The 69,523-nt window shown below is 50.7% G+C and overlaps 7 protein-coding genes across 7 annotated transcripts in view; 4 read left to right on the top strand and 3 right to left on the bottom strand.

Annotated features, from left to right (window-relative positions):
* gish (casein kinase I gish) overlaps positions 1-4,020 on the bottom strand; it is a 10,301-nt gene extending 6,281 nt beyond the window's left edge. Inside the window, exon 1 of the mRNA XM_029111547.1 lies at positions 3,828-4,020. Coding sequence (XP_028967380.1) covers positions 3,828-4,020 — 193 coding nt within the window. The remainder of the gene's footprint in view (positions 1-3,827) is intronic.
* An 18,940-nt stretch (positions 4,021-22,960) lies between these two features.
* Positions 22,961-27,323, top strand: LOC100905773 (protein CDV3 homolog). The gene is made up of 6 exons (XM_003743537.2): positions 22,961-23,771; positions 24,952-24,978; positions 25,403-25,489; positions 25,637-25,725; positions 25,822-26,057; positions 26,163-27,323. The coding sequence occupies exons 1-6, from the start codon at positions 23,673-23,675 to the stop codon at positions 26,486-26,488; spliced, it is 864 nt and encodes a 287-aa protein (XP_003743585.1). The 5' UTR covers positions 22,961-23,672; the 3' UTR covers positions 26,489-27,323.
* Positions 27,324-32,908: 5,585 nt separating this feature from the next.
* LOC100898898 (forkhead box protein D1-like) lies at positions 32,909-33,652 on the top strand. The gene has a single exon (XM_003743573.1). The coding sequence runs from the start codon at positions 32,909-32,911 to the stop codon at positions 33,650-33,652; it is 744 nt and encodes a 247-aa protein (XP_003743621.1).
* An 8,106-nt stretch (positions 33,653-41,758) lies between these two features.
* On the top strand, positions 41,759-45,382 carry LOC100898752 (uncharacterized). The gene is made up of 3 exons (XM_003743572.1): positions 41,759-41,941; positions 42,134-42,275; positions 45,228-45,382. Exons 1-3 carry the CDS (start codon positions 41,915-41,917, stop codon positions 45,380-45,382), a joined length of 324 nt encoding a protein of 107 aa, XP_003743620.1. The 5' UTR covers positions 41,759-41,914.
* A 2,327-nt stretch (positions 45,383-47,709) lies between these two features.
* Positions 47,710-48,827, bottom strand: LOC100898608 (innexin inx2-like). Its single transcript, XM_003743571.2, has one exon. It carries the CDS (start codon positions 48,825-48,827, stop codon positions 47,751-47,753), a length of 1,077 nt encoding a protein of 358 aa, XP_003743619.2. The 3' UTR covers positions 47,710-47,750.
* Positions 48,828-49,504: 677 nt separating this feature from the next.
* LOC100898469 (uncharacterized) lies at positions 49,505-54,106 on the bottom strand. The gene is made up of 12 exons (XM_003743570.2): positions 53,969-54,106; positions 52,646-52,912; positions 52,433-52,541; positions 52,266-52,349; positions 52,017-52,131; positions 51,567-51,827; positions 51,312-51,485; positions 50,682-51,131; positions 50,405-50,586; positions 50,048-50,233; positions 49,686-49,927; positions 49,505-49,607 (listed from the first exon to the last, which is right to left on the bottom strand). Exons 1-12 carry the CDS (start codon positions 53,977-53,979, stop codon positions 49,505-49,507), a joined length of 2,184 nt encoding a protein of 727 aa, XP_003743618.2. The 5' UTR covers positions 53,980-54,106.
* A 943-nt stretch (positions 54,107-55,049) lies between these two features.
* Positions 55,050-65,630, top strand: Nedd4 (E3 ubiquitin-protein ligase Nedd4). The gene is made up of 12 exons (XM_018639626.1): positions 55,050-55,514; positions 58,267-58,434; positions 59,209-59,383; positions 59,560-59,717; positions 62,246-62,522; positions 62,948-63,095; positions 63,236-63,387; positions 63,510-63,646; positions 63,765-64,072; positions 64,206-64,383; positions 64,470-64,980; positions 65,192-65,630. Exons 1-12 carry the CDS (start codon positions 55,491-55,493, stop codon positions 65,365-65,367), a joined length of 2,412 nt encoding a protein of 803 aa, XP_018495142.1. The 5' UTR covers positions 55,050-55,490; the 3' UTR covers positions 65,368-65,630.
* The last annotated feature ends 3,893 nt before the right edge of the window (positions 65,631-69,523 follow it).

Genomic DNA, 69,523 nt, shown 5'->3' with positions numbered 1-69,523 from the left:
AGAATAACAAGAGCCAACGATCATCAACGCTTACTATTTGGAACGCGAGCATGGAGAGGGGCTGAGAAGCACAGGTGTTCTTAGTGCGCAGAATCCGACAGTTTTCCTTTTTTGATGCCACGAGTTCGAGGCTATTGAATCGGAGCCTTCAGAAAACTACTCGGGATGTCTGCGCCTCTCTCAAAGGGGAAATGGATTTCCGTAAGCGGGACGCGGTTTCGTTGGGTTTTTCGTCTCAAGAGCTCTCGTCTATCAATTTCACGCATGCGTCTCGTCGGTTCTTGAGGTAGCGCCAGCAGGAGAGGGATACCGTCACCTCAACACTCGAGAACCCAACGCACGCAAACGAAAGTCCGGAACGAAAGTCCTTTATCTCGCAATGAGCCGGAAGCTCTCGATCGCAACAGCACCAGCGGTTCGACGGCCAAGCGGGATCTTAATCCCTCCTCCTACCCCTTCAACCGACTTTCTCTATTTCCGTATTCAACCGTGACAGCCGGTCTCCTCGACCCAGCTCGGGAACATCACCTAGATTACATGTATTTCGCTTCCCGCCGAGTTCGGTTGCTCAACCGGAATTCTCACACCGCGGCGAACTTCCTATGCACGTCGAGATTCAATGGTCCTCGGGAGAGTCGATACGTTATCGATTTGGTTCACGAGACGCTTCTACATCCACGCGTGCACTGCATGTTTGTCGGATGAGCATGCGGCACTTAAGAGGGCTTGTCGCATTCTTGCCGCTCGCTGAAGTTCGCGTAATTCGAGTTTTCCCCGCGTGCTGGAAGCCTCGTCCTCTCACCAGAATCATCGAGGGCATCGATTCCTCGGCTGCGCTCCGATCACCGAGACGTCTCGATATAGAATTCGAGCAGTCGCGGAACTCTGGTTCAGAGAAGGAACTGAGAATCGATGACTGCCTCGAGCCGAAGTGGGCCCTTACGAGAGCGCGAACCTCGGGGAAAAATCAGCTGCCGTCGGGCGTTTGTTTTCTTTTTGAACGCTGGTGTGAGAGAGATCTCCGATTTACGACTGTATTCAGCGGGTCGGCCAACCGAAGGTTGCGGCAGGGTGTTCACTCGCTCGCTCAGTTCATTTGGAGCTGTTGAAGGCTAGCAAAGACATGGCAGAATAGATCTGGCTTATTACACTGCACACCAGCCTGACGTCTACCTTGACTCCCAGAAGCAGAACTGGCCGCCGGCTCAAATGAAGGCTACTCGGCGAGCTGAGACCACCTGATGAAACGATGCTCCAGGCAGGGAAATCCTAGAGCGAGCCGACGACGCATAGTTCGCCATGATTTCCCATTTATCCGATTTTTCCCGAATTCCCCTTGCGGGTTGCCCTCGTCTCTCCCCCGATACTCTGGAAACCATAATATTCATTCGGTCTGATGTCGTTGCCTCGTGAACGGATTGGATGCTGTTCCCCTTTGTGCCTTCGGATTCCCTCAGCGAGAGTCCGCAAGTTCTGAGAATCAGAAGATTTCCCAGAGATTCTGACGACTTAATCGTAGAAGATCGCGCTTAGTCTCCAGTGAGGTGGATGCACACAGCGTTTCTCACGTCAGCGTAATTTCTCGGCTCATAAGGTGAGAATTTGGCCGACGGAGGAGAGGGCACGCTCGACAAGATTAAGAGGCCGGGGCTTGGACCCAAAAATTTTCTGCTTTGAGATCATTATCGAGGAGGAGCTGCAGCAAATGCGCTCTCTGGGCTCGACGGGGAACTCCGAGGGAACTCCTCGATGTGGAACCGCGAGCTCGCTCTCGAATTCCGACGTGGGAGACTTCCCACGCGGAAACTTCCAAGCACAGTTCGCGATGTCTCGAATGTATGTGAACTTTGAGATTCTCAATCGAACTCATCTGATATGAGCTACAGACCGTGCTTTCCCGTAATTCGAGCCTACCAAGATCTCGTCCAGTAGCGAGGAAAATGATCGTTGGGGTCGAGAATCGTTTGAAGTGGAAAAGTTGAAATATCTCCCAAGCTACGCGGCACCACCACATGGAGTCCTGCCCGGCGCTTTATCCTACAAGGTGGAGAGTCTATTCGATATATTTACAGACACAGACGTGAGCTGCTTCGCCGACCTTCGTCAGACGGACAGACAGTCAGTCAATCAATCGGGAGCGATATAGGGAGCGCACGACGGAAAATGTGCCACACCGGGAGCTCTGGAGCGAGGGAAAAGGAAGGCAACCTACGACCTACGAAACCTGACAGATCAGATATCAGCGGAAGGAGCATCACGAGTAATGATGGAAACGGTCCCCCGACATGCCGGTTCAACGCCCCGAGGTTCGAGCTGTCAGCACCGCCAGGAAGACGTTTCCCAAAATTACGTATGTCGACAGAAAATAGTCGAATTCGCAAGTGAGGACGCTCCGGCGAAACGTGGCAAGTCGCATCCTTCATCGTCTTGTCCTCTAGGCCTCATCGATCGCGGAACCAATGAGTCGACCGAGTTTAATGACGAACCTTCCCGTGGCTACACGGCGGCAGAACTAGAGCCATTCAGCAAGGGAACGGAAGAGAGGAAGTCATTATCCTCAAAAAAATTAAGATCGCATGGTGATTGATCGCTCCTAGCCGCATCGCAGCGTTCGCAGATACTGTCTCCCGTCACCACTCACCACTCGATCTGGATATTCCGCGTACGATAATGTCCGAGAGCATCTCTCTGGTGCATGATATCATCTAAATTTCAGCTTCCAATGTCTGTGATGTTGCCACCTTTCAGAAATCAATGACATTGCATCAGCGTCATTATCGCAGGAACTTACATCACGATTATCTTGATCCCTCGAGCTCTGTCAACTTTGAGTTGAACCGATTGAGGTCCGGCTACACCGAATCGGAAATCGAATCGAAACACATCTCTTATATTAGGAAAATCCGAGAATCCGAGCGTGGAATTTCGCTCGGTCCCTCCTGATTCGCAAAACTTCAGCCTGCCGGCCCGACGGAACCATGGCGATGACTCGCCCCGCAGTGCTCGGGCATAAAATATTCCAGATTGATGAGCTTCTCAGCCCGTTATGAGAACGGAGCTGCCGGCTGAGGAAATGCCATGCCCTCCACATGAATAGTATTGTTATCAATAACACTTTCACCAGCTCTAGTAAGAACTAGCACACGAAGATGGCCACAACAATGAGTGTCGACTACGAAACCGATCGATTGATCAGGCCGGATGGAACTTGGAAATACTGATCGCTGGCGCCTTTCAACTCGATCTCTGCCGCCGGCCACTGGACGCAGAAGGATCACCCACTCATTTCGCTCATGATGATGATGATTTATCTGTTTGGTCGCTCGCTCGCTCGCTCGCTGGCTGGCTAGCTGTTGACTCATGACCGTTTTGCGGATGCTACCTTTTGGGAAGCACACACGCGCACGCACTTGGAGGGTGATACAATTTCAATTTGTTATCATCCATCCCGTGACCAAGGTGGCATGACCTTTCCGGTTTGCCAAGCTATTGTCAAGTTTCGAATTGGGCTCGATTACGACTCAACGACGTCTTCCGAGACATGTTCACTCATGTTCTCGTCGATTTAACGAGATCTCGACAGCCGTAGAGAACGAGCTTCAGCCAACAAGGTAGCAATTGAACGAGCTAGCAAGCTAGCGAACTAACTGACTGACTGACTGTCTGACGGACTGTCTAGCTGGCCGGTCGTTCGGCCGAACGATCGTCCAGCAGCACCGCCAACAAACGAACGCACGAAAGCGGAGACTCAAGAAAAACTGAAAGTCTGACACCTTTCCAGGGAGCTTCTCGATCTAGGCTACGACGGCTACCGCTAATGGACTTACCGAGTCGGAGCTCGCCGAAGTTCCCGCAACCGATTTTCTTGCCCACTTTGAAGTTCGGCCCCACCATGAGCACGCCTTGAGGACCATTCGAACCTCCTGTTGGCGTACGAGACTGAATCACGACGCTCTGTTTGCTGCGGGCCGTGGACCCTGCGGTGGCTCGTTTGCTCTCGTCTTTGTCGTCTTTCTGCATTTTGCAGCCGTGCAGCTGATGGCAGCCAACCGCTGCCGCAGCGCAATCTTGAGGTTTCACCGGATCGACGTGATGTAGCCTCTAGGCAGCTGCAGCTGTCGTCGGTGCTGCTGCTCGATGGTGTAGTAACACGGGCGGCGATGGTCGTCGTCGTTGCTGGTGTTCGTGGTGTCGCTGCCGCCGACGTCGTTGTAGTGGTTCCCGACGTTTCACCGTGTTGTAACAATCACTAAAGGATTTCTCCGCTTTGGTGGCTGGCCACTCTCGGTGGCAACTGTAGCCGACGTCCTCGTCGTTGCTGCCGTCGTCGCCAACAACCAGCAGCAGCAGTCAGGCAGGAAGGCCTACGACGGTCTCTAATCCATTCGTCGACGCGACGCTGGACACTTCGCACGACGACTCAGTGGACGGAACACACGCCGACAGCCATGATCAGGGAGAATTCTTCTTCTTCCTCACTCAGTCCTAGGCCAGAAGCAGCAGCCCCAGCTATAGCAGGCAGCCAGCGACGACCGAACGGGCCGAGCGAAGATAGACACACAGACTCGTTCGCTCGCAGCAGACACACCAGACACACACTCCTCTCACACAGACGACGACGACACGAACAGACACAGCAGACCGCCACCAACGAGCAAGAAGCAGCGAAGGCAACCAGTCAGCGGTCTTTACGGTACGCCGTAATCGGCTCGCGCGTTTGAATTGTAGAGGAGAGGCGTACTCTTGCACGCGCGTGTATGGTATGAAAAGTTTTCCGGTGCATCAACTCATGCGGCAAGTTTAGGAAAGAGACGTGCGGCAAAAATATTGGAGAGAACGTTCTAGCGACTAAAAAGCGACGGCCGTGTTATCCATGATTTTTGCTGAGGATTCGAGTATGCTCGGGCGTCATTTGTTGCTGGTTCCTGGTCCCGAAGATCTGATATCTTTGTGGCTCCCTGAAATATTTCATATTGGATATACGTGTCGCATGGTATCACGCCTGGATCATGCGGGGTCACGGCAGATCGGAGCTTCGGAAGACTCCCTTGACTCTTCACTGACTGCTTACGAACGACCCGCCCTGATGAAATGCCAGTCTATCGAAACATTGCGCGAACTGCCGTTGCGCGACCATGGATTAGATAGGTGATTCCGCTCTCCGCAGAAGCACCGAACCGCGATGAAACTACGTCGACTGTGAGTCGATGCGATGACTTTGGATCGCGGCATGCGTAGGATATATGGAGATTGCCTTCAAGAGCACTCCTGACTGACCCGGTGGTTGGCGTCGGACCACAGACACGAATCGAATATTTGCTCGCTCCTGAGAGGGATTTCCAGCTTTTTCACTCCTGGAATAAAGGCGAGAATATATTCCTCTTGATCATTCCAGAGGTGCTTGACGTTCCTATATTATCGGAGGAGTCGCACAGTACCCACGGGTCTCCGCGGGAACGAAAATCCAAAGCTTGCGAGCTGATAATTATTGAGGTGTGTATGAGGGGTGAGCGAAACTTAGCTCTTCTGCTATGCGAGATAAGGGCCATCAGCTACGCAGTCATGTCGTTGGGCTGCTGCATATGGAGTGTGTGTGAGCAGCAGGCATCGATGCGGAGGAAGGTGCGTCGACAAGCAAACGCGAGGGAGACGCAACCTCTTCCTGCCATAGACGAGGGCAGACCAGGGTTCTTGGCTGAGATCGGGGAAGATTCCCCGACTCCGTCACTGATCTTTCTTCCCGTAAAACTGGTAATCGATCGCCGAACCACGAGAGGATCACCCATATTTCAAATCAGAAAATTCGATCCTCAATACAATCAGGCCTTGGGAAGTGAAGGTCCCGTATGCTCTCGACTAGGAATGAAGATGAATGATGATGAGAACATCGCAAGCCATGCGCTCCGAATCATGTCATGCACCGATAAGTCGAATCATGCGACATGCTTTCTGGGGATCGATCCTTGAGCTGCGGAAAGGTCTACAGTAACAGTCTGGAATGAGTCTCCTGTTCGCCACCCATTGAGGCCCCCAGGAATACCGAATTTCCGCGGCTGCGCTCTCGACCTAGGGCCTTGGCTCTAACTAAGTAAGTCCTAGAGCGCCTGCAGAGAAGACGGCGAGCCGATGGGATTCCTCGCCGAAGACATCGCGTTTTTGCTGCTTGAACCAGTATTTTTTCCCCATCGGAGCTGTCGTTCAACGGAGATTTCCGACCGCGGTGTCGAATAGAGTGAAGTTCTCGGAACGCGAGGCAGATATCGTCTCGGTTCTCGGTTATCGAGACGGCTCCTCAGGATAGTGGATTCTATCTCCTGATGAGTTCCCCGAGAGTTTGTGAGCTTCCGAGGGAGCTTTCCAGTGAACTGCGGAGGGGATTGAGATATATTCAGCTCGATTCATGCCCGTCTACGCACCGAGGTCATAGGGAGGTCGGAACGTGCTCACGCATAATAAGTAAAATAGGCGAACAGCATGGAGGGTCGCGCATTCCCCATAACTTTTGCACATGGGGCTCTGGATGTACTGGACTCGCTATACTGTCCCGTACTGGGAAGCTTATCCTCTGAGTCACCGTGATCCCGCTCGTATGAAGGTTGAGAGAGACCTGCAGAGCATATACATAAGATTTCGTGATTCGAAACGCGGAGACGAGTTCCTCAAGATGCGTTATTTAGTCGATCCTAGCCGAGACGAGGCAATGATGAGATCTTGAAGAGCGCTCGCTCATGAGATTATGGGTTTTTTCGCCTTAATATGGGTGATCCCCGACGCTCAAGTGCGGCTACCGTCAGTTACAAGGGAGGCTCTCGGTGGCCTATTCTCGGTCTGAGCACGAGTTCGGCACCCTATGATTCGATGTCTGATCTCTTGCCGAGAACGATCCTCTGCATAAGAGCCTCGAATGACCTCGGAATCGGGGAGCAATCGATACTGGAAGCGGGGACATAGGTCGCCGTCCGAGCCTTCATCTCGCTCGATGAGCGCGTCGAGGTCGCAAAACTTTCGGAATGGCTTTAAGCATCATCCCTCCAGACCCACGACGAGTTGTAAGAGGCTCTTCGTGAACTAGGAAACACTTCTGCTGTATCGTGAGCTGGGGCAGGAATTAGCTGCATAGGCTCGTTCCCAAAGATATGTGAACGCGTTTTCTGTAGAATGTAGAACCTCCGATGAGACTCGAGCGCGAGGCCTAAAAATCGGCTCGATAAAAATCTTCGCCACTGACCATCAGGGAACGAGATCTTTGGAAGAGCCTTCCCAACGCCGATCATCGATTATTATATGTGTACAATTATATGTACAACTATGTACAACTATATGTACACTGGATATCGCTCAAGCCATTATCCGCTTTGATGGTTGGTGGGCGATTTCCTGTTGTCCGTCTCCGAATGTTCCACGATTGAGTTCGGCTTTCCCGCACTGGCAGGGTCTCCCCGTCCAACAACCGAGCCGAGCTCATGGTTCGGTCCAAAGCACAGAAAAATAGTTATAAGGAACGTGTTCCGAAATCGAAAGAAACCCGGGAAGATGTAGGATTCTTCAAATCCCTTCTCAGGCGACGCCGACGGGACCAGGCAAATTCAATTGGTAGGAACGCCTAGTCGTCCTCCTTCCCCCGAGGACAGGAATCACCTCTCTGGATGCCCAGTCGGGAGTGCTGCAGGAGGAAAAAATGCCGGCGATCTACTTCTGAATTCGAGTCTTCGGCCAGGAGGAACTCCGCTTGAGAGTCCACGCGAGAGAGATCACGTGGAACCGATCAGTGAGGAACCGTGGACTCGAACCGATAAGATCAAAGGTTTCGCTCATCAGCTGCGAGAGGAAACATTCGGTTTTGTTCTCTTCATTTTTTCTGCAAAAGATATTGTCTGTTCCTATCTCCCCCGATCAACATCGTTGAGGTCTGTCTCTCTCTTTCTCAGTATCGGCTGGTCTATCGGTTTTCGGAGATCTGATTCCAGCGTTTATCATCGGCCTCCTCATAAAGATCACGGTAGCGGTCGGAGATAATCATTCTCCGAAAAGAACTTGGTGCAAGGGAGCTGACGAATTCTTCGATGCGTTCCTCTCAAGCGGGATGAACTTCGACTACCACATGACACAAGTCAGCTCCTCTCTGAAGCCTGTCTTCGCGCTGATAGTGCCCTATTCTTCGACACTTTTGGTTGATTTTTCGTTCTTCGAGTTCTTAATTCCTCGCAGCGGAAGAGAAAGGCTGCCCTTCTTTCGGAGGGCTGCCTATTTCAAAGAGCTACCAATGGGGGAAACCTTCTGAGTCACTGAGAATAATCCTCTCTTCCCAACTTGACTAGGTAATTTTAGAAGTAGTCTTCGTTGGCATGAGTAGATTCTCCGCGTCCCCCCTCCACGGGCTCCTGGGCCCACAGACGGCATCGGCGACAATCGATGATGTTCCTCCTCCCCTCCCCTAATCCCCCCACTAGTTTCCTAGGTACTTACCTATCACGATGCATCTCTGCTGGAACCGCGAAGTCCATGTCAATGTAGCCTTGCATCTCCTTGTCCACCGCTTTGAGTTTCTCTGGGTCACCTCTCAGTTTTTCCAGGAACGAGTGCAGTCTACATCTGGCTATAGCCTCGTTGTCCCCGAGGGAGTGGATGTTATCCTTGAAGGGGAGCCTGACGACGTAATGGTCAGATGAGTCTTTCGTCGTTGTACTCCTGTACTAGTCACTGCGAAGCGGATACCAGAAATAAATTATGCCTCGTTTGTTTGAAGGAAAAGCCAGGGCAACGAGCTGACGGGCCGATTTCGGTCGAGGAACGAGAAGCATGTCGACTCATTCGAATGATCGAATTTTACCGGTGAACGACAGAAGCTGATTCGCTTGATTGGCTTGCGTACGCGATTGATGAACTGCGTGCTCAACGAATATCGATCCACCCTAGCATGACAAGCTTCTGGCATACGAAGAGCGGGATTCGCGACTTTTTTCCGCAGATCTCCCCGACACTATCGGATCCCTTCACTTCCTCGAGGCTCGTTCTCCCACATTGTGAAAAAAACACACGAAAACTAGGATGGCTTCCTAATGAGTTTTTGAAAGGAACTCTTTCATATCCAAGCGTATCTATGTCATTCTCCAGTAGATCCACAGTACGGATTTTTTCAAGACCCCTCTTTCCAGGGAATGGAAATATCGTCATTGTTTGATTCCAAATGGATAAGTCTCCGCCAATATTTTATTAGCTGAAGAAAATGCCAGCTCTTCGCACATGCTTCTTCCCTCCGTTAGGAACCGAAATCTTTCCCGCACGGGATATACAGCTGCATTATTATCTTGAATCCTCTCGACGCCGTTTTGCGCTTTAATTTCTGACTTGGATAGGGCCACTGACCCAGTCCGAGTAGAGGACGCAAAGAGATGCATTTCGAGAATCCGCTCCGTCTTCGATGAGGGATGGGGAGCTGAATATTCCTGTCCGGGCTCCCCAGACGGTCGAACCCACATAGCCCGATGCTTCGGCGTGACCTTCGCATGGGACCAATGAGAGATTCTACGAAGTAAGCCAGCTTTCGGATAAGCTCACGGTAGAGTCCATCCGTAATTCATTTAATCACCCCTCGAACGACTCGAGAGCATAGATAGACGGAGTTCGTTGATAGCACGGCGAAGCAGGCAGCGGCCGTAGCTTATTCTGGGTTGCGATTCAGCTCCGGAGCCGGAATCCACATGAAATCAGCGGGACAGGAACCTTCCCTGTGATTTCGAGTATTTTTAGAAAGTGCAACCAATAATGAATGAACGTTCCATGCGCTGGTGCCATCATTCCGACACAAGAAGGATGGATCGGCGAAGTCAAACTGAAACTCCTGGGAGCTCACCCTTCGCAGTCAACCAGCTCGAGAGCTCTGTTCAAGCAAAAGAGTATCACGGAAAGGAATCCGAGCCCATCGCGATCCCGCCCGATACAGTCCAGCTTCGGTGTTGTCAGAGACTCCTGTCGCATATAATCTATGAGGTCCTGGGACTGCACCGGCTTGGCATCCGTATGATTATTAAGCCATCGGAGCATCCGGCCTGCGGTGAGACTGGAGTAGTAAGTAGGTATATGAGGGTTGCGTGCGCAAGAACCTCCAAGAAACGACGCTGAAGAAGGAGATCTTGAACATCATCGGTAGGCAATTACGAACAAAGCTGCGTATACGAACGATTCAATGCAATATGTCTCGTTGCTTCCTCCAACTTCTTCATCCAGCCAGGCAGACTCCTCATTTCAGCGCTGAAAGCGAAGTCCGTCGGAGATGTTTCTCACAATGATGCCGCAATGCGATCACGCTAGTTTCCGTTCCGAATCGAACTCACAATTGTTGTATATACTGTCTACACGCTGCATAAAGCTCGATGATGTGTTTATCGAAAGGATCGTGGAAATCCACGAAGCGGGGCAGCAGACGCTGTTTCAAGATTCTGTAGTGCGGATCCCCGCTCGTGACATCTGATGGCGGATCCTCCTTCGGAATTCATTCGTGATTTCCGACCGATAGAGAGTATTTCACCAATGCGTGTCTCACTCACATTTGCTCCACAAATCTTCAGGCAAGGAGACCGCGTCGGAATCATGGTCTCGAGTCGTGTCGTCCTCTTTCCGTATTGGAGTGAGAGATAGAAAACTAAAACTGGAATCAGATTTTTTTCGCATGAGCTTCGTAGTCATTGCTCACAGAAGGCTTCGGTGCGAATCGGATTGAGAAGCTCAGATTGTGAGAGACTTCGTTTCACCTGATTCTCGGCTCCCTGATGGGTATTGGCATTGCCTCAGCATGACAGTATCCGGGAACGTAATCATAGACAAGGTAGAACAGAGGCCTGAAAGACGTTTTTTCAGGTCATTTAAACTCTACAGACTCGCAGAGTTTTCGCAGATGCCCTACCCTCGCAATCTCGAGTCGAGCCCGCTTTACGGAGCTGCGAGCACAAGGGACTTTGGCTGACGGGAGACTGATTCTCATTCCTTCGTTTCAGTTTTCATCGACTCCCAGGTCGGATATCCGCGTGGGTGTTCCGTCAATGGGGGCTCGGGATCACAAGAGACATGGGACATGGGCATGGCAAAAAAAAGTCTGTGAGGGACCCGGTTAGAGCCAATCGATGAGAATAGGGCCCGGTCCCCGACTCACCTTGACTCCTCCATCAACTTCATTCGCGGTGTCACCAGACACAGTCCGTCGACATCTGTGTCGAAATAAGGAGTACCATTCACAGGCCAATTATATGAGCGCAGCCGCTCCGCGATCTCTTCGGTTGGTGTCGGTCGTTGATCCGCGGTCGGTATTTTCCCTTGCAGCAAGCGCAAAACGTGACCATCCAACGGAACCCAAGTTTCTTCTAATTTTATCTGACGACGAGAATCCCAGTTATGGATTTCCTCCAGGATGAACGTATCAACGCTCAGCCAATTTGTTCCTTCATCTTGACGAATCTTGAAGTCGTGGAAATTCACAACAGCCGTAACAACGTCCACGATCGGCACGTCTCGTTGCAATATTTGTCCTCGGATCCTAACGTCGATTCCCAGTTTTTTGATGCGGGCAGCTAATATCCAATCGTTTACTCGCGATTCCAGTATCTCATAGGATCCTCCGTCCGCGGTGGTCATTTTGTAGTATGCGTCCCCCGAGCTCGTCAAATTCAAGCGACCATCCGCGCTAATGACGACGCCTTTCTCTTCCATTTTTCGGAATATTTCAAGACATTGTCTCACGAAGGGTAACGTCAACCGAATTTCAGCCGAATCCCTTACACTGAAAGTCATTTCACTCAACCAATCTCCCACCACATCATCGATTTCTTGGGCTGTCAGTGCGATTTCTTCTCCATCAATGCTGACTTGATGAGTCGATGGTTCACTGAGATAACCCCGTACTTGTTCGTAGGAGACACGGAAAAGTTTTCCATCCGGTTTCCGATAGTGGAAAGTTGGGTTCGTTCTGTCAACATGCGGATACCTTCCTCGATATGCACCTCCTCGAATCACTGCTGTGGAATGCGAGCTGGCTGGCCCATGGGAACACCAGTACATCGCTGTAAGAAGGACGATGTGGGGAAGTAATCCCAGTGGCCGGAAATCCGCAGCCCCAAGTCCCCGGAGTGTGATCCGTCTGAGCCCTGCGATGAATTTCAGAACGATGCTGCCGCATAAAGCGCGAAATATGAGTATTTCGAATTCCATAGTAGGCGGTAGCTCTCGCGATGTGTTGAGAGTCTACGAGGAACCTACTCCCGCAACTTCGTCGTCTCCGGCGATCGCAACTGGCAGGATCTTCATCCAAAGATTTCCATTGGAAATCTCCTAATGGGAAATGGTTCCAAGGGGAAACGGTGCATTCAGTCCTCGGCGCTCTCCAGGGGGCATCGGGGAGTAACCACAGCAACTCCGGGAACTACGATCCTTGGGGACCGTCAAATCCCAGAGCCATTGGTGCTCGATCGCGAGGAAGATGAGTAGCTTAATCATGAGCTCTACGCTACAGAGAGGTTCTCGCATCTGGGAGAAACTTCCCACTCGACGCTGTTGATCCCAGCTCGCTGATTATTACCAGAGAATTGAAACGATCCTCATGGAAGCTTCCAAAGGGATCCTATCGATGCTTGCGACACAACTCTCTGCCATCGGGAAGCGCTTGTCTGTGATCGAAATCGATAATCCTTTCGACCTCCTAGCATCGAACGTCATCAATCAGAAATGAAGGAACACGACATTGGAAACCAAGATTCTCCTGGAATTGATTGTCTTTTGTGTTCATCCTCTCTCTGTATTCCAATACTTCCACAAACCTCCAGCCGGAGCCCGATCAGAAAAGGCGCCGCCGAGGGGGCGGCTTCCAAGGAGGAACCCACGTGAATTCTGCTAAGCAAGGATCAATCCTGCGAAACGTCATGGTGTGGAATTTTCGTCCTCATCAAGGCATACGGTCATGAGTCAAGACGAGGGGGCGATGTCTCGAGCTCCGGGGCTTACCCTGATCTACAATGTACGGCTTCGAAGGCCCTGTTGAAGCAGAAAAGAATTGAAGAAAAGATGCGAACGTCTGAACCAACGATTTCGGAGCAGTACAGCAGAGGATTGGTTAGAGACTGTTCTTCTAGATATTTGAGGAAGTCCTTCGTTTGAACCAAATCGATATCTGAATGATTCCGGACCCAATCGTTCATCCGTCCTGCGGCGGGAGGAATGTTTGAATGGAGATGAGTAAGGAGCAATATCCATTCGTAAGTCATTCCTGATGTGATCCGATGTATTGTTGTTGTGATGGACAACGGATCTAGACGTACCGGCGAGATCCATCCGGGTGGCAAGTTCAGCCGTTTTATTCATCCAGCCCAGGAGATCTCTCAACTCGGCGCTGGAAAAGTGAAAAACATATTCGGGAATTACCTGCTCACCATGCCCGACTCTTATACACTCCGTCAGATTTTCGTACTCACTATTGTTGAGTGATCTTCCCGCCAGACAAAGACAAGTACATTGCTAGGAAGTGATCTTCGAGAGGCTCCTCGAAAGCTACATAGAATTTCTTCAGAGACGCTGTCAAATCCCTGTGCTGCGCGTTCTCACTCTCGATATCTGCAAGAGACGAATGAAGCCCAAAACCGACAACGATCGAAGGTACGATTTCTTCGTGCCACCTCAACTCACACTTCGTTCGCAATTCTTCCAAGGTCGACGTCGCATCGGGGTGAGGAGGTCGAGTCTCGTCATATTCAAAGTCGAAGGCTCCAAAGGTCAACAAGCTGAAACTGGAATCAGAAAATAAGTTCTGAGACAGTTGAGCTGGGAGAAGCGTCGAGATGACCGAACATACTCGAAGTCAAATCTCCACGACTTGCCTTTTCCCCTTAGTTGCCGATCTGGGAATCTGAGTCCCCGCTCCATGGTACACCCCAGGAACGTAATCGAATGCGAGGCAGAAGATTGGTCTGGAAGCGACGCAGTCATCATCAATGTGTTCTAAGATCACACGGGACCGCAAGCCGGGGCTCCGGCTTCTCGAATCCGATAAAGCTCAATCGGTATCTACTGTAGATGTTCCAATAGGAGGGCAGTCTCCAACAAATGGGGTAGAGCACGCGTAACCAGCTGGATGCGAGCCCATCTATGAGCCCGCACGTTCCGGGCTAGCGGACCACCGCGACTGCATTCCCGCGGCTTTGACCTGCTGAAATATTCATCGCCTACGAAAACTAGCAGCAAATCTTAAGGAGCGGATTGGAGTGCGAGAAACAGAACAGCCCCGCCGATGTCTGACCCGAAATCGAGCCTCAGCGACTTCCCTATGAACGATTCTAAGCGCGGGAGACAAGTGATCCGTTCGAACTGGACGCTGTCTTGGAGGAATTCCATGCATCCCTCCCTTTTGATCCAGATTATGGCACGAATCCAGTCATCCCGTGAATCGTTCCTTAACTTACCTCTGCTCTTCGATTCTTTTCATACGCGGTGTGACTAAGCCAAGTCCGTCGACATTGATTTCAAAGTAAGGCTTACGATTGATTACACAGTAATATGGACGAAGGTGACACGCTATTTCCCCAATCGGTTTCGGTCCTCGATCTTCGGGCGGATCAATTTTCTGATGCAAGAAGTCGAGAGTTTGCGCATCCACCGTCGTCCATGACTCTTCGAGTAGAATCTCGCGTTTTGAATCCCAGTCATAAAGCTCGCTCAAGCCATCCGAGTGGACCGCCTTCCATTGGTTGTCTCCATGCAGAGACACTTGGAAGTCGTGGTGAGTCAAGACGACGGAGGCAAAGCGGGTCAACAGGTTCCAAGGTACCGTGAAGCGCCCCACTCCCAGGGTCATTTGGAATTTGTAAGTCTTGGCTAATGCAGCCGTCTTCCAGACATCGATCTTCCTCGCCAAGATTTCTTTTGAGCCACCGTTCTCGAGCGCGAGCCGATAGTATGCCCCGAATCTCTCCATTTCCAATGATCCGTTCGGGTGCACAAGGACATGGTTTTCTTCAATTTCAGCGAGAACCTCCGGTAGCCGCCTCAATAAGTCAACCGTCAGCTTGGTCGGGGCCGTGTCTCCGAGCGTATAGGTGATTTCACCGAACCAGTCCCGTAAAACTCCATCGATTTCCTGCAGGGTCATGTTCCTCTTCCTCCGGTCGATTTGGACCTGGAATACGGTTTCGTGACCGCAGATCTCCCGGAGCTGATCGTAGCGAACGCGGGAGAGACGGCCGTCTGGTCTCCGAAAACGGAAGGTCGGGTTCATCTTTGACCTGAGCGCATTCTGCTCTCTTTCCGTGCCACCGCGGAGAGTGCTTGCGGAGCGCAGACCCTCCGGTTCCGGCACATGAGAGAATCGGTACGCCGCTCCCAGGAGAAGAGCACACGCGAGCAATTTGAGGGGCCCGACGTTCGTTGGCCCTTGTCCTCGAAGTCTGAAGCAGCCGAGCCCGAGGATTAATTTGACTAGAACACTCGCAAATAGAGCATTGAATATCAAGGATTCGGACTCCATGGAGGATGACGGATTCTTCCGCACTCAGTCCACCTTGTCTTAGGCTTCGTCGTTTCGGTGACATGGAATCAGCTCACGACTCACGACACTGCAGGAGCATCGATCGAACAATGTACACGGCACCGGGCTTCGGACTCCGGCCAGGAGGTCCAGGCGCCAGGAGGTCCTGGCGCAACGGCGCTAAGGATGCACGGCAGCTACCCGGAAACATTGAATCTCGTTCAGATTACTCCTCCTCCTCCCGTGCGCCGTCGCGATTTGCAGTATGTCGCGCATGGAAGATCCCTCCGACCTGACCGAAGTGCCCAGGGCGGAACCACCTAGTGGAGATCGACTGTACGGATATCGTAACGCGTTCGGGGACGGAACAGACTCGTGAGTTCCGAGACCTGATGATCCTATCGCTCGACAGGCATGAAGAAACCTATATCCCCATAACCCCAAGCAGACCTGCTGGCGATGAGCTTCGAGACCTGCGATACATCTGAACCGGGGAAGGCCAAGTCAGAGTGGATGATTTCTCCGTTCCCGATGTGTGAACGGTCACAATCAGCGCGAGTTCGAGCGGATTCGAGCTCCTGCCTCTCGATGTGCATAAGCACATCAGTTTTCCCACCGCATCGAACGGATCACCTACAATATGGCTCTGAAGGCGCTCGCGAGCCTCTAGGGCACTTCCTGACTGACCAAGTGAGAGACTATTCCGAAGCGGAGCTTCGGGACTGGGAGGCTTTCAATTAGGGTCTCGAGAATATAAAGAAAACTCCATTCGTCTATTCGTCTGTTCCATCCGCAAATACACCGGAGTCCGCTTCGGAAAAGAGCTTGAGCTGTCCAAAGACGGCTCCGAGGAAGCTATTCCCTCATCATGAGCAGTGAGCTCGAAAGAAGACCAACCATCTCGTCACCTCCTTCGGCCGAGAGCGATTATTATCGATTGTTGTCCTTCCTTGCCAAGGAGGAAGCAGAAGAATAATCTGTGAGCCGGAGAGGCAAACTCCGAGAGATTTCGGTCGTTGAAGGTTTGGGAGGAATTCCAGAGATTTCTCCCGCGAACACTGTTCGACAAGCCTTCATTGAATCAGACTCGAATGGCACCGGTAGTTGAGATTTCCGTGGAAACTCGGAACGGTCGGACTTCAGGGATAGACCCTCGAAGCGTACTACGGTTCACGGGAGATTCCCGTGTTACGACTTTAAGGGACTTCTGATACTTCGGCGAATTGCAGTAATTTCCAACTCTGACCCACGGCATACGGTCGGTGTCCGCAGCACGGTTTTTCGGACTACGGGTGTTGGGCGTAATGAGGTTCTACGGACTTCGGAATTGTGAGCGTGATGCGGTACTTCGGACGACGGATGGTGAGCGGAGTGTGAGTCTACGGACTACGGATGGTGAGCGGAGCGCGAGTCTACGGACTACGGACGATAGCCGAAGTACGGCTCAATGGTTACAGATCGTAGTGGGTTTATCCTTTGCGCTTCTCCCACGGGGTCCCCGTTTTCGGGAAAGGCATCATGAAGTCGGAGAATCGAGAAGGAATTGCTTCCTTCGTCGGGAGCCGGAACTCGTGACTCTTGACTCGTGACCAAGGGACGCCATTCGCCAGCCCGACTTCCAGAAACAAGAATTCGTTGGAGAGGGACTCAAAGTCAGAGAAATTCCCGCAAAATTTCCCGAAGTTCATGATTCGGGATTGCATTCTCGGTTTCCACCCTGGGCGCGAATCCAGCGAATATTGTCTGTACATCGGGATGAGACATCGAGCTACATGGATGTGAATGCGTACCCCGTTCCGCATGGGGCGGATTAATCTCTCAATTTCTCAGGAAAGTTTCAATTATATCATGCTCTTGTGTGCGCCTTTAAAGCTGTACGAAGAAAAAAAATCGTGAAGGTTCGGAGTGTCGAGCTCCCGCCCAGATCATGACGGGACGAGGCGCGCGGGGGTCGGAGTTCCTGAGCAAATCGACAGAGTATGCAGTTTACAATCCTCAAATCTTTTATTCGACGCCTTCAAAACCATAGAGCTCGACGAGAACAAGATGGACAAAAAACTACTTCGAAATGTCCTCTTCCACCCGGAGTCGGCATTCATTCGAAAGATCCTTTTCGAACTCCAACCATGGCCTACTAGTGAGGTATACATCTTTGAGCAACAGAATGTCCGCGTACCGTTGGTCGCTCATGCTCTCCTGACAATACCTACGGGAATGTCGTGCCCTGCTAAAGAGGCGCTCTGCAGGCACGCTCGTTGGCTGAATCGTGTTGAGGATTCGAGTCATCTGCCGTGGCAAGACGTCGATGCCTCGCTTATGAAGTTTCATCAACTCTTTGGTGGAAACTGCGTCCGATGCAACTTCTCCTTGACTTGCCTGCATAGAGACTTCGAACTCGTCAAGCAGAGGATGGCTATCTTCCGCGCGGGCTTCACGCCGGCTGCAGCACTCTGCCTGTACGAAGCGTTTGATCTCTTTTTCAATATTGCCGGTGTCAGCGAAGGTCGACATGATCCCCTCGTTTTCGCTCGCCGTCGCTTTTTCGCAAGCCTCGTCAAGCCAAGTTTCGAGAATAGACTCTTCGACCCTCTCGTGCGCATATCTACTCAGTCGTGATGCGATACCTCGACGTTGGAGAATGCGCAAGCAGATCCTTTGCGCAAGAGCATTTGCGAAGTGAGTCCCCATTGCACGTAATTTCCGGACCATGACCTATGAGCATTGCCATGAATTCATTGATCCGCCTAACAACGCAATAACTTGAAGCCTCTTCGGATACATGACTACGTACCTGCATAGCACAGTCTGCGTTGTACAATGTCAGTGTAGCCGTTGAAAGTCGCTTGGAGCATTCTTCCACGATCGATAGAGCATCGACGATTTCTCTGATTCGGAGCAGCTCCGAAGGAGCGAACGCTGGAACATCGTCATCGTCAATTACATCCCTCACAGCGTCGCCGAACACGAGGAAGTTGTCTAACATCCGTAATGTGCTATTCCATCGGGAGGCCACGTCCAAGACCACTTTCTTCGTGCTAGACATGCCAGACGCGTCCGCGGCGGCAATGAGCTGATCGTTCAGCAAGGAGCTTTTATGGAACTTTCGGACTTCTCGACGGACCGCGTTCACCAGGGAAGCTGCCGATCTTGGCACAGACTCAGTGTCGATGACGCTCTCGACGATGTACTCAACTGAGTCCTCGATGCCAATACCAGGATCAGGAGCATCCGGAGCTATGGAAGAATATCCGGTTTATCAGAATAAGGAGTCAAAACACCAGCATACAATGCATGAGCTGCTAGAGAAAGTCCCGAGGGAGTTTCACCTTCTATCGTCTCTGGGTAGTTCTCACCGTCCCCGGGTATGTCTACCAATTGCAGTGGCCGAGGATCGAGATTCTCCTCAGCACCCAGATCAGACGCTCCCGCATCCGCGTCTCCTGACATTTTCAGGGTGTCTAACACGGCAAGGTGGAGGGCGTGCGCTAAACAAAGCTGATGGTAGAATGGCTTCGGAGCCACAGCCTTTTGCAGGTTCCTCCCCAACTTAATCATCACTGAAGCGCCGTCAGTGGTTAGACCACTGATATCTGCGATATCTAAGTCAAGTTCGGCAAGAGTTCTCAGCAGAATCTCCTGGATGTTCGCCGCGGTAGCTCGATCCGAGAACCTCGAGAGAAGATTCACGGATTTGCCGCCAATTTTCGGAAGGTCACGGGAGCAGTGTAAGGTGACACCTGGATGGGACAAACCTCGTCGGACTTCACAACTCTTGATTTCACATCGGGATTCTGTACCTCTTCCGGCTACACCTCACAGCCAAGGTTTTGCCTTACGGGCATTATCTTAGCTTGCCGCCGAGGACGCCCCCGAGCAAATTTACTCCGGGGGATTGAGGACGAATACCTGCTGTTCCCTTAGGAAATTCCGTGAGGAATATTTTTCCAGCTGGACGTATCGAACCCGCGTCACTTCGTGAAGAGCATGTTTGCACGGGAAGTGACAGACGGGCTAAGCACTCGACCACCAGCGCGTATGGAAATTTTCTAGCTACCGATGTTTTTCAATTCGAAACTCAAATATATACCAAGAAATCTCTTTCTCTGGTGGGTCCATTCGTCAGCCGTTAGCGTGAATACAGCCCCCTCCTCTTTCAGCTTCGCAAATGCTTCTTTGAGATCGGTTTTCACGCGCCTGTGAATTTTCGGCGTCGAAGAGTATTCGAAATTCGGAACGCTTCGATCGGATACCATGATTGGAATGCAGGTATGCGCCGGATATCTAGTTCCCCAAAGAATTCGCCTGTCGCGACGTGAACTTACTCCGCTTCGGAATCTATGTGGCGTCGAGCTATATGATCGCTGACTGGACCTAGCCGGGCGAGCCAGAATAGGATTCGCAGGATCATTGAATTGAAGGCTCGGCAAGGAATGTTGAGCACGCTGACCATACCGGCAATTATCCAGGCCTTCAATTTCTCCCTGCTGACGACCCTCCCTTTCTTCTCATGCATCGCAAGATGTCCCCGCAATCCAGTGTAGCTTCCGTTTCTGGTCGACAAGATTTTCCGACAATCCTTGCACTGCGCGCGATCACGGTCGATTTTCTCGAATTCTTTCCATATCGGATCTGTCGGAGAATAGGGGACCGACTATATACAGGATAGCGTCAAAAATATCAGCAGCCTCCTCGCACGCTCAAATTCACCTTCCACTCTACCCTTTCCGTCAGCTTTTGATTGTGGGGGCGAGGCGGAGTTTGAGTCGCTTCCCGTGGTCCGATCTGCTCCGAGTGCATCTAGAAATTTTCGACCGGACCTCATTGAAAAAGCTTCAAGCGGTTTCGAGTCCTCAACATCTTATTCAGCTCAATTAATTTTCATCAGGGACGATTCGCGGACACGGGGGAATAATCTCGAAATTGAATCAGAATCTCACCATCAACTCGTGAGCGTTTTTGAGCCGGCATCTGTTGAAGTATGAATGTGACATATATGGATGGAGCCGACGGGAAGTCTCACAGTCGGTCGTTCGATGATTATTAGCATCTAGGCAATGATAAGAATACTTCACTTTTGTCGTAACAACCTCAAGATTGCTCAGATGATGAGGTATAATTCTAGAGAGATAGAGGGAACCTCCCGCGTTACTAAACTCTCTTCTTGACTGACCTCCCGCGAACGACGGGATCAAGATTGGGGAATGGTCGGCTGTCGGCTATACAGACTCCCGGATCTTGACTTTCTGCTTCGTCGTCCGCTATACCAAGATCCGAGAGACAGAATGAGAGGCTCATACAGTGGAGGGTGGCGGTCAAAATAATAGAGCCACCTAAGAACTTCTTCTTCTTTTTCGGAGGTCCGTGACTTTTTAGGAAATCTACCGAATCGGACGTTTTTTTTTGAAATCGTTGAGTATTGGATGGACTTCCCAATGAGCACGTCACTTTTGACATTTGGATACGCCTTGAGGGAGTTACAGCCGTCGCGATATCGCTTATTTTCTAAATTTCCGATGACATTTCAAAACCCTCATAAGTCGGGACGAGGGTATCGCATGGGGTCGGTGTGGTCGGCATCTTGTAGCGCGGGAAAAGAGCTTTCGATTCGTCTATTTACTTTGAGAAATCCGTTCACCTGGAGCTGAGAAAACATTCGTCTGCTCTTTGGAAGTAACGGTAAAAAAATAGAGCCACCCTCCATAATAGAGCAATAGAGCCGGAGGTCAGAAATTCGTCTCTCTGATTCTTGCATCGGAAAGCTCGTCTTCCATGCAGCGGAATCGCTCTTTGTTTCCCGGAATCGGTCCGGTTTTCGAGGAGTTATGCAAGGATCAAAAAGACGACCTTCCGCCTTCCGCCTTCCCATCCAGCTCTAGTTAGGGGGGGGGGTGGCTTCTTTGACCGTTACTTCCAAATAGCAGACGAGTTTTTTCCCAGCTCCAGGTGAACAGATTTTTCAAAGTAAATAGGCGAATCGACAGTTCTTCTCCCGCGCTGCAAGATGCCGACCACACCGAGCCGATGCGATACCCTCGTCCCGATTATGAGGGTTTTAAAATGACATAGGAAATTTCGAAAATGAGCGAAACTGAGACGGCTGTAACTCCCTCAAAACGTATTCAAATGTCTGAAGTGACGTGTTCATTGGAAAGCCCATCCAAGTCCGATTCGGTAGATTTTCTGAAAAGTTACGGACCTCCGGAAAAAGAAGAAGAAGTTTTTAGGTGGCTCTATTATTTTGACCGCCACTGATATCGAATATCGAGCTCGAGTCGAATTATATTCCGCGCTTACGCTACTGGTTAGAACACAGAATGCTGGAAACTCTGAGGAGACGGAGTAGTCATCCCGACTGACGAACGTTCCCTGCGGCTGATCGTTTCGAGAGTTGGTTTCATCATTCATCCGCCTCTGATCTCCGATCGATTCGAGTGAGGCGCGTACCACGTACCAAGCATCTCTCGCTTGCCCCCTAAGAACCAACCCGCGCTGATAAATCTCTGTACATATACTATACCTACGCAAGCATCGGTGCCGGGGAATATTGAGCCGATCATTATCATTATAGTCGTCATCAATCATTTTATTTAGCCACCGTCTCTCTCAGCGTCGCTGTGTCAATATTCACTCGCGAAGGAGGATCGCTGCACATGGTTAGCGGAACTCACAAAGAGGACGATAAAGAGTAAAAGCTGTCGATCGTTTCTCCGGGGGAGATGGATCCATTGCGTTTCATACGCTTCATATTCAGTAAAAAGTCATATAGGATGACGATTCTCATCGTCCGTACTCTGCTCTGCGGCTACGATCCGTGGCTCGTTCCACGGCGATGATTTGTGGCCCCTTCTTCGGCGATGATCCGTAGCTCGCTCTACGGCGATGATCCGTAGCCTGTTCTACGGTGTCAATCCGTAGTCCGTGGTCCAATCCACGATGACAATCTGTGGACCGGATGACCGTACTACGGCTTATTCCCATGGTTCGTACTATCGTCCTACGCCATCATGCCGTAGTCCGTAGTTGTATACTCCAACGGAACTTCGTAAATCGCAGAACTGCGCTACGACGCGTTACCGAAGCCCCGTAGAACCGCGATACGGGATTCTTCCGTAGTCCGCATTACGGTTCTAGGGTCTATTCAGGGAAAGCTCATGAGGGGAAATGGGAACGATGGCCAGTGCTAAATCCAGACTTAATCAGGGTTCAGCTGATCCAACGTCATAGAGGATAGTCACCGAATCTCTCTATCATTCGAGCAGATTCAATCTGAATTCGGCGACGAGATGAGCACGGCGATAGGGGAACACACGAAGATTGCCGTGGTTTTCTTAGTCGTTCCAGCATCAGGAAAGTCTCGGTAGAGAAGCACACGAGGAGCAACGCGGGGTTCTTCAACGCTCAGAGATCAGGAAAGTGGCTCCAAAACGCCTAATCATCATTATGTTAAGGTTGAGAAGTTCGGACGGTGCATCATTCTCTGAGGCTTCTCTCGGAGGGCTGAGTATTCCCGGAACTTGATTATCCGACACAGAAAATCAAACCCTTAGAGTCTTGCGCAACGCGTCTGATCCCGAGAGGAATTCTATTCGACGCTGATGGTCACTTGAAATAACCATTAATGCATACACTTCACTCAACGGGGCGCACCTGCCTGCCTCAAGCTCGAACTTCAGACTCGGGTCTCCGGGTACGGACGGGGTCGGCTTCCTCGATTCTCATCGGCGACCGAGAATTCCGATGAGGATCCCCTATCCAATCAAAGCCACTCCGAGATGGACTTCGAAGTTCGCGCTGTTCGCGAGTCCGTTAGCGAGGCAGACGGCAGCGGCCACTTGGCTCCGCCCGTCCCAAACACTCGCCACTTTTGTATAGAAAAGGCAGCGCAAAACTGGATGGTGATCTATTTGTGGCTGTGACTGGGACGCGCCGTTTAGTTCTTGTGCACTTTTAGTCCGAGAGTAGTTCCCGACTTGGTGTGGTGGTGCGAGTACTCCTGCTGCTACGCTGGTTCTAGTTCGGTCGAAATTCGACCACGACTTCGAAATTCAAGTAGCTTCCTGATCTCGATCTCGAAATTGCCGTCATCGAGCGATTCAGTGTGTTCATTAGCTGTCCGAGGAGCCGTGTGTGAGAATCGAATCGCGTTACTCATCACGTCTGTAGCGTGATCATGGCGGATCTCGAGAGTTTTTTCGCGAAGAAGGACAGAAAGAAGAAAAACAAGAAGGCCGAGATCCTACCGGAGGATCTTTTGAAGAAAATTGAATTGGTGAGTACCGTAACTCGAGCTAGATGTATATTTTCGCCGTCGAACGTGCCCTTTAAGGCACGCGAGTCGACCGTCCGTCTGGTGTGCTGGCTCTATGGCCAACCTGAGCAGAAGTGTTCGAAATGGATTGAATCCCCGTATAACGTTCGAAAACGCTTCGTAATCGTCCGATTCGAGGAATTTCTTAGCTCCAGCTGATTCGGGTTCATTGCATTGCATGGAAGGGGTGGATCCAGAGTTTGAGACGGCGTAACCGGTGCCGAACGGGACAGTCGAACCGCATGGCACCGATTCGTGGAACCGGCCATGAGCTGTGCACACGCGGTCGGATCACTGGTCGGAAACTGCTCTCTGGCGCTCGCTTTGCTCGTTACGGGGGTCTCCTAATGAGACGCGGGGGCTCTCGAACTGAATTCTATCAGAACTCGTTGCCGTATTGATGCGCTTCCCACAAACAGCTCGTAAGCGGGGCGACTACTGGACGGCGACAGCCGAGCGAAAGATCAACCTGTAAACCATATGGCGGAAGCCCCGTCTCTTGTCTGCAGTTCGTCGCCAGATCGGATTCCGCTGCAAGACCAATAACAATCGACGGCTTCGTCTCTGATAACTGATTTTCGGGACGAAAACTCCTAGTGTAGATGTATATTGCTTGGAGCTCCTCGACGTGAGTCTGAGTTAAGCCGATCATCGAATGAAACCCTAGAGAGGGGTCGAAATCATTCTTATCGGAGTTGCTCATTCGAATCAAAAGCCGAGATCGATACTCATCCTCGGATATCGCTTCCGGAATTCACCTCCAGGATCGATCAGATCGCAATCGCCGCGAGTCTCCGCAGAGTGAACGAGTTGTGGATCTGCCCGTGCTCGCAACTGATTGTCAGGTGCCGACGGTACCCTCTTGGGTTACAGGATATCACTCTGAGGATACTAGGCCCTCACTGATTCCTTCCACCAATCATTGTTCCCCTTCCATCATTCCCTGGCGTAGCGGACAGCCTGGATTGATCCTAATATATTTAGTCTGATAGTCATTCCGTATGTGTCTCTCTTGATTCCCGTTTCTCGATGACTGAGGAGTTTCTGTTTGTGCGACTTGGATGGAGTAGAAAGATTCGAACTATATGACAAGAATCATGCATGACAGCCTGCAACTAACTTGATTAATATTTTCCAACAGGCCCAGAAGGAAGAGTCTGTCGAAGCGGTGTGTATTGTGTGGCCTTCCGCAAGGAAAATGCTCTGAGCTTTTCTGCTTCGTATGGCTTTTCTCTAGATCTACCCAAAAGCTTTCCTCAGTAGTCCTTACTCGTATCATTCTCCTTGGATACCTACCTACCTCCTCCGGAAGGAGTAGGGAAGATTCTTTGAAGCTCCAATCCCTCGAAGCCTCGACATCTCTCTTATACAATCAGTTCTCACTGGCTTCTCGCTCCTATGACCTCCCTCTCGCATTAGGCGGCGTTTCCCCATTCAAAGTTCCTGCGAATCCACGCTCGGTGAAAAATTTGTATAACGCATGCCTAGGTATCACTAATCGCTGGCTACCTTTCCGCTAAGCTCAAGATCTCCCGCGGCGCCGAGATCCCTCGCTCCTTTTCGAATCGTGAATCAAAATCAATACATTACAGGACACACAAGGCTTGGTGGATAATGGCTACGATAGCAATGGCGATCAGCCTCAAAAAGTCTCGACCTCGGTCACGAATAGCTCGAAGGTGAGTCACATGAAGGAGAAGACTACTATCGATTGGGACACCACGAACTATATGCCGAGGCATTAGATCCCACTGATTTAAGTGAATTCTATATGGTGAGTTATGGGAAGACTGAGAGTTCTCTGCAATAACCTGGATTTCTCGCAGCAAACGCACGAGGACGACGAATGGGACGAATTTGAGGGTGAGAAAGAAGTCGACATCAGCAACCTGAAAATACAGAACCTCGGCGAAATGTGAGTTGAGAGAGGCTGCTCAGAGACTTTCGTCGATTACCATTCCAAACTGACACACTCCTTCCGTGAAATGCTCAAGATTGTCATCTTCTTCAGGGAGAAAGAACGCCAAGAAGTTGAAGACCAAGAGGAACTCCAGAAAGCTGTGGAAGAATCTAAATCCACCATGAAATGGAACATAGCTCGCAAAGAGGAATCCTCTGATGACGAACAACCCGATGAGAAAACCGATGAGGTCGGCACCAGATCAAATGATCAGGACAAGAGTTCGGCTGCCGATAACAACAATAAAGAGGAAGCAAAGACCGAGGCTCCGGCCGCTTCTCAAGCAAGTAAGTGTTGATGTGAGAAGTGTGAGGATCAGCGTGTCCCGTCACATTTCCTTCCGAGCAACCTCTCGTCTCAGATGCCTAATACCGTTTCTCTTCTACTTGTAGAAAGATACATACCGCCAGCTCTCAGGAACCAAGGTCTCGGGATGAGTCAGGACATCCGCAGTATGCCCGCGTCCGGAGGCCCCATGCTGGAGAAGACGAGCCTGAAGCGTAACCCGATGAAAAATCAGAAAATCGACGTCAATTCCACCGATCAGTTCCCAAGCTTAGGAATGGCGGTCCAGAGCTCCGGTGGCAGGAGTTTGGGTCCGGACTCTTCGTTCACCTCCGTCCGTAAAGGCGCAAGGAGCGGTCAGGAGAGTACAGCAGATCAGCAGGGCTTGTCGACATCGAACAAGTTCGCGGTGCTCAAGAGTAACAGGACCTAAGTGCATCTGATTCGATCAAAGACCGCCGCGACACTAGCCCTGGGTTTCAATGTTATGAGATAGCGGGTTGCTATCCTGGAGGAAGCGATGTGCTGCGAGGTGAACGGATAAATAGAGGGAGGATATCCGCTGAACGATGAGAGTGAAAGACCGTGGGGGACGAGGCGTCGTAGATCGCAAGAGAAAAGTAAAGAGATGTCGAATGGAACACAAGAGGTGTTTTTTAGAAGCGACAAACCGATCGGGTATTCCCTGATAGTTTCCCGGGTATTCACGGAAAATTCGATGAAAATTATGACGTTAACTTTGATTAGATAAAAGAATGACATGTTGGTAAGATGCACGGGCCTATTTAGTTGTTTCGCTCTACGACGTCACTTTGCCGCCCAAACAACAGTATGAATGTTAACTTTGCGAGCCTTTCGTCTGTCAAGTCGGTGTCGACGTCATCCCTCCCACCAGCCTTCACCATTCTTCCCGTTCTCGTTTCCACCTCCAAGTCTGCTAGTATCCCTTGGCAACGAGAGAGTCATGTACGGGGGAGCGAAGAGGGGAGCATGCTGGAAAAAAGCGGCTGAGAACATTGGCAGAACCGAGAAAAGTGGCCACGACCCGGCTCAAGTGCGGGCTGTGTTACATTTTGTTATCTAGCTAAGGAAAACAACTACTAAACAGAACACTGAACACGCGGACGCCATTGGCTATCTGCATCCGCGTGCTATACATTCGAGGTCGCACCAGTCGTCACGTCCCAGTGGCGAAGATGGTGCTCCTGTATAATACTAAGGCTAAGCTCAAATAAATATAATATAGAAGTTGTTCACATGAATCGGAATCCGTCTGACCTTTTCCATCGAGTCCTCGTCTGCGTGTTGCATGTTGCATCTCTCGACCCACAGGGAGGACATTTCATTGTACCTCTCCAATAGGAACGCAAGCCCCATGATGGAAGACGCTCAGTGAGAGAAGCATCGACTCTTTCGAGCTCGCGTCCCACCTATCCAATGGGATCCGACGGAGCCACAGAGGCCTGATACCTCCGACAGGTCGTCTGACGATCCCATGGATATATCATACTCACTATAAAGGCATGTCATGGGTCAGCCGAACCGAGAATACTAATCGAGCGTCCCGTTCCTTCTTGGTCCTCGGCAAACATCCCTCGGGAATTCTTGACTTTTTCCTCGATATGATTCCTGATCGAATTCCGCAGTTCCCGATATCGCAACGGCACGTGCGGTCGTCAATTCCCTCAGAACATATTACCTAGAAAACGCCAGAAATATTATGGGGCTCCATAATTTGTTGGGTCCCCAGCAAGGCTAGTGCACCAGAAGCGTGATGGAAGGTCTCGACGGACAAACCGAGCTGGAATGCGCCACCGAATCTCTGCGTTCAATTATGATCCCGACTTCTCAAGAACCACCAATTATCGTACGATCCACTCGTGCGATCGATTGAGTTTGGCCGAGATTCGCAGCACTCTGCGCTCGACCGACGGGTGATCAAGCCTCGAGACCCAAACGCGTCAAGCCCTCCCTGAGGGAGAAGAAGATCATTTCACTCCGAGTAGCGTTGAATGTCCTTCGCGACTTCACATCGAAGAACACCGGCTCTCGAGCGGCAGATGGTCGTTCCCGTTAGGTTTCCGATAGGATTTTCGTGGGGCTTTCCGAGGGGACGAATGAACTCTGCTCGCCAGCGAATTTACGAATCTCGCTATCTTGATATCCGTTGGCTGCCTTTGCTCCTCGCAGTCGATTCTCGGAATCCGTGTCTATTGCACGTAGATACTGTAACTCTACTCAGAGTCTGTATTTGTTGATATTTGGGAGCAAGAAGTCAGCCCGAGGACAAGGGATCGAATTACCTAGGAACCCCAACTTTTGACGCAGGCTGGTTCGAGATATTCCCTCGACATGCGGAGCTTCTGCAGACACTCTATAGGCGGGAGCCTCGGTAAGCAACAGAATTACGCAGAATATTCGGAGCCTAGATCAATCGATGGTAGACAATTGACCAAGTGGAATTATTCTTCCAGGCGAACTCTCCCAGATATCCCCATCGGAGATGAATGACAATATTCTTCTCCATGCACTGGAGCATCCAGAATATCCGCTAACCCTAGCTCAGGCTGCGAAGTCGTTGGCGTCCGAGAGTAATACTGGCCGAGCTGGGAAACCTCTGAAATTGCAACAAGAGGACTTCTCGCATAATATATGCTCGAAACCGTCCGAGCTGACAGAGATCACAAATGCTTGAGAACGAGCTGCCATTGGGCCTGTGGCACGACCGAGGTTCTCCTCGAGTCATAAATCGGCATCGGTGAGCCAATCAAGTTTCCCTGTAAGCGAGGCGTGTTGTGGGCCGTGTGAGAAAGCTGTCCGTGCTTGAAGGTGTCGATTTTGAAGTGGCGGCCTCAGTACTTCAGGCGCTCTCGAGAGGCTAATGCTTCAATCTTTAGCTAGTTCTGAGCTAATATTGTTCTGAGTTAGCATTACACACGCGGCCGCGGTGCCTCACTGGGTCGCTTCTGGCTTGGCAACGCTCCTGGGAAGCTGACTGAGGCGAATATTTGATAGTCGGTCCCGTGATTCCGATTCGAACATCAATGTGAAGTTGACTAGATCTCTGACTTCGATCCAAAACGTCATCAACGAGATTCCCCATCCTTGCAATGTTGAATTCAGAGCCTTGGAAGTCTTCGCCTCCGAGAATAAGACTGGACGGCTAGGCGTTGTAGCGTAGCGGTAACCGTCCTCAGCGACGATCGGGAATTTTCCTATCCGAGGTCTTCGTTGAGAATAATACCTCCCTGTAGAAGTTTCTTTGGCGAATATTTCTTCTCTGTCTCACTTTTTTCTCCCAGTGTAACACGTTTTGCTGCTGCAATGAAGGAGTCCTCCCGAGACGGACCTCGATTTATAAAAATTCTTTAGGCAACGACATGCCCGCTTCGAACCATGAATCCTGGGACGCGAGAGTCTCTATGACCTCTAAGGATGGTCAGGCATCGCGCTCTTTATGGTATACCGCTCAAAGATAGAACGTGAGGTTTTTATCACCGTTTACATTTATTTATGACAATACGAGTGACTCCGAGATTCAGGCGATAGTTGTCGATCAGGGAGGCGGAGCTAAGTTTGGATACAGCTGAGGATTCTGAATTCCGGAGGATAGGACATTTCCGATTTCGCATCGAGCTCCATCGAAGGATCAACTATTATTCAAGATCTGCACGGACTTCTTCGCGTTCAATTGGACTCCTGATGTAGATGTGTCAACGCACACGGCAAAACTATCGAGTCTGTTCATTGAGCTATAATGGACTACGAGCCAAGCGAGAGAATCAGCTCCCAGAGTTGCTTCTTAAGTGCAAAAACTTGCAAATTCTGCCTGCGACCTTCGAGAATTTCCGGTCTAGTTGGATGCTCTTGTCGACACAGAGAAAAGCTTTGAAGAACTAGTCTCGCAGATACTACTTCTAGTCTCTCAGGTATGTATGTACGAACGGAACTTCAAGAATGTTCCGGAGACGGATAGACCTGAAGCATTCGGATTGAGGGGATCGAAAGTCGTTCGAAGGAAGAAGAATGGCTCTTGTAATTATTGCAAGAAAAAGGGTCATTAGAACAGAGAATGCCGTAAATGGATAGCTGAATGGAGACCCGACGAAAGCGTTGATGAACTAGAAAGGATGGCTCTAGCAATATGGGAAGACGTTTGCGAAACTTCTGCAGGAGATCCTGATCGTTGGTGGGTAGACAATGAAGCCACACAGCATGTAACCCATTGCTCCGAGTACTTCACGAACTCCCAGAAGTTTGAAAACTCCGTTCATGTGCGGGCAGCTGGAGGACATCCTACGTCTCGTTTATCGAGGTCCGATTTACGCAGCCGATTGTTTAGGTATGGTCAATGAAATCAGGGAGCGAATCTCCCCGAAAGGGAACGAGCCCGTGTGTCGCTTCACGCCCTGCCGAAAAGGCGTCGTTGTTCTCATACTCATCCTGCCCCCTGAACTCTCAGCGTCCTGATAAATTATTTTGCTTCCCTCCGCGCTGATTCTGATGCTTTCATCATCTATCTGCGATGTTTGGTCTCTGAAATCGCGACGAATCGGAACGCTCGCAGAGATGGCTCTGTTCCAAACGGAAACAAGCCTCCCCTGCGAGTGCAATCTGTGCATCGCACGATCCCTGCAGGGGTTACTTTCTAATTCGAGCAAGCAATTCAATCGAATCCCATGTCCGACATAGAAATCGATCGCCTCGATGGGAGACTTTTCGAGCAGTTTTTATTTCAACGGGAGAGCATCTCGACCGGCTAACGCCTTCGTCCTGCGACAAGCTCACACCTCACACTGTTTCCGTAGCTCATTCGAAATAATCGGGTATGTACTCGGATCAGATGACCACAGAGGACCAAGCTCACGTCTCAAAGGCCTCTTTTCGAAGCTCAAGTAAGTAGCGGTCCGATACTGGGAGAAAATCGCAAGACCGATGCGAGATCCGCTGGGCTAACTCATAGATTGCAAACTCACGATATTCGACCGACTCGCTCAGCTCTTCCTTCCAGCCTCAAGCTAGTCAAGGGTTCCCAGGGGAGGGCTCCGGAGCTGGGACGGACTCCGTCGTGAGTCGTTCGTAAATAAGGGGGAACGACTTCTTCTCCCACAGAGGTCCCGATTTGCGAGGTGGGAGGTGGGAGTCGGGCGGGTCGTCGGGATAATGACTGGGGCATCAGACCGTGATTCGTAATTCAAGCAACGATTGTTGATTGACTTTCGCCCGGAGTCGAAGTCTCAGACTGGGCTCTCACGAACAATACGTCGCGCACCCCCGAAATCACGAAGGTGAAATTACAGCGGAGCGAATCCCGTTCCCTGGCGGAATAGGGAGCTAGTAGTGCATAGTCAGCGCGATCGTTCGGAAACCGTCCCTTCTCCTTTCAATTCGTTCATACATGTGAAACAGCGAATGTCTCACTCGTTTTCTCCTTCCGTTGTGTGCGCTCCCTCCGAACGACGGTGATGGTCTGATGGGAGGTAGGCACATAGTGAGTTGTCGACTCGAATCCGGACGAGGTTCCTTTTGTTCCATTAGCACGCTACAACCGCTGACAGCCGACAACCGGGCAAGCTTGCAAGTACAGAAAAAGACGAGCGTCTGCAGTAGAGGTGGAATAAAGCAGCTCGGCTCCTCAGTGGCTTGTTCGAGGAGAAAGTGAGTGAGAGAGTGGATGGGTGGGTGGTTGGATTGGTTGCTCGCTTGCTAGGTTCTGAGCTTGCTTGCTTGCTTCCTTCCTTTCGTGTCTCCGGTTTCTCCCCCAGTGCCTGTTCCCTGTTCGTCCGTTCGCTCACTCGCTGACTTTTCCGGTTTCTCTCTGTCGCCGCTGTGTGCAGTTTCTGTTCTCGTTGTGCTTGTTCGTTGTCGACGACGTCGTCGACTATGTCGTCATTGCTGTTCCAAGCAGCTTCGGGGGCAGCAAACTTTTTATTGAGTTTTCTCTCGCGGCATTGGCTGCGAATGGGGAGAGACGACCGCCTCGGATCCAGCCCCACGATTCGCCGAACCAATGGAGAGCGCAGGTGGTGAGCGGACCCCGCCCACTTCTCTTCATCGACTGCATGGGCCGATGCTTGGCCGACTGGCGGGCGGGCAGGCTCTCTAACTCTCGGCCATGTCGGTCCTTGTTCGTCGGCTTCACGAGACGATAGACCGCGAGAGAGGCACACAAAGTGAGTGAGAGAAACACCGAGAGAGAGAGTGTCTCTGTGTATATTTTTACATTGTTGTGAAACTTGGGCAAATATTGAACTCTCTCGTCGTCTATCTATCAAACATAAACTCGCTACAATTACCGTCGGGACGCCATTCGGGCTCTAGAGCTTGACGAGGAAACTTCGTGTCCCACGTTTGGTGTTGTAGCTGGCATTGCCGCAGTGCGAAGTGAGCCTTCGACTTCTGGAGCATCTCGTGGAATTTGAACCTTGAGTATAGTCGCCGTTTCCGTTGCGACGAGGAGTTCGGAAACTTGACGCCTCTCGGACGGGTTGCTGGAGAACCTCGACGACGGAACTCAAACATCATCAACCCGGCCCCCGTTGAAGTGCCTGAGTGGGAACTTGATTTTCTGTCCCAAAGAAGCTTCAGCGGTTTCCCGTGCAAGAGATTGAACGATTTTCGGATTCGAGAAATTACTCCTCCCGGGAGAGCCCGAAATGTCATCGTGAGTCCTGTTCGGAACCCCTATTGTGATCAGTTTCATCTCGTCTCGGAAAACCTCGAGAATATCCTACGCAAGTGAGAGGAAATATACGTCGGTCAGACGGACGCGATCTACGACTCCGGGATCTGCTCAACCGACAGTGTTCTTTGAGTGTGTGAGTCCTTCTCGACCCAGGTCATCCTAGAAACAATGTCTTCGAATTCACCTCAACCGACCGATCTGTCGATTCCGTCGATGGCAGACTGCCATCTGCGGCTCATGATGCTCCTCCATCAACAGCAACAGACCCTCCTACCGATGCAGTTCGCGTCCTCGTTTGACGTGCCTAACCCCCTTCTTGGCCACACGTTCCCGAATCTCAACCGATTTCTCCTGCACGAGGACCCGAAGCCCCAACATTCTTACATAGGGCTCATCGCCATGGCGATCCTGAGTTCACCCGAGCAGAAAATGGTGCTCTCCGACATCTACCAGTACATATTGGACAACTACCCGTACTTTCGGAACCGCGGACCGGGCTGGAGGAACTCTATCCGACACAATCTCTCGTTGAACGACTGCTTCATCAAAGCTGGACGGAGTGCAAACGGGAAAGGTCATTACTGGAGTGTCCATCCTGCGAATCTCGAAGATTTCAGTCGCGGAGATTTCCGGAGACGTCGCGCTCAGCGGAAAGTCAGAAAACACATGGGACTCTCGGTGCCTGACGATGACGATAGTCCATGCGCGAGTCCGTGTTCTCAACCCATTCCCCCACCAGCCTTCACCCTGTGTCAGCCCTTCGCGGCGCCTGCGCTGCCGAGACGCACTTTCGACATGGAGAGTCTCCTAGCACCGGAACCGAAATTTCGTCCACCGGTTTGGTCGCCGTTGCTCGTCCCTCCGAAGATTCTGGATATCGAAGCTCCGAAAACCGAGAACCGTTTGAATTGACAAGGAGCTTTGTAACTTCAGTAGTTGATGTTTCTGAGGTACGCTGTTCCCCGTGAGCGGCTCCGACCTAGAAACGGTCGCTCTCAATAATTTCTCAACTGTACGTTCCTCGTGTGTTCATCATGTTAGGAAGGAAAGCAGCCGTAATCAGGTGATTAAGCGCGTTACCCTCCGGTTGACCCAAGTGAATAAATAGAATCGAGCCATTTGTAAAAAAAATCGATAGAGTTCGGCTTCGAGGAGGAGGAACTGGGATTCATTGCATTCCTGCAAGGCAATCCGACCATGAATGCTTGGTATAGATGTTCCAATGTCCGGGGACGCTCAGTGGATCCAAACCACGCAACACGCAAGCGAACCACACGCGAAACGAACAATTTGGGAAGCCGTTTCGGAATCGCGTCAAGGAGAACGACAGTCACAATCTTCGGGTCGAGCAGCCAGGCCAGATATTGAGAGCCTCCCGGTGCGCGGTGAATATGTATAGGTAATAGAAACGTAGAGGAAAAACACAGGGTAATAATGAATTGATGTTAGTTTTGACGATCGTAATGATGCTGAGCAGAATGAACAAATAAATCTGTTAAGAGATGAGGATCAATGGATGTCTTTATGCCTCGTTCTCTCCCCGAGTATAGGAGGAATTCATCGGGATCCGATCGCACGCGGAGCATATCCCGTCTCCTCTGACTCGGACGGATGCGAGAATTCCGCTCGCAGCGAGATCAATATCACCTATTTCGCAGATGTTCTTGTGTTTTCGTGTGAATGCTCTCCATACGCCGCGACATGAAGAATAAGGTTTGTATTCGACTGCGAAATTGGATTTGCCTCGGGGAAGATAATTCCCGCTCGCTTATCATCAACAGCGCGTAAGCGTCTGTTATGTGTAGATCACAAATTGGCTTGGAGTGCACGGTGTAGGATTTCAAAGGGCCCAAACAGCTCCCTCACGCTGCCTCTCTCGCTCATCCCAGAAGCATAAGAAAAAGGCGCTAAACGCTCTTCACATTCTTCCTTCGCTTTCGTATTTGACCAGAGCGTTGTTCGTCGTCGTGTCAAGGTTCTCACCATTGAAATCATACAAGAGCAATTGACCCACGACCCCGTCAGTCAGAGCCGTTTTACCGCGTCCGGAAGATTTTTCAGAATGAAAACTCTTAACTAGACTTGCTTGCAAATAAAGACTCTCGTGCGGTACTTGGGTGATGTTGACGTTTCCAATGAATCGTCTCGGAGGGTTTTTCGGAGTCGCGATCTGTTTTTGGTCGCATTGCGTCTCGGGGCACGAACTCGTCCTCGGACTGATAGGCAGTGTGCCGGCCAGATCTTGAGAGCCGCGATGAATGATGCTTTTTCAGGACATCGATACAATTCAGCGAACTGGTTCTAAGGCTACGAATCACAGATCCCCTTGATCGTCGGCTCCCGGAAATTGTATCCGAGTCATTCAATCAATGATCTCCTGAACCGGGCATAAGTCCTCACCTCCGCGTGGTTTGGGGGCCAGTCCAAGCGGCGCGTCGCTCCCCCATAGCTGACCGTCGCGACGGTCAATCTTGGGTCATCGTTCCGATGCCTTCCTTATGACGAACTCATGCGCTCAGCACTTGGATCTAGGATTGAAGGGAAGAGCATATCGTATCACGTATAATTCACTTCGTGTTCTGGACCAATCCAGCGTCAACGTCTGTGATGGGACTTCAATTTTGGAGCTACCCCGTCGTTTCATTCGCTATCCGAGTGAGTCGTGCATGATGACCGTGATAAACATCCAATATCCATCGAATATGAGACGTGATCCTGTCCAAAAGATCGACCGATCCACTCAAGGAGCCGGAATATGTACGGAAAGAATCATCATGTCCGGATAATTCTTCCAGGATTGGAATAGGGACCCCACGGACGTGATGGGAGCCTCGGAGATCGAAAGGGTAGAGTCGCTCGCAATGATCTTTGGTCGAGGCGAATGGGACAACGTTATTGCCATTTGTAATCATTGTTTTTTTTGAATTCTCGTCCCGTGGCTCGGTCTTACACCTGTCTGCTTCGAAACCTCCGACCTGGGCATATTCTCAAATCGGAGTCTTCTTTCTCCGTCTCTCCAAATCGACCGTTCCATCGCCGTTTCTCAAATTATGAAACGAGGCTCTGCGTTTTATATCGGTACAAATCAGTCGAGACTTGAGACAGAGGAGAGCAAAAAGGTTATTCTAAGATTGATGACGTGAGAGAATTCAGTCTCCAAATCATCGTGGACGCATGGTCTTCGAGCAGGCAATCAAAGCCGGCATCATGTCGTCGTCGCACTACGACGCTGCCTGGTCCTTAGCCCGGTTGTTATCGATCGGGATTCAGGATTGATAGGATTGTTTCAACGTGTAACTCGAGCGAGAGAATGGCGGTAGCCGAACAGAATTTTGAAATCCGCGAGATTCGGGTTCCCTCTCAATAATTGAGATTTCGGACTCCCATGCCCGTGCTCAGTCGACGTCGTTCCACACCCTAGCCGCAGTCGTTCGTATAAAAAGCACAAAGGGGAAAAACGGAACATTTCAGAAAGTGAATCTTCGAATTGAACGTCTCTGGAGAATCGGACAGCAGATTGAATACGAAATGAAGCTGTTCGAGCAGTCTCGCTTGGGACTTGGACAGATTTGGGCCCACGGCAGACCTTCCCCCTGCTGCTTCTCTCCTTCAACTCGCAGCACCCATAGAACGAATTGCTCTCGATCGATTTCGATCGATCGCAATTCCCATTCCAGTCGTCGTTTTGCATGTTATTCGTTATTCATCATCAGAACACAGGTTCAGCATTCAGTATGTCAGGCCACAACCGGTCAACCACTTCGGAGGGTCGTGGTAGGAGTAGGAAGGATTTTACCGTAGAGGAACTCGTGACCAGATACGGAGCCGGTGCCGGCCGGGATCCGCCGACATCCCGAGTTTATCCGTCGGAGAGAAAGTTCTGTCAGAGTTTCGCTCGAGCCGTAAGGGCTGTGTCGATCTTGGAATTTTCTGTCTGCGCCGGAACGAGCCCGAGTTTACGGGGTAGCACACGTTTCAAAACGTAAATTCGGTACGTGCCAGTATGCGCGAGGCGAGAAGAGCTGTTCGAATGGGGCAAGCTGGCAGGCAAACCCGCGAACCAGTCAGTCCGTCGAGTTGATCTTCAATTTGCATTGCTAACAGCTCATTGCGCTTTGCCGCTTGCATAGAACATAGAAGAGACAAGGGCGGAGTGAGTGGCTTCACGGCACGGATGGAAAAGAAGGGGATTCAACGAGCTGCTGAAGGTGCTCGTAGGGAGCGCTCAGAGCACTCGCTCACTCACAGAGCCGACTTCAAGCGCTGATATTTGTACACTAGTTTGAGTGAATGCGTGAACAAGTGGAGCCAGCCACTATCTTACTTCCACCTTGTTCCCCACCGCATCACAGTTTCTATACTCCACCTCCCGAACGCCTCCATCCCCGGACCTCTCTCTCTCTCGTTTCACACCCGTCGCTGCGGCTGTTCTCGTTGGCAGCAGAAGGCCAATTTACCGTCAGCGAGCATCACTTTGTCACAGGTGTCGTCGGGAAAAAAAGTGCCTCAGACCAAAGTGACATCGCTTTGAGCGAAACTCTTTGCATATAACCTCTTGAAACGTCGCCCAAGTCCTCTTGCCTCTCATCTCATTAGCGGCGGCTCGGGGTACGCGTCGGGCATACACACTAATCGAACGGAATCCGGAGAATAATATGGACGGTCCGACGGATCCGCTCGCTCTCCACCCGTTTTTATCGGATAGATATGGCGCGGGCAAGTGATACTGAGTGGTTGCCGATACTGAGCAGAGTCTCGGATCCATTGACCCTTCTAGCGAGCGGATTGATGATTTCGAGTCGACTAGCTGGTCGCCCAGGCATATCGAGAGGAGAACGTGCTTTCCACGTCGTCAAATCTCTCCATGACGTCTCACGCTGGAAGCATTCGGCCCGACTCGGAGGCTGCGGGTCCGGATCCCGCGACCTGCCGACAGCCAGCGGAGACCGCTCTCACGGTCACCGTCGAAGCGTTCTCGATACCATAAGATACCATACGATATTGATACCATACGGTCCTCGAGGCGGATTCATGTTGTTATTGGCTCCGTGGCGTCATAGCGCCCGAAAATCATCTGAAAATTTCCGGAGGTCAACTCTTGGCGGGGAGCCTCGATAGCTCGAATGGAAAACGACTGTCCTCTCGTTGTTTTAGATCCGAGACTGAGAGATGGATTCGCCGCTCCTCTGACAAAAATCATGTACAAAAACGCCGATCCCCCCCCCCGTAATCGTGGCACAGTGCATTCGACAAACAGGGTGGTAACAGACCTACGCTGAGGAATCGGTCTTCATCAGGCTTATGTTGAGTCGGAGCGGAGTCAGCAGTGAACAGAGAAGTATCCTTCGATTAATCTCCGGGAGGAGCCGTTCCGAGGAAACGAGGGCGATCGTTCTCTTAAGATGTCCTGTGTCCCGCTGAGGTCTTCCTTCGTGAAAACTCTCGCGTTTTTTCATGGAAAGCTTTCGGTGGAGCTCACACACAGAGGAGATTCACTGCTTGAACCTCCTCTCGTGAACCTCCGCAGAGGATATCATTCACGTCGCATCGCCGTTCGGCTCAACGACACAAGCAATCCATGGCGTGTAAATCGCGCACGAGACGACTTTCTTCTAGCCCGGCTCGGGGATGGGACATCCCCCAGCGTCCGGAGAATCAATGTCTGAGAACTCCACGAGAAAGGTCAGAGTTGATTCCTCGCGAAACGCGAATGAAACCAAACTTCTCGGTCGATCGAGCGAGCGAGCGAAGTCCGTGGCACCGTCGACTCGGAAAACGGACAAGCTTATGCGGAGTTGGCAGGTGGGGAGCCACGGAGTTGCGCTCCGGGGTGGGGTACGGGCAGTCGCCAATCGAGTTATCGCGTAATGCCTTCTCCACGCTAAAAGCTTCCCGCTCTCAAAGGCACAGAGAGAAATAACGAAACATCGAGAGCAAGCAGAACAGCAGCCGGCAGCTAATATCTTCTTCCACCCGGCTACACTCCTGACCATACTGGCTCTATCCTTCGCTCCACTCACTCTATCACTCATCTATCCATGCTTCCGTCTACCCATCCTCGTAGGTTCCGTCTATTTTCCCCGCTGCAAGTGGCCGCGGGCGATTTCGAAACTTCATCCCAGCTGCCCACGATTGCTCGCTCAACAGCGAACAACTATGCCGGGCGAAAACAACGAGCGAGTCTCTGAGGAGCTCCAGGGTTCGGGGGCTACCGTTCGCGCCTTCGAACGTCGAAAGCTCGAATCAGGCCCAATCCAGGGAAAATTTCTGTTCCGCGGGAAAAGCGGTTCGGATCTAAAGATATACCAACACCTCCATGTCGGTGAGGAACGGAGGCGGCCCGCAGATGGTCCAAGCCTCAGGAACTTTCGCGTCAGAGGCGCAGTAAGGGTCTATTTCAGGGACGAGTTCTGCATGTCGCCATCCGATCAAAGCATTCAGTCGATCACCATGGGATTTTGCCGCGCGAGAAATAATGATTCCTCTGTGCTAACCGTGGCATCATAACAAGATTGAATTATTGGCTGAATTGAGAGCTCGTAAACTTCACGCCGCGTTGAGCACCGCGTTGACGCATATCAGCAGAAGAAAAATGTATCTCGACGAATCGTTCGTGTCAGCGCAGCTCGGATGTCAAGTGGGTGTTGTGTATTGTAAGTGAGTTCATATATCCAATCTGCTGCACATCTTGACCTCCCGTTCGAGGCTGTCAGCGGCATGTCTCTGAACAAATTGTATTAGATGTATATACTAGTCGAGCGGGGATTTCGAGTGCGTTCCTCGCGGATACTTCCGATACCTCGCTTCGGTCGCGGGTTCGCGCATCGCCATCGAATATGTTCAGATGGCTGCGTCGAACGTTGCGCTCTCAACAGTGTAATGTGGATCGCTCTGTCGGAACCTGCTGAGCTAATCATAGCGAGGCGGGAGCTTTGAAGTAATCGGAGAGACCTGAGTGCTTGGTGCTCGTGAGCTGATCCGGACGGACGGGCAGGCGGACGAGCGAGCGAGCAACCATTCAACTGCTACCTGGACGAAGTCGCAGTGCGCGACTGACGCCTCGAACCTCTAAGTGAGTGCCCGTCGTGCAATTGTGCCTAAGCCAAGTGGCAGTTCGTCGGGATAACATTGTACGAGTGAGTTATCGGTCGTAGAGTCCTCGAACTTGTCAATGCGACGAAAGAGACCGCCGCATTTGAAGTTGCCGATTGCTTGTAGCCTCTCTGATTATTATTATTATTCGCACCTCGCATTCCCTCACGACTGATTGCTCTTCCATCCGAGCCCATGATTCGCGCCCACTCAAGTTTATTCAAGCTTCCCTCAACCAGCTCTTCATCCCGAACGGATGGAATCTGCGAGCTAACACACAGAGTCCTGGCGATAGAGTGGGACCCGATTAAACGGTCGATTGCGGAGTTTCGAAAGAGGAGAATTTCTCGAATTCCTTCGGGACATCCGAAGTCGTCCGAGAGTGTTGGTCAAGAAGCCAGACTTTTTACGTGAAAATAACTCGGCATGGCAATCTCTTCGAGTGAACTTCGGATTCGGTGTTCGCCGTCCCCGGAACCTTCCGTGACGCAGATATACGTCTTCGGGCAAGATTCCATGAGCATTCGATCGTGAGGATAAAGTACGTTCCCGGAGCGTACGTCTCGATGGTCTCTTCTGCGCCACGGCGACTTGACGGTATTGCTTTTTCAAATTGGGGCCTCCCGCTGAAGAGCATGGCAGCCTCACACGAGATCTTCATGTGTTCATCGAGTAGTTTGCTTATCACAAATACAAGCAAGAAGAATTTCTCCGAACAGCTTCAAGTTGACAGTGGCGGCCGAAGCGGCAACAAAAACATAGAGCCAATCTTCGCGTCCCGAACTACAATACTTGAAGTTTTACGTCGAAGAATTGGCCTCCTAATACGTTCTAGTGGCTGAGGCGCTCCCACGCACCAACACGGGGCATTTCTTTCGGCGTTCACGCAGTCGGCTCTCGGTCAACGTGCCTGTAGGATTTCTCGGACATCCACGTCGGAGGAGAAGGTAGTCCTTCCGATAATGTGGTGATTTTTTTCTTTTCATTGGGTATATATCGATGACCGGCTATTTCGTCCCTGCACCATTCATGTTCGTCGTTGCTACATGAGATCCTGGTTGTTATCATTGTTGAAAATATCAGGTGCGCGCAGCGCATAGGAAGGTTTTGTATCGAGATCTTACTAATGAAGTTCCACTAGGGTCTTCCGTAGTCTCGCAGACAAACACAAATCCGAGCTATTTCGAATCCAAACAAACTCAGCACCGCTTCCCGGCGTTCGGAACTTAAGAAACCGGGACCGAGTTCGCACACCTGTGTAACCATTGTCGGTGAGATTCAGCATGCGGAAGAGACTCTCAGCAGTTTCTCGGGATGTAATTCTGAATTTGCTCACAAAACACCCAAATCAAATGCATGAATATCTTATTGAACAAACGATGGGGGCTTCTTCAAATCTTCCACGAGTTCGCCGCGTGCTCGAAATGAGCCGCGAAACTGCTGATGACCGAAACAACCTTCATCCGTTGCGAACCATCGCAAATAGTCTAGGAGGAGATTCGTCGGCCCCTTATCGAGCTGAGAGAATTTCGATCCGAATTATAACTCACGAGCGGTCGCGATTGATGGCACAACCCAACGAATCCACGCTCGAGCTTGCCGTCCCTCAGATGAGGTTGCATCGATCTTAGCGGAAAATACGTCCACTGGGCGACTGTGAGCTGGCTCACTCTACTCTGGACAAAGCTCCGCGTGCCAATTGGGCGTCCTTTATTATCCATCCAACAAACTGAAAGCGTGATGTCCATCCATCTGCCTGTTCGCCGCTTATGCTTTTTTCTCGGACCATCCAATCACAGGTAATATGCCGTAAGCTGTCGGCGGACTGCTATAATGACGTCATCACGGCGACTCGGCTCCGATAACGGAAGCGCGGCTCTTTTGACATATGTGTAACCTGGAGAAGGGCCTGAGTAAGAGGAAAGTCAATCTGCACACCAGAAGATCATTACGCATCCATCGAGCTCAATCAATACCCCGAAGTCGAGAGGCGTCATCCTTGACAGGATTCTCATATGTGATTCCCTTACGACCTAGCCGCAGACTGTTCTCGTGAACTTGAAGCTTTCCCAGCGCTCCGAGATGCTGTGGTCCGGGAGAAGTTCCGAGGTGAGCGAGCCACCATCCCCATGAGAATCGGAAGTCCCTCGAATGGAAGCATCCAAACTTGGGCCGAATTAGCATGTCATCGAGCCGGCGGGCGATTCGGGAGGAGGTCTCGTGGAGCTTTTGGCTCCATGCTGACGAAATGAAGAATACACACGAGTACGAATCACCCTCGCGATTTTGTTGAAATTTCAGGAGCGGAGAAGGCAGCAACTCCACACAGAGAGGAAGCACAGGAGAGACAGAGCGGGAGCGCATATCACAACGATTATGGGGCTACGAGAAGGAGATCACAAGCTCAACAAGATTCCCAGAGCATATCGCTTGGATCATCAGCGTGAGTGGATATCGATAAATGACAGCGTAAGAGACTCGCGTGGGGTGATCCTGTCGCCATCTCTAGGACTTCACTCGCGGAGGAGCTTCCTCTGGCTCGCTCAAATTGGCGGTAACTCACGCAGCAATATAATAGCCTGATGCTCTCGATGAGAGCCACAAGCCGAGCGGAAACAAGTTTCTGCCTCACGAGTCAGACTGCATGTGTATGAGGGCACGCTCCAAAAGCCCAAAGACGAGCGTCCGCAGCGGCTTTCAAACATCGTTAAGGTCGAGAGTATGGCCTCTGACGTAATCCGCCATTTTTCTCCCGCAGAATCAATCTGAATCCTTGTCGGAGTCTTCCGCTCGAACTCTGGATTTCCTTCCCCATTTTCCTCCGAGCGAGCGAGGTTCCCGACACTCGGTCCGTGGGCCGGCGACAGATTTCCCTCAGCCATCGCTTTGGTCGAAACTTCTCTGCAGTCGAAGCTGCTGTGCCGCCCAGAATAGCTATGGTAGAAGGAGTTTTATTTCGTGGTCACTCCCCTCGTCGGCACCGAAGACTGCTTCCTTCTGATGACCTGTCGTCAGCCACAACTTGAGGGAAAGAAATCACTTAGCACGGTGGGCTCTAGCTGTCATTATGAACATCCTTGACTTCCGGCACGTGAGTCGATTGTTCTCCTGAATCCGGGGGGAAGCTCCGAAGGAACAAGCTGCTCCCGCATCTCGCTCAAATTAGAGAGGATGAGAAAGCACACGCCATGGGGAGATCTGGGATTACAGGAACGAGGCTCAGGCCGAGTGGCGAGAGACCAACATGAAAGAGACAAGGATTCCCTGGCTGATGAGCTCCGTGGGAGTGAAGATACCTCAGTTCCGGTGGAATCGATCTAAGGTTAATTGCTACGGCTCCGTTGCGTCGGGGTGCCCCGATGACGAACGAACACTCGCGACAGAATTCGATTCGATGAGAGAAGCTGGAGGGAAGGGCACTCCGGTGTACCATCGACGTGTCCGTATACTGAATTCGAGACCCTTAGCACTGCGAAACTTTTGGATATCGTACATATGTCCCATCGATCCGCCTTCGGACTACTCCGATCATCGAGATCGAGGAGCGGGGTGCTCCGAGAGCAGATATTGCGAGATTTTTCTTGAGCGTGGCCTCCGTCCTTTCGACTCCGAGACTGTTGTAGCTCATCTGATCGAGGCCGCCGACGCACGTCCCCAAATTGGCCGTAGCGAGCACTTGATGAAGTATGCGATTTGGTTGTTGTCATCCCGAGCGAATATTTGAGGACGACCCTCGTTAGTTTCGGAGAATCGTAGCCGAATTTCGCGGGAAGGGAACTCTGCGAGATCAAGCAATTGAAGGCGCAAATATTTGTCGTGTTTACGAGGAAGCGTCAACTCTCAAAAGGAGAAAAAAAGGCGTACTATGCATGTGCTTGTGTGTGTGCATTTCATGATGGCCATGTCAAGATTGCTGCTCTGTTCATCTCGATTCGCACGAACTGCGTTGTCGTTCACCCGCTCAACAAATCGACAAATTCACTCTCCTTCCGCTCGGAGCCGATGCTCTGATAATACACTTACAAACGTTAGCATACACTCGCTCTCTTTATTTTTCTCGGTCCGGCGGCCGGCTAACAGATATTTTCACAGCAAAGCAGAGAAAGGACAGACCCGTCATCGTAACCCGACTCCCGTTGTCGAGATGTTCACAGCTACAGACTGGGACCAGCAGCTGGTCCAGAGGAAGCTACACTAGTTCGGAGTCCTTGCTTGTTTGACTGCAATCATCGCTCACGCGTCCTCGTCTGTCAGCAAACCCGAGATCAAAACCACCAAGTCGCACTAATTGCGCATGAATTCCCTAAACCCGGCGCTCTGTGATCGCGCATATATTGGGGCGCATCCTCGCATAATGAGGTCTTCGAAACGAGTGATAAGTAGTCAACTCCGCAAACACCGTGCGCTGCTTTGCCGGAACGCCAGGCGTTTGTGCGAGGGGTCGTTCTCAAATATTTCCGCCTAAGGATATCGAATACTTCCCGATGGGTACATGAGCATCCATCATTCTCTCACAATCTAATTGGGCCAAAGTTCCAGGATACGGGAAGGTCTGTCTCCTTATTTCGCGAAGCGCTTTTTTTCGCCCTCTTGGTGGTTGAGGAAAACTTCCTCGGATATCATTTCTGATAAGGTGTGATCGTGTTCGGGCGATTAGAGAAGTCGTTGCCCAGACTCGAATCGTTGGAACATCAAGCCAACCTCCGGCAGAGGACGAGCAACGATGGGATCTTCGTGTGTAGATCACAAACGAGCGCGAGAAATGTCATTCTGGCGTATGTTCACTAGATTCGTTTTGTTGCTTGCAAGCTCGGTCAGGCAGTCGCTCGTCGTCCGTTCGCTCACCCATTTCGTGTATGTATGGGGTATCTCACTCTCCCGCTCACTGATCGTCGACTTTGAAAGAAGAGATGCTGTTCTCTTGGGAGTCTCCATTATTTGCACAAAGCCCAACTGTCATCACAAAGCAATGTCAGTTAGAGGAGGACCAAGTCATTGGAAACCACTTGGACCACGCCTCGAACTCTTGAAAGAAAGATCCATGCAGCTACATGCTTTGAATGACGATTGGCGACTATTCGACTATGTAGTGGAAGTCACCCCGGCTCGATGGGGAGACGCTGCGGCGGATTCCCGACGCCATCGTGTCCTCGACCGATATTCGTCTCGAAATCAGGAGTCACGGTTCTTGAAGGAGAACCAGGCCTCTAGGTGCTCCGTCACGGAATTTGATCCGAGTCGGAGGGATTTTCCTCCGATGAGAGCATCCGTGTAATTTTGCCAACGAGAGCTCAGGAGCCTGTAGAGCCGACCACGGGGAAACATTTTCATCGGAGTCCTGAGCTCGCCGACGGATCAGCTCTGGCAGACAATAACTAATGAGGGTACGTTGCAGGTGAGAATCCGAAAGACATTGTAACAAAAGGGACCGCAGGCATTGTGTCCCAGGACGAGAATCCTGTTCCATGGATGCGCGGAGTTGAATTGGATAACAGCCTCTTCCATAGAAGTCGTACGGTGGTGGGTCGGATCGATATTGTTGTCAGGTAAGCAGCTTATCTCATTGATGTCTCTGCCTGGATCATCCCACCACGCTTACACGGGGATGAGAGACCCCAGCAGAGCGGATACTCCATCCACTCATATCACATCTTGGACGCCTCATCTGGTGAATACAACAGTCGAAATACGGCTGCAAATACGACGAAGTTTTTATGCAAGCCACATGGAGCCGAATCCGATTAGGGAAAGCTGTTTGTTATTTTGATTATGACTCTACGCGATTGGATCCCGCGCTGATTTCCCTCATTATCAAACTGGGGCTTCGACAGGGTTTCGCTTCTGCCCTGAGAGCCGTTAGCGCGGTGAGGGGAGACCGAGTGAGTTCTGGTGTCGCGGGTCACCGGAAACAGAGCACCGATCGCCACACCCTCAATTTCCATGCCTAGAACGGGAATTGCGAAATAAAATTCGGCGCAGACATCTCTCCGGTCGTGTCGAGAGAGCGTATTGTTTTTGAAAGATTCATCCGGGGATGGTCATTCGATTACAACCGTATGACAAGGCAATGCGTTTTCATCAAAGCTCATCGGGAAAAAATTGTGGTTCCCTCGATGACGGCCAGCAACTCGTGTATTCGTCGAGCTTGGGGGAGCTGCCACGCCGGTCCCAGTATTTCCTGAGGAATAGCTTTGTGAGAGGGGCTGGATTCCTTTCTCTGGAGGGTGATACCGGCCAGCGATGTTCGAAATCTCCTGTGGCCGTAAAAGCGTATATGAATTCGTATATTGTGTTTTGCCGCAGAGGCAACGCTCAGAATCGTGTCGCAGCCACTGCAAAATCACATAAGGATCGGAGCGTTGAATAAGTTCCGATTCGCCGGCAACGCCACGGAAGAAGGTTCGAGCGCAGGGCGAAAATACTGACTGAGTCGGGTCCGATAACCGAGCCCTCTTCCGACGGTAGGAACGGCTGCCGAAGGCCGGTAATTCCGTGTTTCTCGTAAATGTGGAAACTCTCGAGGTCCGGGATACCGCCCATCGTGAGCTCCTGCGACGACGAGAATGAAATCCCCAAATGCTCAACACATACGCTCGCAGCCGCGACGGCGTTTCCCACCCCAACATCTTTATGAGCCCCGTCGACGTCGGTATCGCCCCCTGGTGGCCGCAAGCTCAAGGTTCTCGTAGATCTCACCGGGAGAGCGCTACCGCAGAGACCTGGCTCCAACATGATAGGACTCATTCCAATCGATGTTCGGCTGGTGTTATAACTGCCTGCAGTCGGGTGCCAACCCCACGCATCGTTGTAGGGGGCAGGCATTCCGCGGGAAGGCATTCCATGACTCGGAACTCCCAGTTGAGATCACAAAGATCAACCCCGGAACTATTACGGCACATTGCACCGAGGAGGAAGAATCTTCGGAGAGCAATTCATCGACTTCGATGATTCTCCGGATCGTTATGTGGTTCGGGAATCTATTCCATAATTCCCAATCTTCTAGGTATCCGTTGAGCTCTCGGAAATGTTGTTGACCTCGGAGCGATGACGTTGCCGTTTTGGCTCGGCCTGAAGTCGTGTTTCTGCGCATAGGGCAGATGATCCGGCCGCTACCCGACCAGGTCTCCTCAACGACTGATCCTCTTTTACCTCCGTCGAGCGATCTCAGAATCAGAATGGTTCTAATCAGTTCCCGCCCCATACGACTCTGCTGCTCGGGCGCAATCGGTTCACTTCCGTCTCTTTTCCCAAAAAAAGAAAACAGCTTGCAGGTCGCCAAGTCGAGCATTCACTTCGGTCGGCTGAGTTGTATGATCTGTGTCGGCCAGCGAGTGAATGGGAACGCGTCACATGATTATTTGATTCGATGACGGAATGCCGATGGGATTCCTGCTCCAATAATCAATTCCTCTATCGCTGTGCATCGCAAACTGACAACACTTCTGACAAGAAGAGCCAGGTTTCCGGTGACACTCCGAAAGAACCGGTGGCAGCCGTCTGACGGAGCTAATAATTCGCGGTCAAGCTTCGCACTCGTTCAGCCGGTAGATTTTTCTTCGCAGCGCTGGCATGACATCATTCCCCGAGCATGGCATCATTAACTTGTTTCAATGCTTTCAGAATGCTTCTATTATTTCAGTAAACTCCAATATCGAAGATTGAGAATAATTTACATATTTATTGTGGGTATTGTACAAACTAGCAGATGATTCCGGCGGTTTGATGAGATTGTCGCCGGGGACCGCGGAGCTCCACGAAAATTGTGGCCGAAGACGCGCGTGATAAAATTCTGCACCTGAACCGAATCCGAACGTCGGAGATTCAACGATGATTTTCGAAAGAAACAAGGTTCGTCCAGAAGTCCGGTCTGATCACGTTAACGGATGAATTGTGTCTTCGGAAACCCATCCGGATTTCTCTAATTCAGCGGCATCGTTTCCGGGGATCCATTGAGGTTCGTGTCGTAGCCATATCGTTTGTCGGGCACAACCAGACCCCTGTACAGCGTCAAGTAGAATTTGCGAGCGGAAATAGGGGAGATATTCTTCGAAATCGTCGTCAGGACGTACCAGTCGGCGTAATCCAGAACTTCGCAAATTTTCCTCAGTTTGAATCTCTCGCCTTGATTGAAGTACTTCATCAATCTGAGTACCCTCAGCTCCGTGGAGAAGAATGACGCCAATCTCCAAAGCGTGATGCCGGACGATGCGACCAGCAGGAAGAGATACCAAAACCAGAGAAACAAAAATATTTTCTCGTTGACAACATTTTGTCCAAGTAAACAGAGCGCGTCCTGTCGCTCAAGATCTCCACTGGGTCCGTATAAATGGAAGGTGCACTTTGCCATGCGAGGGAAAACCTTCTGGAGATGGCCTGTCGTGGTCATGGAAACGATTCCGAGAGTCAGGAATTGATAATTCAAGAATACGTCGGTCAGGAGGATCTGTCCGACGAGATTGATTAAGAACAGAGCTTCCCCCACATGGAAATAGGTTGCGATCGGCGCGTGAGTTCCTTTGTGCGTGATCATGTACTCGGTGAGGATTTCATCATCGTCGGTGCTGATCAACTTTGTAAAGAATCCATTCTCGTTGAGCCGCCAAATGTATCTCGGTAGATAGAAAAAAATCGACTGCATGATCAGCACCAGACAGACCCACTGATAGTATCGATGGTAGACAGGCCGCGAGGTGTTCCGGGCGTTATAGACACCGGGATGCGCTGTGTCGGGCGCGAAGGGCAGCGTGAAAGTCGAGTGGATCCAACAGTAGGTCTCGAGGATCTGATTGGGCACCGTTTCCGGTTGCTGGAGACAATCGATGGCGTTCCCGAAGTGCTCGGCTGAAGTTATCAGGAATCCGACGATAATCAGCATCGCCGAGGTCACTTTGTAGTGGAGCTTGGCGACGACGTTGTTCGTTTTCACTGGGGAGCCCCGTATCGCGTTGTACATGGGCTGGACCAAGAGGTCCAGCATAGCGTTGATTGTCGCCATGATGAGAACTCACGACAATCACGGAGGCACACACTAGCACCGAGATATCCGGACGATGAGTTGTAGTGAGTTATGCGACGGGCGTGTGTCGCCAGCTTGCTCGCTCATCAAACTTCCAATCGAACGGAGGAGGCAGTAATGCGGCTTATTTCGATGCGACGTGACGTCGTCTAGAATCCGGATCGTCAACTCGGAGGGAAGCGCGGTCGCGGCCAGTCTGTCTGTCCATGTATCGGGCGATCGGTCATGTGAGTTCCGCGACAGATGTTGCAGTCGAGCGAGCTTCCGCAGGCTTACATCGCATGAAAGTCGAGTGCACCGTACACGGACGACACCGCTGTTGGAGGTCGGGAGCTGCTTTCTGTCCACTATCCGCCCTCAAGTAACCCACCGGAGCACTGAAAGATTTCCATTAGGCAAATCACGTCCCTCGCAATGTTCCGCTCCTCTTCACGAACATGGAGTTTTCAGTGAAGATGAACCAAATCCTTTCGGCTGTCTCCCGCACTCACGAATACGCAGCCCTCGAACAATTATTAGACAGAGAGGGATTAACACCTGGTATCTGCTGGCTGCCCTCATTTTAGAACAAAAACTCCACGAGAACTCCACAATTTATTCGATAGATATACAACAGTTGGAGTGTTCACATCGGAAGTCGGCGGCGCCACCGCCATTCATAGGGGTCCGCAAACATCAAAAGTCTGGCTTCCAGTGGTGCACACACAAACCTCAGAACCATTTTGCCAGGCGTCGAGAATCTCGCGGAGAACCGTCAATCTGTAAGCAATCGATGAGTAGGAAATTCCATATGCTTCCGTGGAAGACACAGAGTTTGCGTACGGCAGCCCGCCTCACCTTCGGGTGAATAATGCGCCCCCAACGCCAGACCCCACGGAACAGATCTCGGAGCAGAGCTCTTCGATCTGCTGTCTTCTCTCCTTGTAGGCCTTGGACGGCGACCGCAATTCGGGTCTGAGTCTCTTCTCAGATGCTTCATCGAGCGATTCTTGCTGCTCCAAATCATTTGGCGTCTTAAAAACTTCATCTTCTATGCCGAGGGGAACCGCTGCTGAGTCGTCCGGGACGGGATGTTCGCTCTGCGCAACGGAAGTGGTCAAATTCGTACGGAACCCAGATAAGAAGATTACCCATATAGACTAGATTCAGAGAGAAGATCTTGCAGTTGCTTCGCTCCGGTATCTTCCTGTCGAATTTACCTCTTCCAAAACCTGAATTTCCATATTCTCCTCTAGCGTGTCTTTTCCAATTTCATCTTCCTCTTGCTCTATGACATCGTCGTTGGCTGTGATCGGCACTCGGACTAGTTTCTCAGGGTCTCCGTGAATCCGGATATTGTTCCGTTTCCAACGGTCGTGGACCAACCGCTCATCGTACAAATCCATCTGTGAGAGAAATTCAGTCTCATGATTTTAGATCCCCCCGGACAAAAGCTCTAGCATTGATCGAGCTGGAGTTTTCCCAACCATCGTCGGCATCTTTGGTGAATTATGGCGCGTAATTGCGTGGAGCTTCATTGATTGATCAGTGATCTCCCAGAGTCTCTGGCGAATTACCTGGGATCCTATCCGGAACGATAACAAATGGCAACAGGGCAGTTTCATGATTTTGTACGCAAAACAAGAGCATCCGTCTTTGCTCGTTATCACTTTCGTCATGCGTTCGTCGGTCTGGCTCACCGTCACCATCGTGCTCGCTTCCCCGAGCTTGATTCCTCGTTCGAACACATTGAACTGACCTGGGAGCGAATGGAAAGGGTTGCAACTCGGACGGTATCGCGCGTGGATATCTTTCAGAATCCCTGAGCCTCTGACATCACATTCCGTTCATTACCTCTGAGATACATGTCTGCGAATTCGGTGATGAGACCTTTGTACTTGAACTCTGCTTCGTCGACAGTTGTTTTTGGTTGGTAGCGACTTTGGTTGACCTTCATGAGTTTATCGAGGACATCGCCGTAATATAGATCGTCGAGAATCACGAAGAGGTCAACAAGTCTTGTGAATATGGAATAATGAGTTGGCGCTGAGTTTGTCATTATGGTCTTGATATGCCGTTTGAGTTTGAGCATTTTCTTGAGAACGTGTTCGTGCTGACTGTCGTCGTAGGGATGCGTGCTCATGTTCCACAAGCGGTATTTCGGCTCCCAGACCTCCTCGAAATGCGTGATCACGACTTCGGATATAGACAAGACGGCGGTGAACTCTTCCTTGATCATGTGCTTCATTTGATCCGTCGGACAGAAAATCAGTTTTTGGAAATGATCGGTCGCTGTGCGTTTCCCTGGAGATTATCACCTCGATCAGACGAATGAAATGAGCATCCAATTTTTCAGCTTTGGTGATTCAATGACCAGAAGAGGCATTGAAAATCATTTGAGTCCGCCTGACCACTGTAAGGCGGCTCTCAAGGAGCTCATCGGCTCCTCATATTCAATTTGCCCAACGGGCCGAAAAATCTCACCGGTTTCACTAAGATGACACGTCCTACAGCTGAGTTGTGTTTTAAACGATTGAATGCTTTGCGATGGCTCCCACAATACTCTGGCCTGAGTAAAACTCTGCTTGACGTCTATCGAGGTATACGGCTCGCCGACCAAACACAGAAGAGTGGAGTTTGCAGATGATGGGTGTTGTCCTGCGAGACGCATCTCGAATGAACTACAGTCATTTCGGACGAGTGGGTAACCGATTTTCGGAATGCGTCGGGGCTACTTACGGACAAACTCGTTCAGAAGCCACTCGTACATGGTCTCGTTGCTTTTCAGAATCATGGCCGACATGACGGGACGCACCTCGCCCAATGAGTCAACGACGAAGAAGAGGATCACATGAGTGAAATTAAGTGAATCGATAAAATTTGAGGAATCGATGGTCAGGATTTCGGGATATTCCTCGTAGAGCGCTCGCATCTTATCGTTGCAGTAGGCCAGCGCTACAACGTTGTTCGTGTCATCCACTGCCACTGTCAGATCGTTAGCTGAAGGGAATGGAGCAAACACAGCTAATTAGAGCTCAGATTGTGGAGGAAAAGTGAAGGTCGATCTACCACATCCTCGTGAGCGTTAGGAAACCCTAAATCGCCTCGAAAGTTGATCTCGATGCTCATATTTTGATATCGAAATCCCGAGCCCCCGATCGGGATAATTCCCGATCCGGAGGAACTCACCATACAGGGCTGATATTTTATCGACGGATTCCTGGAGGGTTAGATCGGCCTCATTGGCGACTACAGTTGATAATAATACTTTGAGCTGAGCTTGAGCAGAGGATTTCAAGCGAGTCTGTGAATATGCAAGATATCATTGTATGCGACGCCCGCTCAATTCTCTCCTCAGAATTAGAGATTCGCATGTGATCGCTGAAGAAGCGAGCTTCGAAAGTGAATTGAGTCAGGTAGTGAATCAAGGACGCGTACTTTTTTCTTTACGTATTTCGACTTCTTCTGAGGATCTTCATGTTTGATTCCGATCTGTTTCGATGTGATTTGGTGGTAGATCTCCTACGGAATTTTCGAGGTCGTTATTGGAAGTTCATCTTCCTCCACCGAGGGATGTACTTGGCTCACTGGCATCGATAACTTACAGGACAAGAGCCGTGATTGTGATCGTATACAACTTGCATGACCCGGAAGAACTTGCCACAGTCCGAGATTCTCGTCCGAATGAGGGAAGGGCAGCCGATCCGGATAGTTCTAGACGGGAGAGACGCTCAAGATTCTTATGAGCTCCTGACCTCGTTTTATAAATTGAAAATCAATGCTCTGAGAAGGTCGGAAGGTGGTGGAATCGGGCTTACTTTGATCTTCGTTCACCACGACTTCTGCAGAACGGCTTTCCTCCTCGCACACACAACCAGAGACACGAATAGTATTTGAATCGTCCATTATCCTCTACACGTTTAATTCCCTTCCTCATCGCCGACTGGAGCGTACGTGCCTCCGCTTTGAAGTATTTGTGATAGGTGAGATACTCGAACTTGAACACCGCTGCCTCAAGCTCTTCGAAATCCTTGAATTTCTGTCCCTCATAGATGATTGTCTCCGGATCTTCGCCGGTGGCGCTGCTGAAAAAAGGTATGACGCGGAATCGTCAGCAGAGCACATCTTTTAGGAGCGTCTCGAACTCGGATCATTTGCTGATCTGTTCCCGGGGCTCATGTCAGAGAGAACATTCTCTGCCCGGATCTCCCGCCTTCGGAGTGATATGCCGTGTGGACTTCATGCGATTCGAGGAGGAAGCCTTTGACGATTCTGTCATCTGAAGGTGGACTCAAGTTTCGGATATACCTCGCATGGGATTTCAATCGTAAATATTTCCGCTTCAATTTCATTTTCATGCCGGCAACCGTGCGCGGACTACATGCCTCGTTCAGCTTCGGAAGGTCGTTACATCGTCGTCCAAGAATCGGAAACCAATGCGGGAACCGAAAATGGCCATGGAGAACATACTCGGACCGTTTCTAGGAACCTTAAGGTACAATTGAATTTCAAAGTCAAATCTGCCAAACCCAGACCCCAAGTCACTCATAGTGACATACCCCCGGGCGCGAAGAATCTTCTATTCAGAATCTTGGAGTTCCTCCGCGCAGGCGAATTTCTCAAAGAATAAATTTATGTTTACGCGCAACCTCGATGATGATTATTTGCACCGATCGGGACAGCGATTTCCGAGTCTGTTGCCCAGCACAGGCTCGAAATTCAAGTCTAGCCAATGTCCAGCGCTTCTAACTGATAGTTCAGGCATCACGGTCGCTCCTCTCAGGACTCAGGATACCATTGGCAGCGACTACGCAGATGTCGAATTTCTTCTGCCAAAAGATATGCAGGCACTCATGGTAAATGAAGCTTGGAACCGCAATTCCTTGTTCCTTCCATGACCAATTCATGACTCCGGAGAGCCGCATCTATTCGAGGTGTTCCCTCTGGGATGGGAGGCATAGGAACGCATGGGAAGCCGAGTACACGTCCCTAGATACATCGGTCGTTTCCAGCCGTCCATGCGAGCCTGGATTGACATCCCATCGCCCCATCGCTCGGCAGACTGAGTGTGCGCCAGATGGAAATTTCCTGGTTAGTTTCTCGCCATGCCACTACCAAAGTAAGCCGTCGGAGCTATTCACCTGGATGCCATTTGCAACCTGTCGGCAGCAGCAGCGGTGACGGGATTCTCGAAGCTGCTGACACGAATTGTTTCGGTTGCCTCAAAGTCATTCGGATCGCACTCGACTTGGCGGTCTCCTTGCCAAAGAACTAATTCAGGAGTTATCATTGCACGAGTGTTTGAGAGGAGTATGTTTGAGGAGATTTTTTCCGAACCAAAACAATGATCCGCGGCCCTAGCGGCACGAGGAGGTCTCTAAGCACTCGCGCTCCCGCTCTCGAGCCCTGAATTTTCTTGAGGTTCTCAAGGCAGAGCTCTGGTGAACAGCATATTTGGAGCACATCGGGTGTGCAGTCGGTCAAGTGAATGGTGCGAGAAAAATGGAAAAGGAAGAACACCGTTCGCCCCTTCCTTTCGACGTCTCTGCCGCCGCTGCTACTTTCCCGGTTGCCAGTGCTGTAGAAACGGGAAATTTCGAGGGGATAGAGGCATAGCGCTCCCCAGTAGCGCCCGGCTGAAGAGCGGAAAAGCGCATGGAACTCAATTGGAGTTTCCTTACGAAAAAAACGTCCGGGACACGAATGGGGTTACCATTCCGAGGACAGTCCACTTCTCGATGTGGAGCAATCGATCACGAATAATCATGCGGAGTCCCTGCTGGATCACTGCGCCGATTTACGTCCGTCTCCTCGGCGCGCGACAATGTCGTCGAATAATCGGTGTGGATCGAGCTGCTCCATGCTGGATCCGCGCCGTATCCATTGATAGACATTAGACATACGGCATAGGGGTAAGTTTTTCGATCCGTTTGAGACATGAGGTAACGGGCAGGTGGTGGCGTCCGCAGGGAAACACTCTGTGGCGCTATGAGCATTCAATATGGCAACCCCTGCTTCTTAGGCTAAGATCCTGTGTTCGCGATCGTTATTTATCGCTATGCCCCGTGATCCAGCGTTGTTCGCTCGGGTCTTAACACGATCCAAGCGCGGGATATCGCGACCGGGAACGACATTCGGGAGAGGGGAAGAGACCGCTTGATCATGCTTGCGATTTCAGTAAAGATCATCGACGTCATTGTCTTCACTCTCCCGTCCGCAGATTTCGCTTCTGTAAAATTTTCCCCCCGTACGTCTTGTGCGGGTCCACCATAGACTAGAAATAAGTACAGCTGTGCTTGTTTTGCACAAACGAAAGAAGAGTGCGGCGTTCGAGGGTACAGAAGGCTTGGTGCTCCCCGTGCTAGTCAAACCCCAAGTCTTAGAGGAAAGGATCACTGTCGCTCTTACGGGTGGCGGAGGACCAACAGTCACACACTAAGACGGGACAAGCAGTCCCTTGGAAACGGGACGTCGACGGCAACAACGCAAACAGGAATCTGAGTCCCGTCACTGTGCGTTTCCTCGACTGACCGACTCTTCCGACAACATCATCATCGGACAGTTTCCGTGGGCCTTCGTAAAAGTGGCCGGAAGCCAGCAGCTGTAGTTGTGCTCGCAGGTGGTGGCGGTTGAGCTTCCGAAGACATGAGGTGATGTGCGATCATGGCAGCCCTGGACGCGGCAGAGGTACGCAATTCGGTAGAGATCTCTCGTGAGCGACTCCTTGTCTCTCTCGATCTGTTGCTTCCGCCGTAGACTTTTTGGATAGGAATATGATGACATTGGACGGACGTTTCCGCGTTCGATCGCTGTTCTAGCGAATTTAGTTGGCCACTCGATTCGAATTCGCAAAGCATGAGTTCCCCTCTCGGGATAGAACGCAAGCTAGAATCTAACGGTTGTTCCTCACTCGGCCCAATGGGGTGTTCCTCTCGTGCCTGACTCAGCTGTCGATCGATCGTCATCGCCTTGACGTGGTCGATGGAAAGAGAGCCTTCTTGAATATATGTACAAGCTCTCACTCGTATGAGGCGTCCTTGTGTGGAACCCATCTGCAGGAATGCAGAAGTATTCCTGCGATGAATCTAGAATGCAGTGTTAGCACATCGTGACGTTATTCCGGTCGCTTTGGACGAGTCCGAGCTTAGGAGTGGTTTCCACTAAGACTTTGTTTACTCGTGTTCCCGATGTTTAGGATGGACACTCTTCACATTTGATTTGGAAACCGCTCTTTCCCTCTACCATCGTGACAGTCGTTCCCGACATCGGTGTGCCGTCAACTACATAGATGATTGTTTTGCATTTCCCGATTCCGCTCCCCGTCCAATTTCTCCGTCGAGCTCACGCAGAGAAGCGGCCAGCTCTCTGTAGATCGGGAACGGGATACGGGAAGTGCCAAGAAGTGGTCCAACGAACGCTCAGTTCTCCATTAGCTCTTGCTCTGCTCGAATTCGTGTGGAGCCCATGCTCGTAGCTTAAAGCTATCTCCGAATTTTAGAGGTAGATTCAACGGAAACGTGTTCGAGAAAATGAGCGGAAGCATGGAAAGGGGATGGAGTCATAGGGACCATCGCTCGAAACAATTCATATAGAGGGATGACCGAAAAACCGCTTCCTTTAGGAGGAGCGTCAGTCGCTCTGGTTGCGAAAGGCAATGAATTCGACCAGCTCTAGTGAGACCCGATAATTCGGGATCCACGAAAAGAGGCACTTCAATTCGATAGGGACGAATGTATCGGAATGTCAGTGACAGGACGGCGAGGAAACTCCGTTCTGCTTGAGCTCTGAGGTCGATATTCATCCGATCTAGGATCGGTACACGATACGCATCCATTCCGAGTGTGGATAAGCCGGTCGAGATCGTTCGCCTGGGGAATTTCAGCCCCCCACCTAGGCACATGGTCCTAATTCAATGGAGTGGTCTGACGAATAATTATCGTTCCTTAGGATCAATATAGCCATTGAAATTAATTATCATCATTCCGTTCTATGAAGATTCTATCTGACAAATCGATCATGCGTCTTATTTGGGCTCGAATGAGACGAAAGGGTTCCGAATTCACGGGGAATTCCCTTGCCCCCGAATCTCCCGCTTCTCAGACGATTCCGCTGCAATCGATCCGATCCCTGGACCTACTAACAATGAGCAGTGCGTCATGGCAGCACGGATTTTTTCTCTCGTGGACAACAAGGTCAACTGGCTTTGAAATCGTGTAGTATTTTTACGGCTTCCCTAGTCATCTACTCCTCTATCACTCACTCATTCTTTCCGTTTCCGTCTCTTTACTACTGAGGTAGTGTATACCGCTAAACTTAGGGATCCTCTTGTCAGACGATGAAGTCGAGTTCAAGGTATCGACATATGTTCCACCAGAAATTATCGTCATTGGCCAAGCATATCCATCTGGGCGAAGCAGATCTGGAAGTTCGGTATCGTTCCTCGATGAATTCATCCGAGATTACGATTTTTTCGTGGAGTCGAGGTTCATCGAAACCTGATCGTTGGAGAGCTTTTCGGTCGAGTCGCGATCTGGTTCCTATCCTCGAGAAGTATAGCTAGTCATCAAGACTGATTCCGACACGAACACTGGCCAAGGGAGGCGAGTAGTAAGCTGAGAAGGGAAAGTGTGACGGGGAAATCATCGGATCAGAGCTCAATGGTGCCGACTTGATCCAGGGTATCGATGCTTTGGAAATCTCTCGGAGAATCTATATCTCGACCCCGGATATCCTTGAATCACTAAATTATTACTTACATTCCGAATCGATCAAGAGCGACCGACGACTCCTATCGGGGTGTTGAAGAAGCAGGATTGAATCCATGAAAGATCAGACATCGAGACGAGACGACGGCGAATAAGAATGTTGTCAAGCGTCGCATTAATTCCCCGGGAACTGGGCAGTCTTGTGTGAGTTTTGCTGAAAACGATCATTCGTTTCGTGACTCAATTTTGAACTTCACTGAAAGCGATTGAATCATCGGCGTGAGTTTCATAATCACGAATTGCTCGAGGTCAGACTTTGGGATCCTGTCGGTTTTATCACTGTCCACTTTGCCTCAGAAGTACACATTTACCAGTCTTGGGATTCTTCAAATACCAGAAGCAGAGGGCTCCCGTACCGACGAAATCAGATGTCTTGTCCACCTTTGGAACGATCAAAGATGGAGGCATCGTAGAAAGAGATTCGAAGCCTCACCATGTTTCATCAATGGCTTTGAGCTTGACCAGCTAAACTGTTGAGTCACAAGTTGCGACCTTCAGCCTTAGGCAAGGAGGATCCATGCTATCGATTCAGACAGGGAAATGCATGAGCTCTGGTACCCAAACAATCCCAGGAGCTTCCGGATTCGTTTTCGGATAGCCCCAGAGTGAAATTTTGTCGATCCCGCCGCTAACTCCCAGAAACTCGATCAAAAATATTTTCACATTATTTGCAGGTGTCGCCGGGCCCCGTCCTAGGGAGCGGGGTCAGTCCAGTCCAGGGAACGGAGGAGGAGCGATACCTCGTTGTGAAAATCCTCGCTGGTCATAACCTTGCCAAGAAAGACATCTTCGGTGCCTCTGACCCATACGTACGGATCAGAGTTATATTCAATGAGCAAACGGTAAGAGCGTATGGATTTAAGGGAAACACATCTTAGGAGAGCCTCGACGTTTCGGACGGAATTTCCGGGGAATCCAATCCGGGGAGCTCTTCAGTTCCTGATGATTGTTTGAGAGGACCGCTCATCGATAAGCCGTCACGTTGGTCGATATTATGCGAGGGACTACTCAAAGCTCTGCTCCGGGGACTTGAGGAGCGCGACACGAGCGATGTAGAGCAGACGCGTCATCAAGCGAACTCTCGATCAATGTTCGACGCATTCCATCGCCGCAATACTCATTCTGGAGGCTCCGGAATCCGGAGGTCTCTCGGAATATCTCGTTCCCAACCCTGAAATATGAAGCGTGTGGAAGAGCATTGCGTCCGGAAGGGACCGAAGTTCTCGGACCCTTTCGGCTGCGGATTCCGCTGTCCGCCGGACCACCATGAGGTCTCATTGTCTCATATGGCTTCCGGTGTCGTGACAAGTCTCAGGGTGAACCTTCCCTGAACAACACGGTAGGGTGGAGTCCGTGTCGTGCAAATCCACTTCGGGCCTCTATGCATTCGACACAAGCTAGATTTTTTGCGCTCAAGTGTCTCCCGAGAAGAAAGAAACTGTTGAGAACTTTGTCGATCATTGAGCCAAAACGTGGCTCGAAGCCTGGCAGCTTTTTCCAGCTTCTTGTCCAAACCGGGAGCCGACCGGTTCACGCCTGAATGAGCTTTCCGTGATCACAGACTCACTGATTGATGATGAGTACCGGGTAATAAAATCTGTTCGCTCATATTCCAGGTCGATGCGTTTTACACGAGGACGAAGAAGCGGACATTGAATCCGGTATGGAATGAAGAGTTCAGGCTCTTGGTTCGACCTCTGCGGCACAAGGTTCTTCTCGAAGTATTTGATGAAAACAGATTGACTCGAGATGACTTCCTCGGTGTCGTTGAGCTGCCACTGCATCAGATCGGTAAGTTCGACGGAGAAACGCATGGAATTTCAGTCGACGTACCTACCGCTAAGAAATCTCCCTCGTGCTCGCGAGGTTTCGTTCGATGTGAGAGACTCCTTGGTCAGATATTGCCGGTACCTTCCTTAGGATGTGTGCTGGCCTCTTTCGGTGACGGAGCAGAATGTTCATTTCAGGAGAGGATCCGTCTGACAAATTCTACGTTCTACGGCCTCGCAGCGCTAAGAGCCGGGTGAGGGGTCACCTTCAACTTAGTCATTACTACGCTGCCTCCAACGAGGATCCCCTTCAGGGTACGACTGGCGCAGAACATGGGAGAGTTCATGGTTCTGAGGTGAGTTCCCCATCTCCCCTTTCATTCTCGTAGCAGATAGATCCCGCCGGGGATCTGCGTGAGATTTAGCAGAGAGCCGACGGCGACGTCTCGAGATCTCTGATTCCGTAGCGCTGGATCCTTCTAGGCTTCACCAGTGAAGCACGTGTGTAGGGCTCCGGGTTTTATTCGCTGTCGATGTCTTCGCCTTAACGCAAGAACTACTCGCGGTGACGTACCGCATGCCGAGAGATGTCTTAAATGCGAGGATCAGAATCCGATGAGAAAAAATTGGAAAAGTTGAAAAAACCGCTGACCTCCTCGCCGTTACGAGGTTGGGAAGCACCGTTGTAGATCAACGCTCCACATCCCGCTTGATCGAGATCCGCGGGAAACACATGGGAAACGTACGACGTCCCCTATGGATGTCCATCTACCCGCATACAGAGATAAACAACAGTGCTCTCTGAAAACAACGTCGGCTTTTCCCGGGAGAGATCGAATAGCGGAATATTTAGAATACTCTGAGTGTTTCGATTGTCCCACTCCGGAGGCCGCCATTCCATGCGGATCAAATTCTCCGGCAACATGTTTCCTCGTAGGTTCCCTCGGTTCAGGGCAACCTCTTCGAGTGCCAGGGAAATCCCTGAGGTAGGTTCCTGACGCCTTCGTCTCGTTTTTCTCCGAACGAAGCAGATCGTTCAGGAAGTCCAACTCCTCGATTATATGTCGAGATCGTCTCCTTGGGGAGCTCTTCTGGAATCTCGATGTATGTCTGGGATTTCTGAATTCGCTCGCAAGGCCCTCGGATTTCGAGCCGTTGTTTTTCAGTGAGCCTTTCATACATCTGACTGAGATTCTTTCCGCCCCTTACATCGGGGTCCGGCTCTTTTCTGGGTCGAGACAAGGTGTTTCGATTGAAAGGATGGAGAAGTAGAGTGTTGCTCCATCGGCAGAAGCGTCTGCTAGATAAGTCATAGGCGTGAACTCGACTTAAATAGCGAGACAGCGACTGTAATTGACCAAAACGTTCGACAGAGAGCTTGTGATCGTAGTGAGAAGTGGCCGACGTTCGGCAGCTTATCGGGATGGATAGCAGACTCTCTCAAGCAATACGTTTGTACTACTCGGACGACATTGAAGAAGGAACTTTGCGCAGTTTAGAAATTCAGTGTGACCAAACTTCTGAAGCATCTGCACCGGACGAGAGTTCCACCTCCAGGGTTCCGAGGAGGCAGCTCTCGACACCACAACCCGCGCGGCGAGTCATGTCTCGAGAGGTCGGTGATCGAAAGTCGAGTGCTGTAGGTTGTGAGAAAAAAACATTCCACCGTTGAGCGGAGGGTGCTGAGAAAACAAAGAATCCTTCAAGGCTACTTTGTGAAGATTCGTAGTGCGAGGACGTCGGCGATTTCCGCAGTCGTGAATTCAGACCTCGCTCTGCGGCCTCGGCTACTCGTTGGAGAGGGAATCCTCCCGGGAAACGCCGCCTCCTCACGCCGAGACTGAGCAATCGAGGCGGAAATGGAGCTGACGGCTCACTCGCCAAGCTATTCATCGAGGGAAGCATCTGATGAATAGTTCGCGTAGCGTCGGGTATGGAATCGAGGTCTTCTTGAAAAAGTGGTCCGACCACCAAAGGAAGCCTTAAAGGCGAGCCGTGGGCCGTTCTTCCGACGGCAGGCACCGCTGGAGATACTGCCGGAGATTGGTTTGGAGCGTTCACTGGAAAACAGTATCGTAAATCGATGCTCGGTCGCTCGAGAGCGTCAAAATATCACTCGGTCCCTTCTTGGGAGCTGCCGATTGAGTCTCGCTCCACCAACAGACAGCATGTCTCGAGTTTCATTGATTGATGGAGATTTCTTCTCGAGGTATGGGGCGAGCATGTTGAGTCAGGGGATCAATCAGGGGACTTCGGTCTGTCGCTCTTCCTGCCAGTCCCGAGCCTAAGGAGGGGCGCTGTGCTAATCCGCATTCAGTTTTACTCAGTCCGGCTAGCTGACCGCGAGGTTCCGGGACCGCGGAGATCTAGCCGACGATGCTCCCGGGAGCATGCGGAGTGCGGGCACTGGGCCTTGCGAACGCGGTCATTAAAATAACCGCGGTTGCGGTGCCTCCTCAACATTGGACATCATGGGGCATAGCGAATGACCGCGGTTTCTCAGGAAATATGCGGTTTCTGCAAAGTCCAGTGGTCACGAGAATGTCAAGGTCCGACGACGATCACTATTCGAATCAAATCTATCCCTCTATGACTCGACGAGATTTTCCCGGGATGGCTAATTCGCAGATTTGCATTACCTCTCGTTGCTATACCAAAGCGATGCTCGTCGACTCTTGATCCATCGCGATCAGTTCCGAATGGAGGAGGATTGCGGGATTGACCGTCTTTGGGCAGATGAACCCCCTCTCAGATGACAGCTCTGCGAAATTTCGATCTACTGTAGAATTCGGGGCCGACTGTGAACTACTGCCCTCATAACGAGTCGCTCTTGCCTCGGTCTGGTGGTCAGAAGTAATATTTTCCTCGTTCCCGGAACCGGCAGCAGTCCAACCCGGATTCCTCGTGGGAGATCGTTGGCAGCGAGGAGGCGACACCTTTACCGGAAGGCTGGGAAGAACGCGTGGACGCGAACGGACGTACGTACTACTTGAACCACATTGAGCGGACAACTCAATGGAATCATCCGAGTGGATTAGGCCGAACGACGGAATATCGCAACACACACAACAACAGCACAAGCAGCGGCGGTGGAAGCGACAGCCACAGCGGCGGCATCGGCGATTCGAGCGTGTCAAACTTGCAAAGCTCACATCACCATGGTTCGTATAATCTGCGATCTCCGTGAGCTATGTATATGGATTGCTTGCCTGCAGCGACTTCCGCAGAGGTGCTGTCGTTGGTTCCCCGCTCCCAACAAAACCGGGAAGCTCATCATTTCGATTTTCCTACGTTTAGTGGTCTTGATATTGTGAAAGTATACATAGGTGAAAAAAGAGTTTCTGCTTCGAAACCAGAGAATGCTCGGATGTAAGTGGGAGAAGCGAATTCCCCTAATTTTCCCCTTCCTGTGAGATCTCCCCGTTAGCGTCGCGCAGCATTCTTGGGAATTTCCCTGTGGAGAGCTCTTCGCAGGGGAACGTCGTAGGGGGCGATAATTGTCAAAGGCCATACTTGTCGTTCTTCGATACATTCGGGGAGGTCGACAGTTCCAGAGGTCTTCGAACTAATAAATTGTCTTCCGCAGCCGCTTCCGGTCAGAACGGACGAAATGAGTCGGTTTCATCGTCAGCGGACGCAATCGGCCTCTCAATCGGTTCGCTCTCATTGAATTGTCAAGGAAGAGTTCACATTTCGCAGGAGGATCACATCGATTCCGCGGGTCTTCCAATTGGGTGGGTATCGAATTCCATCGGCGGCGTATATACCGAGAGATGTTCGATAGTTCTCAGATGTTTCTTTCGAAGAGTCGATAATTTGGACGAGCGATGATATCGATCTTCCGGAGCTCTAAGCCTGAGGTTGCGTTTCGCAGATGGAGCCTGCAGAAGGCACCGAGTGGTCGAACCTTCTTCATCGACCACAACACGAAAACAACAACATGGATTGATCCTAGAACCGGGAAACCGTCACAGATAGGTCAATCCAGCGGCGGAATCAGCGAGAAACAAGCTGCATCTGCAGCAGGTTCGTAATCCTCGTTGGTTTCGTAAAAATTTTCGAACACACTTGGCCTCTGTAGAATATTTTCAATCGGAAGAGACTGATTCCGTCCTCTTGAATGTGAATTCTCGCTCTCGCGATTTCAGTGGACGAACTGGGACCCTTGCCAGATGGATGGGAAGAGCGCATTCATACCGACGGACGCATCTTCTTCATCGATCACACAAACCGTAGAACGCAATGGGAGGACCCCCGATTCAACAATCCGGAACTTGCCGGGCCTGTGCGTGCATTTGAGTCTTAAGTCGAGCTCCAACGCTAGATCCTCCGATCACAAAGCTCCTGGGATGGATTCTGTAGTGTAAAATCACTATGGATTTACCGCTGACTTCTTTTCGCAGGCTGTGCCCTACTCTCGCGACTACAAACGCAAGTACGATTATTTCAAATCGAAGCTGCCCAAACCGCCCACCACGCCTTCGGGAGGGCACGCCAAGCTTGAGCTCAGAGTGACGCGATCAAACATCTTCGAAGACGCTTATATGCAAATATCCTCGGTGACGAAAACAGAATTACTCCGCACCAAGCTTTGGGTCGAATTCGATTCCGAAGAGGTGTTGGATTACGGAGGAGCGTCGAGAGAATTTTTCTACCTCCTATCGAAAGAGATGTTCAACCCCTACTACGGACTCTTCGAGTACTCCGCTGCGTAAGTCCCTATTCCGTCGAACGTGCTGCGGATGTGACCCGGAAAACAGCCGGAAGCAGAAGTTCCACGCGAACTCCGAGTCCTCGGTCGTCTGCGACATCGATCACTGATTACTCTCCCACTCTTTCCACAGAGATAATTATACGCTCCAAGTGAATCCGATGTCAGGCGTATGCAACGAAAATCATATCCCATACTTTAAATTCATTGGACGAAGCGCTGGCATGGCGGTTTACCACGGGAAACTTTTGGAAGCTTTCTTCATCCGGCCTTTCTACAAGATGATGCTGGGGAAAAACATCACATTGAAGGTAGAGAGATCTGAATATGAAGTCCAAGCCTCTGGTCTCTGAAGGGGTCCCTATATTCGGAATTAACTCGATTATACCACTCCTAGGACATGGAGAGTGTCGATACCGAATATTTCCGCTCTCTGAAATGGATCCAGGACAACGATCCGCAGGAGTTGGACCTCAGGTTCTGCGTCGACGAAGATCTCTTCGGTCAAACGCAAGAACGAGAACTGAAGCCCGGAGGAGCTCAGGAGCAAGTGACGCAAGAAAACAAGCAGGAGTACATCGACCTCGTCATAAGCTGGCGATTCGTATCTAGAATTCAGCCACAGATGAACGCTTTCCTCGAAGGATTCAACGAGGTTGTGCCCCTGCAACTGCTAAAAGTATTTGACGAGAGCGAGCTTGAACTGCTCATGTGCGGCATAGGGAAAATCGACGTAAAGGACTGGAGAGCCAACACGATCTACAAGGGTGGCTTCCATCCGAATCAGCTCGTTATCCAGTGGTTCTGGAGACTGGTCCTTTCGTTCGACAACGAGATGCGGGCGAGATTGCTACAATTTGTCACGGGCACATCGAGATTGCCGATGAATGGATTTAAGGAGCTTCAAGGTACGTTTGTGCATGACGACATCGGTCTGGGGAACGCAATAATTGTTGTTGGCGCGAAACCACGATGACGGCAGACGTCGATAGAGCACCGATAAACACGAACTGGATTATTCCCTTGGGCCGTGACGTTAGAAGGGAAGCTCTGTCAGACTCGTCCCGACGGCGAGGGAAAATCGTCGTGCTCGATTTTAATATGGCTTTCTCTACACAGGTTCGAATGGGCCACAACAATTCACGATTGAGAAATGGGGTACGGTGAATAACTTGCCTCGCTCGCACACGTGCTTCAACAGGATAGATCTCCCCCCGTACGAAAGCTTTCAAGATTTGAGGGAGAAGATCATCAAGGCCATCGAGGGATCTGGATCTTTCGGAGGAGTAGATTGAGAGAACCCAGGAAGAGCCTCGAGCAGCAAAGCTTCAAACCAAACTACGGCGAACAGAGTGTGAGGAACGAATCTAGCTCAATCATTCGAACGATGACATGCGGCCACCCGGGGCGTTGTTTTCGTTCGCTTTGAACAGGCAATCAATATTTCATCTATTCATATTTCATCCATCCAATCGAGCAATCAATCATTCCCTGATCGATCCGTGGGATCGGATGACTATCCATACCAAACTCTGCAATATTCGAGTGGAGGAGAACACTGTATGGCCCTGCCAAGAAGGAGTCCAGAGTGGCTGAGGGAATTTTCGATAGCTAGAAAAAGACCTGGAAGGAGAACGTAGCAAGGAAAACGTTGCTCCAGTCGCCCACTATACTATATATATTCAAAAGAGACGCACTCTGCGCGTAGAGTCCCGGGGAGACCTTGTGATAGGAATTGGGGACATTCCCCGTTCGATCAGGAGAACATCACCGTCTTCAAAGACGCGAGAAACGCCCGGTTAATCTTCGAGTATCGTAAATCGAGACCGGGAAGGAGGAGACGACCTAATGCCTCGGCGAAGGTGAGGTTCCGACTGAGTGAGAGAAAACGGAAAGAGCTTGCGTTTCCAAACATTCGGACTTTCGGTATCGTACGGAACTCCACCTCGAATGCCTATTCGAGTATTGTGTTCTCACCCCGCGTGACCCAGAAGATCCTACATATAGGGTTGAAATTTTATTGTCGAATAGTCCGTCGTCTCGTACGGGCGATGATGATCATCTGCTTGCCCGGGTTACGTTGCCTTCGCTGCAGTTTTCTTTTTCAAATCAATCCACTGTGTTATATAGCCGGCTGTGGCGATTCATTGTGCACATTGTTATATCTGTGGATTTGCAAAATGCTGATGTGAATTATAGTTGTTGACGATGATCGGAGTGAAAATCGTGCGATCTGTCGATGCAGGTGTTGAAGTCGCGGATGGATGATCAGAACAGGAATGTGACGACGACTTCGACGGCGAACGGCACCTCGCTGAGCTGGAGACGATCAACAGGACGATGATAATAATTATTATCATAAAATGCCGGAACTGTGAATAGTTGAATTTTTTCCACCACGAAATCGAAGAGCTTCTTTGATCGGATCGGGCAGGCGCTTTTACGATTTCAATTAGCTAGATCTTTTTCTATAAATGAGGACGATTACGTCAATGCAAACGAAAATTCTAGGGCATTCCTCCTGAATCCATGATGTACTCATCATTAGTCATTTCAGCGACCCATCAGCCTGACTGATTAGCTGTCGTGACATTCATCTAGCGCTCTATCCGAACTGGGTTCAGATTCACACAACCGTCTCAGATAGGTAACCTCTCGGAGGCTTCGACCGATGACGACGGCCCAATAATGAACTTTATTAACGAACAATGTTACTTGGAATAAACGTGATTTCGATATTGCATCAAGCCATTGAATATTCCTGCTCGACATGCCGACGTAGGATACGATTCACTCGTAAGTTGCAATGGACGTTCGAGTCTCGGAATGTATGAAAAGGTCCTCGGTCGTGTTATCAACCGGTCGCTTGGAACAGAGACGAGTCTTGGTAGACGGACAATAACAAAAACTGGGAGCTGACCTTAGCTAATTTCCGAGCCGATGTCCTGTCGAGGAGTGGATTCTCTTAGATTCCCCGACAGATCGACGCGAGGATCACCTAAATCGGCCGATATACCCAGAAATTGCTGATGATTCAAAGATTCTCTCTGCGCGTTCGGTTTGAGGGTTAGTGGGAAAAAAATACCGTTGAGCATGCGAGTTCGATGGAGGAAGTTCTGGTAAGAGATTGCGGGGGAACGGTCAAATGAACCGCAGATCATTTGATTGTAGCCGGATGCCGACCTGAACGGAGCGGGACTGGTTCGGAATGAGGAGGTTCGGAGGTCACATTACTCGTTTCTCGCCAGTTTCGGATCAGATCGATGTCCTGGCAGCATGAGGCGCCCGCAGGATGCCATTCAAAGGGATGCCGGGATGAATCATGGGGGCTTGTGAGACTTCGCAATGATGGCCCACTAGCATTCTTTGATAGTATAGTACGGATGATAAATCCGGAGAGGCTCCCGGTAGCTGGAAAGTGAAAAGCCTGAGCCCTCCCTCCCTGCGGAAGCGCCTGTACGTGAATAAAATTACGTCGATGTTCAACAGCCATCGATACGAACAGAGGAAATGAGGAGAGACCCCACAACCGCCTCTCTGGATATTCGACAGAATTAGGCTGGGGAGTGACGGGAGGGCGTTCAGGGGAGTGATGAGACCCCAAGAAGAAAAATTATGCACGAAGCGGGCACAGTAGATCAAGCGCTGGAGCGCGAAGATAGCCAGGCCCCTCCGTACTCATGAAAGGTCTTCCAAATACGGTATGCCACAATTACAGATCATTTTCACAAAGCTTCTCCGCAAGCCGGTAGCTCATGAATCAGCGACCGTGATCTACTTCAATCCTGGTCGCTGGAAATCTTAAGCGCCTTTCATCGACTCACAGTAGCGTGATGAGGCCATGTTGGTCCGTGTCGTCGTTGTCAGAATTCTCGGGCTCATGGGAGCTTACTGAATCTCCTCATTGGAAGAGCACGAATATCCTCATGACCACGCAAACCAGAATTCGTCCGATAAACAGAGAGAAATGAATCAGAAGGGAATGTATTAATCCAGAAGACATGGGCGTAGTACTTTCAGGAAGTGTCCGCCTCCTTATAGTTTAATTGACTAAATAAATTTTCTCGCATTTTTTTTCATTCAGCCTATTTTTTCAGTAGTTTTGGACCGAAAGATACCGCGTGCGTTAATCCGGATGCTCTCTTGTCTGAGCAGGATTGCCACCATTGGAGTGGTCTCAAGAGAGCTGCGGAATCAAAAATATTCGGGTCAACCCTAAGGAAATAAGGCGATCTTCCACCACGGCATCAACCGCAGAAGATTCACGCATTGCTCCGTGGACTTCTTCCGGGGACTTCTGAATACCACACTGGTTGGGCGATGACCATCGATCTCTAAAAATAGACGGTCTCAAGAATCGAGCTAGCTCTCTTAAGGGGACCGACCAGTAGCTTTGGCGAAAAAGAATACCCGATTGTAAATTCTAGAAAAGGATGCTCTGATTGATTGATCCATTGCTTGTCTTGCTCCCTATGCGAAACCCCACTGAGGGAGAATCGAATGAGATTGACAGAGCCTAATGAATTTCTCGATTTAAGACAACACAGGATGTGACCTTAGATCAGCGAGAAATTCCTGAAGTCAGCTAGAACAGTCTTCGATCGTAGATAAGCGTCGAATGTTCTTTCGCTGGAATGCCGACGAAAACCAGGCTCGAGCGTTAGCGGGTGTCCGAGTGAGCAGCAGTGATAAAAGCAGGAACACTTCTCGTTGGGAGATAAGGAGTATACGTACGAGAGCACTCGCGAAAGCTCTGACTCGCGTGGTTTGACCGCGAGATAAAAAAACTCGGACGCATGTTCTCACACGTTCGTCGACAGGGAATAAAGCATTCTTGTCGGGAAACACCAAAGTGCGCTTGAGTGCTTCAGTAAGGCGACAACGTCAACTTCGACAGGCGACGGACCTAAATTTCGACTGACGACAACACTCACTGAGAATGCATCTGAATTTGAAAGACCGCCGAGGAGGAGGTACGCTCACTCCTGCGTCACGCCTCGAAAGAAGGCCATCCCTCTGAAATATCGACAGACGATAACTCTTTATTCTTCTTCGTTAGAGATAATTCATCCCTTTCCTTATCGGAGCTTGTCGAAGACATGATGATACGGTTAGCGCTGTGTATCCTTGACGTGATGCGTCGGATGCACGTCGTCGTGGCAGGCAAATGGCATGAAGCATGGGGGAGGAAGAAGGGCCCGACGAGCCAGCGAGCAAACAGACAGAAATACAGACTAGGGAAACGACGGGCCACCCACGATTCTGAGCCACGCCCATATCACACTCTGTCATTTCGTGATTACGTTTAGATTACCAGAGACATTGTGGTAAATGTCTATTCACTCGTTAATCCTCTTGAGTATTTCGTTGCTCAAATATTCCGACAACGACTCCGATCAGTGCACGTGTAACTGTTCTCTCTCGCAGCCGCGTCCATCACGAGCATCGGTC

The sequence above is a fragment of the Galendromus occidentalis genome, unplaced genomic scaffold (genome assembly GCF_000255335.2).
Source record: "Galendromus occidentalis unplaced genomic scaffold, Mocc_1.1 scf7180000077448, whole genome shotgun sequence".
In the NCBI taxonomy this organism is placed as follows: domain Eukaryota; kingdom Metazoa; phylum Arthropoda; class Arachnida; order Mesostigmata; family Phytoseiidae; genus Galendromus; species Galendromus occidentalis.
This window is presented reverse-complemented; position numbering and strand designations above follow the sequence as displayed.

What these genes read in the sequence shown, in the direction of transcription:
- LOC100905773 (XM_003743537.2), top strand. Translation starts at nt 23,673, where the DNA reads ATGGCGGATCTCGAGAGTTTTTTCGCGAAGAAGGACAGAAAGAAGAAA. An exon ending in TTTTGAAGAAAATTGAATTG is followed by an intron (nt 23,772 to 24,951) that starts GTGAGTACCGTA and finishes ATTTTCCAACAG; the next exon opens with GCCCAGAAGGAAGAGTCTGT. An exon ending in ATACAGAACCTCGGCGAAAT is followed by an intron (nt 25,726 to 25,821) that starts GTGAGTTGAGAG and finishes CATCTTCTTCAG; the next exon opens with GGAGAAAGAACGCCAAGAAG.
- LOC100898898 (XM_003743573.1), top strand. Translation starts at nt 32,909, where the DNA reads ATGTCTTCGAATTCACCTCAACCGACCGATCTGTCGATTCCGTCGATG.
- LOC100898752 (XM_003743572.1), top strand. Translation starts at nt 41,915, where the DNA reads ATGCTGTGGTCCGGGAGAAGTTCCGAG. An exon ending in GGTCCGGGAGAAGTTCCGAG is followed by an intron (nt 41,942 to 42,133) that starts GTGAGCGAGCCA and finishes TTGAAATTTCAG; the next exon opens with GAGCGGAGAAGGCAGCAACT. An exon ending in ATATCGCTTGGATCATCAGC is followed by an intron (nt 42,276 to 45,227) that starts GTGAGTGGATAT and finishes GGTACGTTGCAG; the next exon opens with GTGAGAATCCGAAAGACATT.
- LOC100898608 (XM_003743571.2), bottom strand. Translation starts at nt 48,827, where the DNA reads ATGGCGACAATCAACGCTATGCTGGACCTCTTGGTCCAGCCCATGTAC.
- LOC100898469 (XM_003743570.2), bottom strand. An exon ending in ACAATCACGGCTCTTGTCCT is followed by an intron (nt 52,350 to 52,432) that starts GTAAGTTATCGA and finishes AAAATTCCGTAG; the next exon opens with GAGATCTACCACCAAATCAC. An exon ending in CGTTCCGGATAGGATCCCAG is followed by an intron (nt 50,234 to 50,404) that starts GTAATTCGCCAG and finishes TTTCTCTCACAG; the next exon opens with ATGGATTTGTACGATGAGCG.
- Nedd4 (XM_018639626.1), top strand. Translation starts at nt 55,491, where the DNA reads ATGGCAGCCCTGGACGCGGCAGAG. An exon ending in GGAGAGTTCATGGTTCTGAG is followed by an intron (nt 59,718 to 62,245) that starts GTGAGTTCCCCA and finishes CGGAACCGGCAG; the next exon opens with CAGTCCAACCCGGATTCCTC. An exon ending in GGAAAAACATCACATTGAAG is followed by an intron (nt 64,384 to 64,469) that starts GTAGAGAGATCT and finishes TACCACTCCTAG; the next exon opens with GACATGGAGAGTGTCGATAC.